Source organism: Arachis hypogaea, chromosome 15 (genome assembly GCF_003086295.3).
Source record: "Arachis hypogaea cultivar Tifrunner chromosome 15, arahy.Tifrunner.gnm2.J5K5, whole genome shotgun sequence".
In the NCBI taxonomy this organism is placed as follows: domain Eukaryota; kingdom Viridiplantae; phylum Streptophyta; class Magnoliopsida; order Fabales; family Fabaceae; genus Arachis; species Arachis hypogaea.
The window spans coordinates 39,396,308-39,468,396 of NC_092050.1; the positions used below are offsets into that span (position 1 = coordinate 39,396,308).

At 36.6% G+C, this 72,089-nt stretch overlaps 5 protein-coding genes and 1 non-coding gene across 6 annotated transcripts; 4 read left to right on the top strand and 2 right to left on the bottom strand.

The window, feature by feature from the left end:
- Positions 1-486: 486 nt before the first annotated feature.
- Positions 487-1,162, top strand: LOC112748334 (uncharacterized). Its single transcript, XM_025796554.1, has 2 exons — positions 487-695; positions 790-1,162. Exons 1-2 carry the CDS (start codon positions 487-489, stop codon positions 1,160-1,162), a joined length of 582 nt encoding a protein of 193 aa, XP_025652339.1.
- Positions 1,163-6,590: 5,428 nt separating this feature from the next.
- LOC112750216 (uncharacterized) lies at positions 6,591-12,236 on the top strand. Its single transcript, XM_025798819.3, has 6 exons — positions 6,591-7,085; positions 7,528-7,968; positions 8,597-8,678; positions 8,946-9,725; positions 10,623-10,880; positions 11,425-12,236. Exons 2-6 carry the CDS (start codon positions 7,563-7,565, stop codon positions 11,582-11,584), a joined length of 1,686 nt encoding a protein of 561 aa, XP_025654604.1. The 5' UTR covers positions 6,591-7,085; positions 7,528-7,562; the 3' UTR covers positions 11,585-12,236.
- A 1,086-nt stretch (positions 12,237-13,322) lies between these two features.
- On the bottom strand, positions 13,323-15,273 carry LOC112750217 (uncharacterized). The gene is made up of 2 exons (XM_025798821.3): positions 14,576-15,273; positions 13,323-13,675 (listed from the first exon to the last, which is right to left on the bottom strand). Exons 1-2 carry the CDS (start codon positions 14,990-14,992, stop codon positions 13,508-13,510), a joined length of 585 nt encoding a protein of 194 aa, XP_025654606.1. The 5' UTR covers positions 14,993-15,273; the 3' UTR covers positions 13,323-13,507.
- Positions 15,274-27,254: 11,981 nt separating this feature from the next.
- On the bottom strand, positions 27,255-27,362 carry LOC112752246 (small nucleolar RNA R71). Its single transcript, XR_003176693.1, has one exon. It is a non-coding gene; the product is annotated as a small nucleolar RNA R71 (small nucleolar RNA).
- A 36,659-nt stretch (positions 27,363-64,021) lies between these two features.
- On the top strand, positions 64,022-65,763 carry LOC112748337 (uncharacterized). The gene is made up of 3 exons (XM_025796556.1): positions 64,022-65,179; positions 65,279-65,289; positions 65,346-65,763. The coding sequence occupies exons 1-3, from the start codon at positions 64,022-64,024 to the stop codon at positions 65,761-65,763; spliced, it is 1,587 nt and encodes a 528-aa protein (XP_025652341.1).
- Positions 65,764-65,841: 78 nt separating this feature from the next.
- Positions 65,842-66,465, top strand: LOC112748338 (uncharacterized). Its single transcript, XM_025796557.1, has one exon. The coding sequence runs from the start codon at positions 65,842-65,844 to the stop codon at positions 66,463-66,465; it is 624 nt and encodes a 207-aa protein (XP_025652342.1).
- The last annotated feature ends 5,624 nt before the right edge of the window (positions 66,466-72,089 follow it).

The window sequence follows — 72,089 nt, forward strand, 5'->3', positions numbered from 1 at the left end:
AAGTCAGCACCCTTTTGGCGTTCCGTCTTTTATGCGAACTCTAGATCTCAAAGCCATGCATGTCCCAGAATTTCTTGAGTATGCGAATATCGGTATGTTATCTTATGGTTTTTTTAATTAAAGTTACCGCTATCATTTATTTTATTTGCATTGTCCAACTAACGGTGGATCGCATGTCGTAGGTGAAGGCAACGTTGCGGCAGAAGATGGTGAGTTTAGTGTCGGAATGGAATTTGATTCTAGACAGTCGGTGATATCTGCAATCAAAAGCTGCACTATCTCTAGAGGAGTTGATTACATTGTTTATGCCGTAGACATTCTATGCAAAATGCAAAGGTTATGGTGAAGGGTGCGATTGGCTTATCCGAGCTAGCTTGATTCGAAAGAAGGGATGTTGGGAGATCGAGAGATATAATGGCAAACACATGTGCACCATGGGCACGATTTCACAAGATCATGCCAAGTTGGACTCAGACAAAATTGTAGATGCCATTTAGGCCTTTGGTTGAAGTAGACCCGTCGATAAAGGTGAAGTCTATTATTGCAGAAGTTCAGTCCAGGTTCAACTACACTGTAAGTAACCGCAAGGCTTGGTTAGTAAAGCAGAAATTTGTCATAAAAGTTTTCGGTGATTGGAAAGTTTCTTACCAGACTCTGCTAGTATGGTTGAAAGCAATGACTGCGAAGATGCCAAGGTCTCATGTTCAAATAAAAACGCCCCCCGTTTACCATGAGAGTGAGGAGGTTCAACATTTTTTGGAGCTTCTATCCATGTATTGTAGCATTCAGACACTACAAGCCATTGGTGCAGATTGATGGCACACACCTGTACGGAAAATATAAAGGTGCACTTCTAGTTGCGGTAACACAAGATGGGAACCAAAACATTGTGCCTATTGTATTTGCGATAGTCGAGGGTGAGATGGCAGATGCGTGGGAGTTTTTCCTAACCAATTTGTGGAGATATATTGTTATCATTGATGACGTGGGAATTATTTCTAACTGCCATAACTCCATCGATGCAGCAATAGCTCGCTGTAACAGAGCATGGTCACTACCAAGAGCATGTTACATGTTCTGCATCAGACACATCGGGTCCAACTTCTTAAAGAGGTTCAAGGCTTCGTATTTGCATAAACTCGTGGTTAACACAAGTATTTGATTTCACTATTATGATCCTATTCATAGTAATTTTGTGGCATCTGCTTATGATTAAATGATTTGTTCAACAGCTATTCTAGGATAGAATAGGAGTACAACAAAAACTACTAATGGCTTAAAGAGCAGGGTGAGGCATATACTCAATGATTCGATGAGATCGATGTTCAGAGATGGGTGTTGGCATTCGACGGGGGTCATCGTTGGTGCTCATATGCCGGGGCCTGAAAGTGGTGCTCATATATTAGAACCTAGATAATAATTAGTAATAATTAAGGGATAAGTATTGTTTTGGTCCCTAACGTTGAGGGTTAGAATCGAAACCGTCCCCAACGTAATTTTGGGTTTAGAATCATCCTTAACGTTTTTTTCGTATTAAAATCGTCATTTTAATAAAATTTTTAATTTTATTCCTAAACTACCCTTATTTTAATAAAAAGTTATAAAAAAATTTTAAAAAAATAAAAGAACACGTGCCACTGCCGCCGCTGCCTCGCTTTCTGCTTCTGCATCTTGCTTCTACTTTCTTGCTTTTCTGATTTTGCTTCTTGCTTCTGCTTCTTACTTTCTTGCTTTTGTTTCTTGCTTTTTGCTTCTACTGCTTCTGTTTCTGCTTTCTTGCTTTTAATCAGAAATAAAATCAAGGAGCATTTTCAAGAAGGTTTATGATATGAGCACGGGATCCTGAGCCAATGCTACGATTTGTTGACCATATTGGACAATATAGTCTTGCCAAAATTGTCAGATGCTGTAGATACTTGGGAACCACATCGAGAGACCATTCCTATCCACACTTGGGTGAATCCATGGCTACCAAGTATAGAGCACAAGTTGGAAGGTATTTACCAGGTCATTCATTTTAAATTGAGTTCTGTTGCCTGGCATCCAAGTGATTCCAATTAAATTGATTTCAATTTTTTTGGGTAATTAAATGGGCTTCTGTGATTCCAATTCATATCATGGTGGACATGATGGAGAAGTTCTTCTTCATAAAGTGGCTTCAGGTTTTGTATCACTGGTTGTGCTCAAATCCTAACTTTGAAGAAGTTATGAAGTGGTATAATGGATGGTAGTGGAGGGTATTTTTGTCCAGAAAAAGTTAAAAGGACAATTTTAATACGAAAAAAAAATGTTAAGGATGATTTTAAACCCAAAATTACATTGGAGACGGTTTCGATTCTCACCCTCAATGTTAGGGACCAAAACAATACTTATCCCAATAATTAATAATAATTAATCAACCTGAATAATAATAATTAATAACAAATCAATAATAATAATTAATATCAGTAACATTAATGATAATAAACCTTAATAATACATGAAATCCTTGGTCATAACCCGGTGCCAGATACTGGTGCTCATGATCCGGCACCTGAAATTGCTGCTCATGAGGGAGAATTTGTTGCTGAGGTCCAGGTAGTTCTTCCTGTTGTTCCTGTGGTTCATTTGCGTCAGCCTCTTCACCTACAAATCTATTTGACAGTCGTAGGTGATGCCCGTACTGCTGGTAAATCAGTCATTGTACACCGGGAGAGGATGAAAGTCAACAATCTCATCCCCTAACTGCAATGTGTTATAGCGGCCAGCTATCCACAAGTTAACCCATTGAATGTTCCTCTCTCTCCAGTCATGGTTCTGTGGTCCTGTCAACCGCCTGCAATGATCACGACCAATCTCAAATGTCGGGTTTGGTAGAAGTTGTTGCAGCCCAAACTGCCGTCTAACTCGGTCTGTCGGGTGCCACTCTATACACTCGAATGACACTAATGGCGACTTTGTGGAGCACATATACAAATTTACAGCGACTGGAACCCCCACTTCCATATACGACCGCCATATAAACTGCACATTAGTAACCACGAGACCGACTAGTAAAATTATTATTCTAAATAAGCAGCCTAACATAAAAGGTTAAAACGTACACCGTCGACTCCCATGTCATCGAGTCCTCGCCTAAAATGCGCGGTAGACTTCCGCGTGTATCTTGTATGCCGGCGCCAATAACTCCACCAAACCAAAATTAGAATGATAACAATAACAATAACAATAACAATAACAATAACAATAACAATAATAATAATAATAATAATAGCAGTAAAAAAATACCGTCGCGCAAGTGGAACACCAACATTGACGAGCTGATCGCGAGGAATAGGCGCCAGGAATGGCATACGCTCCCACGCCCAAACAAAAAGTAGTATGAGTGACCCATCTATCTCTTTACAATTGTATCGTGATGCACGACACAACAATCTGTATAAATGTGCCAGACTGGCTGCCCCCAACTGTATAGTAAAATCGGGTGGAAATTCCGAAGTAGAGGCAGAAACTTCGAGTTTAATGAAGTGGTAGACTTATCCGGAAACACAACCGTTCCGAGTATCCAGAAAATTTGAGCCCAGACGTACCGCTCAATGGACTCCTACATGTCACATGGCTCGGTGTCTCTGCATCGCGGGGCCCATGCAAGATTCACTTTACCCAATACGTGATCCTGCGGACTGGACTCCCGACCAAAACAAGCAATGTAGTTCTCCACCAAAAACTGGTGATTGCTGTCTGATCTACCCGTGATGGGCTCCCCATTAACCGGGAGGCCAAGAATATATATCACGTCTTCCAGCGACCGTCACTTCACCGACTGGAAGATGAAACATGTGGGTTTCCAGCCTCCATCGTTCCACCAAGGCACTCAAGAGTGCAGAATGGCCTCTCATTTCTCCTACTCGCGAAACGTGTTGAAACCCAGTAAATACTAGTGACGCTGTAGCTACTTCGTTAGAGGTCTCTGGCAAATTTAGTTTTTTGGACAACAAATTCCTAATAATTTGCAAAAAGAAAAATAATAATTATTAATATTACTTCATAACTATTAACAACAACAACAACTATCACAACAATACTAATAATAATAATAATTTCTTAACAATAATAGTTAATAATATATCCAAAAAATAATAATAATAATAATAATAATAATAATAATAATAATAATAATAATAATAATAATAGTTCATAATTAACAGTATGATAAAAAAAACTATTATTGTTATCATAGACATTATTATAAACATGTAACAACATACTAATTATAACTAAAACATTAACTACTTCCATAAATCGAAAACAAAAATAATAATAATAATAATATTAACAATAATAACATTACTAATGATAATAATTATAATACGGTTGTTGTTGTTGTTGTTGTTGTTGTTGTTGTTGTTGTTGTTGTTGTTGTTGTTGTTGTTGTTGTTGTTGTTGTTGTTGTTGTTGTTGTTGTTGTTGTTGTTGATGATTATGATGATGATGATGATGATGATGATGATGGCTCAAATGACATAGTCTCTCCATACTCACTTAAGAAGTCGCGGATTCGAATCTCCTTATCTTTATTAAAAAAAATGACAAAAACAACAACAACAACAACAACTAATAATAATAATAATAATAATAATAATAATAATAATAATAATAATAATAATAATAATAATAATAAGGGTAAAGTATATTTTAGTCCTTGAAGTTTGGCAATAATTTCAAAAATATCCCTAAGTTTTATTTTATTTCAATTTTATCCCAAAAATTTTCGATTTGCATCAAATATACCCTCGACGGCTAAATTTTCAAAACAATTAAGATCAATCTAACAATAATGCATGAACATTATGCTTGATTTACTTGTGTTGAGGGTTGTTCTTATGAAATTGTTGTTGAATTGGTCTTTAATTTTTTGAAAAATTAGCCGTCAGGGGTATATTTGATGCAAATCGAAAACTTCTGGGACAAAATTGAAACAAAATAAAATTTAGGGATATTTTTGAAACTTTTGTCAAACTTCAGGGACAAAAAATATACTTTATCCTAATAATAATAATAATAATAATAATAATAATAATAATAATAATAAAATTACTAGTTAAAACACAAATGAATAAAATCCAAATAAATATATTTATCCATCATAAAATAAAAAAAATAAATTACTTACCCATTGAGGATTATCCAAATATTCAATAATGTGCTCTTCAATTTTAGTAAAATTACAAACCATTTTTTGTTATGAACTATCTAAAACTCTAAACCTTCTATTCTTCTTCTTCCTCCCACACTTTTTCTCAAACCCTTGCAACCTCTCTCTGAACAACCCTCATGCAATGCTCACTCTAACCCACCTTCATCGTAAATTTTAACTCTCCTTCCTTCTATCCACCTGCATTTTGCGTTATAAAGACCTGTTCAACACTCTCCTCCAACACGTAACGTTTATGTAGTTGGGGAGCTTGCCAAATGCAACCTGCATTTTGTCCCTGACAGTTGCCAATCGCAATCTCTATTTTGGGAGTTACAAGGCGGTCAACATAGCAGGCCATGTTTGTATGCATGGGGCATGAGACACGTTTCGAGACTTAGATGTCCCTCTCCTTCAAACGCAAGCTGCGTTTTACAACAGGATATCTTTTGCTTTTTCAAATGCAGAATGTAACTTGTATTTTATAGATAATTGGGTACGGCAAATTTACATACCTAAATATCATCCCATGTACCAATATATCATGATATTATCATTTTTGCATTCATTAATAAATTAATTTCTGGATCTTGTTAATATGTTTTATTGTAATTGTTATAAGAATAAAAGTAATTTTTATTATTTGATCGGTTAGTTATCTATAAATTCAATTCTATAACATTACTCATGAGCTTGGTATTGAGGTTTCTATTATTGACACAGAATAAATTTTCGTTTAAAAAATTTTTAGTAAGAAAGAAAAAAAATAATATTTAAGGGTGTCTGCAGATCGGATCGGATTGGATATGGCCGAAAATTCGATCCGATCCGCACAATTTTCATCGGATCGGATATTGGATATATCCGCATAATTAAACCTTCTCTTTTTAATCATATTTCTATGTAAAAGAATTCGATAAAAATATTTCTTTCATACTTTTAAATTTATTTATTCCTAAAATATTTTTAATCAAACTCTCTCTAAATAACAAAAATAAAATAATACAATATATGAATAATAATTACTAACTAAAACATACAGATAAGTAAATATAATACCAAATATATATATATATATATATATATATATATATATATATATATATATATATATATATATATAGTGCGGATCTGCAGATCCGCGGATCAGATACGCGGATGTAGAGTAGATATTCGCGATCCGATCTGCGGATCGGATCGTATCCGCAATTTTTGGATCGAATGCAGATATTTACCGCGATTCTGCGGATACGATCCGATCCATGGACACTCCTAATAATATTAATAGAGATGGGTTATAAGTTTTGATCTTTTTTATGTTTTTAGGAGAAATTAGGATTTAAAAATGTTAAAGAAGGTGATAGAGGATAATTTAAAAGTTTTATATATTTTAAATGAAAATATATCATTAATTTTGTTTGTCCGTGTTTAATTTTATCGGTGTCTAAATTTTTAATGGGTAAAAATAGTGATTTCACCTTATTCTTTTTCCAATTACCCTAATTTTATTATAACACACTCACATAGAGGGAGAAGAGGGCACGTAAAGAAAGAAGAGAGGGAGAACCAGAAGAACACAAGGGACAGGTGAAGAAGAAGAAGAAGAAAGGGAAGAGGGAGGCGATGGCGGGGAGGGGTGGTACTGTCGCCGGGTCACAGTCGTGACTGAGAGAGAGAGAAAGTTCGGTTGAGAGAAGCAGAGAAGGGGACAGAGGAGGTTAAGCTCGTCGTAAAAGAGAGAAGAAAAGGAGAAGGCGACGGCGTAAGAAGCCATCGCCTCCGCCGCCGCCTCGAGCTAGAGAAGGAAGGGGAGAGAGAGAGAGAACGCGACGAGCAATGGGAGGAGGGGGTTGTTTCCGCGCTGCCGAGCTTCCGTCACCGTCGCTGGCTCCCTTCTCTGTCATTGTCGCGTGTTAGTTTCCTAAGCTAATTCTTATTAATGCTTTGAATAGTAATGTCAGTTAATGTATCTAATATATGTCTCTTGGATTCAAAACAGAATATATAAAATGGTTGGCAATGTGACAGGAATTTAATTTCCAGCATTTGGTGAAGAATCTTTTAAGTTACATCTCTGCATAAATTATATTACATATGATGAAGAAATTTTTAAAAGCATCATAATTTGGTCAGCTACACCAAACACATTTTTAAAATGAAGTAAGTCTTATGGAAAAGAAATAAATAGAAGTCAGTATGGTTTGTGTGGTTGGTGTGAAATGTGAGTTGCATATAGTGCTTGCAAGGATCCTTTGTCCCTTAAACTGTGAACCTTTCATCCTTTTACTACAGAGAATTACTCTTTCATTATCGAAATATTAGCCTCTTTTACCAAATCTTTTTTCACCCTTCAGAACACAGGAAAGATCTCAAGCCTGCAACTGCAACCATGGTTGGTAACAGTGACACTGAACACAGCACAACACAGAGGTGGCGATTCACCTGGGAAGCACAATCGCCTACCCCAACACTTCGCCTATTGCTCTTAAACACTGACACCACCTTCAACCCTTCCCTCCAATGCTACAATCTCAGTGTCAAATTTACTTCCCCACACTCTGTCCTATCCGTGGAATGGTCTGACTCTGATGGCGCTGCACCCTCCAAGCTCAGCGTTCCGGTTCCAAGGGTTTTGGTTGACAGGGAGTCACTGGTGATCTTCCGGGCACTCAGCGATCACATTGAGGTGAAACTCTGCCTCCTCCTTCCTGTGAATCACCCCATCCTTTCCTGCCTGCCCGACGACCTCCAAAATCTGTTGCCCGGTGCCTCCGGGCCTCTCAAAATGCAATCTGGTAATCTTAAAATGTTGCTTATTTGGTGCCATTTTGGGGCCTTATGTTTTTTTCTTGCAACTTCGTGTTGAAGGGTTTGTGACAATTGCATTGACTTTTGCATGGTATAATTGTTTATGTTACCTCTGTTAGTCTCTGCATTCCCTTGGGAATTGTATAAATTCCTTCTTGTTCATGCTAGGTTTTGCTATATTGGTATAAACGGGGAGAAGTTTTCATGGATTTGGTTCACATATAATACCTAGATCAAATCCATGAAAATTCCTCCTCCCCAATTCTTCATTAATGAGTTAAAGTACAATTCTTAGTACTGAACAGAGAGGAATGAATGATTGACTAGATGAAAATGCTGCTTGTGATTATGACAGGTCCTCGGCTTAAGAACAATTTGTTAAATTTCTGCCCTTTTAACGGAATCCTGTCCCACAGCTTCTTGGAGATTGCTTACTTTCCTCGTTCGTTGTTTCCTTACATTGAAGAATGTGTTCTTTCTATTATGTGTTAGCTAGTTTCTTTATGTGTTCATTTTGGCCAATAATTTTTGTTCTTTCTTGTTGCTTCTTTTCTGTGTTTGCATTATAGAAGATGTTGATGTTATAACAGTTTCTTTTTTTTTTTCTGGGTTCAGATGTTGAAAGTTTATCTTCTAAAGGAGAAGTAGACTTCTATTGCAGAAGATGCTCATTCCAATTAAACAGATATCCTCTGAGGTAAGATTTTATACTTCTCATTTAAATGAAAAAAAAGGGAAAAAAAAAAGAAATATTGATTATCTAGTATTTTGTTGACTTTTCATAGATAGTTTACCCATGAAGTGCAGACATAGTTGCTTTATGGTTCAAATACAAGAAAGCAAACTGATGAGACTTCATCACTTACAGTTTTACTACCAGTAAACCTGGGTTTGCTAATTCATACAGTTTTTTATATTTAAATATCTTCGGCATTCTCATTTTTCGTCTACATCACGTATTTAGGAATTTTGTTGAAATGCCATCAGCGAATTGGAGGGAGGTTGCCGACAACTGGTTTGGGGCTTGTTGTTGTTCATTTGGTGGTATAAGTGAGAAGCTGGTGGTAAGGTATGCTAATTCTTATGCATGTTCACAGGGGATATGCCTATTGAGCTATACATCTGTCACTCTTTGCAAGGATGATCTGCTGGAATCTAATTTTCCTGAAGTGTGTGCACAAAAAGGGTGTGATTCTGTCGTCGATAACCTTGCAGATGAAATTGTCTGCAAAGCCACAATAACCTCTGGATTAACCAAGGAAAGCACCTCAACCTTCAATCATACTGATACAAGTCAAGTGATATGTACTTTTAATGAGAATTCAAGGTTTACATTTCCTCAGAATGAAAAGCTTTCTGTGAATTTGAGACATGAAGTCACTGTGAATAAGCGTAATAATAGTGACTTCTCTAATTCACATCCAGATTCAGATGGGGCTGAAGATGTGGCCATCACTCCTAATTGTTGTGTTCATAAGGCTAGTATTCTTGGGGATGAAGACATAGAAATTCTAGGAAATAAGAGATCTTTCCTCAATGGGTTTCTTGAAGATGTTTTCATGGCTAGATCTTCAAATCTTTCAAATGATATTGATTGGCATGAATTTAAATGCCCTCAATGCAGGTCTCTTCTTGGAGCCTACCCCTGTTGTGAGGGCCTTGCTCCTGTAGATGGAGGAGTACGATTATTCAAATGTTTTATATCAACCTGTGTGCCAAATGGAGGATCAGGTGACATATTCAGGTTAGCCAAGATAATTCTTCTATATCAAAAAGAAAAAACATGAATGATTTTTCTGAAATTGTGCCCTAATAACACAAATGCAGCTGATTGTGATAAAGAAGTTTGAGTAAAAGAACTATGATCCTTGAGCATCAAATAAATTGTTGATACTAAAATGTTTTTAGGGAGGTAACATATATTGAGGATCCTAAAACAAGTATCTGAGTGCTTTTTTTATTTGAATACTTTTGTGAGTGACATTTTATCTTTATTCCTTTCCAACTGCTCATTTTAAGTAGGATCTTGGTGACAAGTGTCCTTAATACAAAAATAGATGGATTTCATAGAGAAAGTAAATCTCTATTGCTTTTACTATCAATGGAAATTTCAAAATGTTATTTTTCTATAAATTCCTTCCATATGTATATTAGCTAGGCCATTTTAAATATGTGCATGCAAAATGTGGGGTGAAAATTGGATGCTTTGGACTGGATCATGATGGAGATAGGTAACAAATGATTAATTTGCTTTTGATGATTCATAAAAAAAACTATTAAAAGATTCAACACCTCCATGACCCATTTAGTAAACTATTCAACCCATTCGATTGCTCTAGTTATCTATAATTTACAGCATTTCCTGGTCTTTCCTATATTCCTGATTCTATTACTAGGAACTATTTTATCTTTGTAATGGCTAGCTCCTTTAGCTAAAGCTTTTTTAAAGTATATATATATATATATATAGTTTCTATTGCTTCAATGCTTATGGCAGTTTTAGTGGAACAAACCTTAAGAGTTCAGTTTAGTTTATTTATTTATCTTTTTAATTTAGAGCATGAGAGTTGAATTTATTCTTAGGTTTGATTGTCAATATGGATGAACTGAAATAATTCTGATGCATTATATTCGTTTCCAGCAACTATACAGTAGACAGAATGTTTGCAAATCAGTTGGTGGAGTGTGCAAGTGCTGAATCTTCCTTCCGGTTTGTTATAAGAGAGCTAAACACTAAATCCCCTGTCCTGCAAATTGTTCTTTTAAATCCAGACAATTGGTCATGTTTTGGCAGTTGTACAGGCACTGGGGATGAAAATATACTTCCTAAATTACAGTTACAGCCCATCATCAAGGTACTTTTTTCTGACTGCATGACTGGAGATGAAACTCAATTAAGGTCAGTTATCAAGTTTGAAGTTTTTAATTCTTTATTCTCTTCAAAGTTGTTGGCTTGGGCTTTAAACTTAGGAGCATCTATAACTTCAATCTTACTCCTTCAGATCTATATTGCTCTTTAAAAATTAATTGTTGTTTGTCTTAGATGTAAAGAATTCAATATGACATAAGCCCAAACAGTTAAGGATAGCTGGTACCTCTGGTTCATAATATCTGTTGCTTGAGTCGTTTACACAGGAATTTAAGGAACCTAAATTCAAGACTGATTGCCTTTATCAAAATACCCTTGGTGTAAATGTTTCGTTATCTTTAGTGCTTAACGTTGTGTGGAGGGTAAAGATGATAACTGGTTAATAATGCTACATTGAAATGTGAGAATGGTAAATTATTGAACAAACAATGTCTTCAGTTAAGGTAGTCATAAGTGAAATATGGTTTGTTATGAACCGAAGGACTTGGATTCATGGTCTCAAACTCGATATTCATTTGCCTCCTTTATATCTATTGCATTGATTGGTTCTTACGAGGTTGGATAATTTGTACAGAATAATAGAGGAATGGGCGACAAAGAATTCAGCTGAAGATATTTTCATGCTGACCCAACAAATTGAAGAATTGGTCAGGTCGTTGATGTCAGAAAAGGATAAATATCCACCTTCATGTGCTTCCCTTCAAAGGTTAATGTTGTCATCTGTGCAACGATAGGTGATAGCAAGCTTCTCAATGACTCATTCATCTAGTCATCCATGTTTTGATTAGTGATAAAGAGCAAATAATGGAGGATTATTTTTGAATGTACAAAAAAAAGTAGATGGCTATGGTTAATTGATAATTCCGTGGGGTAAGCCAAAATGTGGATAAATGATCACAGCATAGGAGTTGTTAGACGACCCTCAAATGAGACTACCATGGAAACACTTAGAATTTTGTAGTAATTATCCTGAGCTTAAGAAATGCATGAGGGCGGAATTATTTTCACAGAAGCTATTTGATCATGGTGAATTTACATATATACATTGGGGAAAAAAAGGGCTGAGAGTAGCTTTAGATTCGAAGATTAGAGATCTAACTTGTATTCCTTCAGAGTTCAGATGATCAGTAAGAGTAGTGTGATGTCATATTGCCGTGCGTCTGGAGTTCTTGTTACTATATAGATTTTGTTTAAAATTGTAGGATTAGTTTATACTCCTTAATTTTCTATATGTATCCATTAGTATATGTAACTGGCTGGGCTGCTGTTTTTCAATGAAATTGTATTTACAAAAAATGAATTACAAATTTCGAGACATCATGACATGTATGATGTTAAATGTTGAGGATATGAGTAAAAAGGTCGATGAGTCTTGCTTGTAGCTAATTAGCTATTAAATTTAACGATAGGAAAGTTTACACATGTTCCATACTATATATTTGGAACATTTATGTTCCAATCAGCAGAGGAGTTAAGATAGATTGTGGGCACTAAATTAAGGTACGTGAAAAGAAACGCCTTTCAATATGGTAAAATGGAATTCCAAACAAAACCCTTTACGTGCTTATTGAAAATGTAAAAGATGTTTCAGTAGTTAGTATTATATATAATGTAAAAAATTAAAGAAAATTAAAGCAAAATGATAATGTACCCATCTTTATCGATTTTCTTATTGAAATAAAGTTTTAAAGTTACTGCAATTACATGGATAGAAATTTTGATATAAATTGTTTTTTGGTTTTTATTAATATTGAAATGCATGGAAAATATGATATAACTATGAAAAATTGAGTATAAGAGTGTACTCTGCATTGTAATTAAATCTTACCTTTTTAACTTATTTCTATCCTTGCCATCAATTAATATAAATATATTCTAAATTCTAATATCATATTATTATTATTATTATTATTATTATTATTATTATTATTATTATTATTATTATTATTATTATTATCCATGGATTAATGCTATTCTTTATATCCAAAAGCATTAATACAAAAACATACCAAAATGTGGCATTGTTAAGAACTTAATAGATAGAGAGTACACCAAATCATACTAAAATTTACCATGTCCTAAACATGGACTTTTTCTATTTTATCCTTTGGAAAAAAAAATCATATTAAAGTTAGTCAAATCAAAATTACATACTGAGTACTAAAGTTAGCCAATCTAAACTTTCAAATTCAATGCAATTATTATTCCAATTGAAATCACTACTACACTGCCAAGAAAGAAAAAACAATATCTTGACAACTATTAAATGACATACACAGCAAATTTTATTACCATATTAACTTTACAAATTTTTTAAACAAAAAATGAATCGTATATCATTATCTTATAACATTCCAAAATATTTATCGTAAAGATTAAATACTACTAATATGACAATTATAGTCCTTCATAAATAATGATATTATCCTTAAATCAAAATAATAATAGAAAACAAAATTTACATCAAACATATATCCAATAACATTTTAAATATTTATTATAAATATTAAATACTATTGATTTGACCATTATATTAATACAGAATTGAATCACTATCATTGTTAAGTCAAAATGATAATGAAAGAGAAAATTCCATACATTGCATACGGCTCTCCAAAACAATCTTTTAGATACCAAAATCCTGTATTAAAAGAATCTCAAAATCCTTTAGGACCACTCTCTTTCAAAACAGTGGGCTTTTCAGCCATGGCAAGACAATAACGGGCAATCTCCCTGAACTTTGGAACGCTCCTAAGGTCTACTTTGGTGCCATCTTTCAAGGTGATCACAATGTCACCCCACTCACCAATAAACCTTGGCACTACCTGAATGTATGAATTTCAGTACTCATTCAGCCAAAAACATATTCATCATAAAAACTAAAATATCTACATTTAGATATCATGCTCAAACTCATTTACTCTTTCAAATAAAAGTTAAATTTCAGGAAAAAACTCCAATACAAATGGCATAACTAATAAATGTAAGATATGTTTTGATGTCAACCTAAAATTTAGCAAGCTAAACTCAATTCTAAAATCCTTAGTTGGGATGGCCCTAAAAAACTTGTATACGTTGGAGCCTTATTTGTGAGTAGTGTAGATTCAATACTGAATTAAGATTACTAGACATATAGACATAGTCTACCATTCAATTATTAATAATTCTTTGCATGTTAAGATACAAAAACATTCATAATTCATATTCATCTAATAATTATATTATACTCAATGACACCATGATCAGTAATTAGGCTACACAACATACTTGAATCACCTTTATTCTTGAAATTAACATACTAAATATTCAATCCAAAAATTGCAAGAAGTGTTCAAGTAGTGATTTGTAATAAATTCCTGTAAGATCTAACTATATCAGTATACTAAAACAGGATGTGATTTGAAAAAACAATATCAGCTCAAAGAATGACGACGCTACTGAAATTAGAAAAGAAAAAGCAAAACAGAAATAGATAACTTGAAAAAGAAGAAAGTGTTGCATTTGTTTGTAAGTCTAGAGAATAAGTGTCTACACCACACTTGCATCTCAAATCAAGAATCTCTTCGAATCAATCAATAACTAACTGAATTCTGACTCTAACTAATTGCACAATGTACAACCTACTAGCTGAATTTTGTCTTCACCTTTAATATATACAATATTTGAGAGTCCAAAGATTAATATCACTGAATTATGTACAATTTAGAATTTAAAGATAATGTCACCTGAACATCTTTGACAACTGAATAGGAAAAATCGCTGCGGTCCTGACCGGTGAGACCAGAGATAACAGTCACTCTAAGGTTGGTAAACCTATACCTCAAGTTGAAAGCACGGGACACCGCAGCAAGAGTCAGAGGGAGCCACAACAAGGTGAATCCGAGGAGAAGGTTGGCCAAGAGATCTCCGTAGTGGGCTCCGCCGTCGAAAAAAATAATTTCACCCACGGGTTTTGATAGGCTGGAAGCCGGGGCTGTGGTGGTGCTAGGGGGTTTGTTGGTGGGAGAGGAAGACACATGGAGCTTTGTGATTGGTCTGCGGTGTAGAGTCAGAAACTTAGGGAAGAGTGATACAGAGGTACGGTGGGTGATGGCAGCACTAGTGATGATTGGTGGTGGCAAGAAAAGTGGTGTTGTAGCCATGAGTGAGGGTAGTGTATTGTTGAGCGTTATGTTCTTTTAACTCTTCAATTATATTATCCGAAATATTAAATTGAGTGGCAGAGAAAAAACACAATAGAATCAAAAAATCTTTTCTTTGTTTATTTTTTCTTCTCTCTCACTATCTTAGTGGTTGATGATGTAGCCAAGTCGCTCAGTATTTTATTTTTGTCTGAGTACATTGGAATACAAAGAAATTGAAAAGCCGAAGCTTACATAACACAAAAAAGTTCCGTTTGCAAAACTTCAAAAATAATTTGTTTGAGTTTGATTCATGAAAAATAATAATTTTAATGTTTGGTCCAATTTTTAAAATTAAATTACAGTTTTTTAAAAAGTTATTTAGGAGCTTACAGAGAAATTAAAAAGAATGACTTCTCTCAAAATAAAAAACTTTTTATCATATATTTTTTAAAATAAATACTTTTAAAATTAAAAATTAAAATACAAAATAACTTATTTATAAGCTACTTTTAATATAATTATTTATTATTTAACCTATTTTTTTAAAAAAATTTAATTAAACTATTTATCCAATCTAGACTTAATTCATCCAGCTGGCTTACCACTGACCATGGATCCAATTTGAAAGAAATTATTTCTATATCATCCAATGCATTTGATGGGCACTTAAATCTGATAAACATATGGTAAGATCCAAATAACCTAACCAAAAAAAAAAACTTTAGTCTTGAACAGAACAAAACAAAACATAAGCCCAAAAAAAGAAATATTGTCCTTAATAATGATTCTTCTTACATTAAGAATAGAATGAAACAATTCCTTTAAAAATATTTTAAATATATTTTGAATTTGAATTTTAACTTTAATTTTAAAATTAATAATTTTGAATAAATGTTTTTATTCTTACAAAATACGCATATTAGATGTTAGTCTCATTATATGATTTTTTTTTACCAAAGATATGAAGACTTGAATCAGCAACCTCTTAGATGAGTATGAGGAGATTATGTCATTTGAGCTATTACTCATTGGGTAGCCTCATTATATGATTGGTTTATTGACATAGTAGCATTGCATTATTATTAGTTATTACACATATTAAAAACATAAATAATGTTTGAACATCAGGTTTGATGGATAAAGTTACTATTATTTAAGAAAGCTAATTCAATTAACCAAAAGCCATAGATTTTATGTCAACCTAATAATTGGGTAAAAATATTATTATTAATAATATTATATGTATTTAACATATTAAATTGTAACGAAGAAAAGGTTTATGTTAAATTAAACTAAACATTTTTTTTTTTTTTTTTTTTTTTTTTTTTTTTTTTTTTTTTTTAGTCACCAAAAAAAAGTTAAGTCACCAAAAAAAAACTAAACATTTTTTATACTGTGATTGTTTGTTTATTGTTCTTTCAAAAATACTTCTTAATTTTTAATATCTATATATACTTGTGAATTACGTTGAGAATTAATTAATACCTGACACTTTAAAGTATATTCAGTTATAATGTTAGAAGATTAGTGGTTCCTACAAAATATTTGTAAATATTAAAAGAATATTATAGATTATTTTTTTTTACTAGTAAAATCATAATTATCGGAACTAAATCGATGATCGAATCGATCAAATTATTGATTTATTAGTTTATTAGTTCAATCGATAAATTACTGGTTGAATCGGTAGAACCGGTTCTACATACATAAAAAATATAAAATAGTAAAAAATTGAGTAAAGTAACAATTAGGTCCTTAAAGTTTTCGACTTTGAATTAATTAGTTCTCGACAAAAATAAAGTAACAATTTGCTCCTCCATGATAGTAAACGGTAGACACATTATGTCCCTCTATGAATTTATCATGTAAAATTTAATGGTGATGCTTATATATCCCTACTAATTAGTGCTAAGTCGAAATCCTAAAGACCTACTACTTGACCCAATACTCAACAAAATTTAAAATAAATATCTTTACTAACATTTTAATATGTAAATATAGATATTAAGATATTTAATACTTATTTTAATAATTGTATAAATCCTAGAGAATTATAAATTAAAAAAAATGAGTATAAAACTAAAATTAAATTAAATAAATATAAAATAATTCAGTTGTGTATGTATATAATATATATAATAACTAGCACATAAAATAGTGAAGGAACTGAAATGGATCCTCTCCAGTTTTTTTAACACTTGAGATAATAAAGTGTGATCTCTTACCTTTAATTTTATAAATGGGATAAAAAATAAAAAGGAGAGAAAGAAAGCAATAAGAAGTGAGATTAAACACTTGACAATTGGCATCATCCATTTTTTTTTCACTAAAGAAGATCTACTCCCAAAAGGAACAAAATAGCCTATTGACATGCGTTATTGGAATGCAGAATATTAGATCTAATATTCAAATGCTAGAGACACGCTGGAACACCAAGAATCCACAAGGTAAAGGAGCACGGAGTAATCTTAGAGCTACCAAGAGGCACTGGAGCACGGAAGATCTACAGAACACTGGGAGCACGGTAGAACTGGTCGGTTCGAACTGGTTGGTTTTTGCCTATTTGTGACAAACCGTTCGATTTTTGGCAGTTTAATTACGTTTTTCAATCTAAATTTTTAACCAAACCAGTCAGACTATCAATTTATCGATTTTACAGTCGAACCAATCAGTTCTTACCACTATGATAAGATATTTTAGCAAATACTAGAGAGATTATAATAAATATTAACAATTTGACATTTATAAATCTATAATTAAATATTTTATAATCTTAAAAATTATGTCAATGTGGTCTTAATATTTTAAAACTTGAATATATAATGTGTTCAGTATATATATATATACTTCCTATACATAATAGGAAATGATAAATAATAATAATAAATCTTAAAAGGAGTACATATTATGAATTGAAACATATTATAGAAAAAAATAAATATAAATCTAAAGAAGTTAAATTAAATAAAAATATTTATATATTTCTAAAGTATATTTAATATGCATTTTAGAAATATTTACAATTGCACATTCAATTTTCATTTAAAATAATAAAAAATGACATAAAATTCTAAGAATACATAATTATAAATATTTTTAATTATATATTAAATATATTATAAAAATATGCATATTTAAAAAAAAAGGAAAAAAAGTGTGAGTGATCGCATGCATAGACAGGATTAACAATAGCAAACTGCAACCCACTCAAATCACATGGCCAAGCTCTAGCCATAATTTTTTTTTTATTTCTTTCTTCAATTTTTTTTTTCAAACTCTAAAGAATCCTATTTAATTTTCTACATCTACCTTATATATACAAGTTTTTATAGGTAGCAATGATAAGGTAGGGTAAGATTTGGATCCAACCCTAACCCTACTCGCAGGTTCCGCCGTATCCTACTTACGGGTTAAGAATATGCCAACCTTAATCTTATCTGTTCTCAGCCCGTAGGTACCCAACCCTAAACGTGGATTAGCAAAAAAGATACAACATTATTCTATAACCTAATGAGTATGTAAATTAAAAATTCAATACAAACAACGTAATCATCCTAAAAAATAACACAATTATTCCACAAACAACATAAACATCAAATGTTCAATTCTGTATAGCACGGTATAATACCCTATTACCCTAAGCTTTACCTCATGCCGTAAAGCAAAGGATAACAAAGTATCATGACATTTCTAAAGCTCATATAAAATTATATATAGAAAGAATTAACAATACTAGAAGCTCGATGAAGGAATAAAGTTCAAAATAGAGATTGAAAAGCGAGAAGCATTCACACGATAACTAAAAGCGTAAAGGATAAGATACATAAGACAAGGATACAAATGATCACAAGGGATATAGAATATATAAGTATAATAGCCAAAGGATACTAGCTGCATCCCGCAGAGTTTAGGCCGACTAGACATATATAGACATAACAGTGTTTGATTTAAAATAGTATATACATCCTGTCTCTCAAGTTTAGCCTCTAAGGCAACAAAGTATAAAGTACAAAAGTGAGAGAACTACAACATAATATCCAAAAATACAAAAGATGATAAAGATCCTCCATTCTGTCACCATCCCGCAACTCACCGAGGTGGGTTATGACCTACATCTGAAAAACAACAAAAACATATGGTATGAGAACCGGAGGTTCTCAGTATGATAACAGTGCCCAATATATAAGATGTAAGGTTTCGGAATGCCAAAGTCAATCCTAGAACTTCACATCAAACAGATATTCAAGCTTAATGAATTATAAAATATAAACCATAAATAGGGTATTCTAACTTAACAAATTTCTAACTAACATAACACTGCCATCCCACAGGCTTCACCAGCCTAACCTCCATGCGATCCCATCGCCATCGCCTACCGAACCTCCTCAATCCCAGTAGAAAGCACAAGTAATTGCAGGCAAGTAAAACACAAGTAATTTTGCATATACAGCAAGTAAAACATGTGATTCATGTAGGCATAACAGAAGTTAAGCAAAGCAAACAAACAGTTAGAAGATGCACATGATGAATGCCTGTCCTATTGGCTCGTGATATCACTTGTCGGTCCATAATTGCCAACCCGACACATCCTCCTAGATGTAGCCTTCCTTCCACGTCTGAGGATATAGCGCCTGGCACGCTTTTGTTCCGAGGATATAGTGCTTGGCACACTATCATTCCGAGGATATAGTGTCTGGCACACTTGCATGCTCATTCTGAGGATATAGTGCTTGAAACCTTCTTGCGGAAGAGAAGGTTATATGAGTGGGATACCACCCTAGCTCTCACATCTCAATGTAAGCGGGATTAACCTACCGTCCTTACACCGGCGCTACGACCTCGACAAGCGGGATTAACCTACCATCCATGTCAGACGCATAGCGACTCAACAGTCTCATCACAAATCATTCCAAGGATATAGTGCCTGGCATGCCATCATTCCAAGGATATATGATGTGATGAGAATTCTTGTATAGTTTGGAATCAATCAAAACAAGAATCAATTCGTTGGTAGCATAGTCCAAACCAATAATAAATTCTCAAGATCAAATATTAAATCCAATACAAAATAACCGAGAGTATTTAACTCCCGGGTCGTTCTTCCCTAGGAGTTGCAATGAAATGTCATATTATTGACTATGAGGGATATTTTTTGGGATTTTGATCATAAGAGGCAAGAAATGTAAATGACAATAAAATAAAGAGACATGCATGAAATTAAATGAAAGCAAGTAAAGGCAATGCAAATGGAAATTAAATGCTAAAAAGGACTATTGGCAAGAAGTGGGTAATTAAGAATTTCTATCCTAGTTGTGTACCACAAACATAGCAATTGTGTAGAATTAATCCCAATTAGTCAATCCTACTTGAGAATTAGTCAAAAGGGCATAATTGATTCCAATCCCTAAGTCCTAAGTCAACACTAGTGGGTCACTTAGAGTCAAGGGAAACCGAACCAATTAACAATTCTCACATAATGTGGAATGGACATCCACAACTCAATTCCACCCAAACACTCAATTTCTCAACCAAGAGTATGAAAACTAAACATGCAAGAAATAAAAGTCAAAGCAAGGAAAATTAAAATGCAAGAAACCTCTTGGCAAGTAATTGAGAGCTAAGGTTACCTATCCTAGCCATTGACCACAAACACCTGATGATTATGAAGAGTTAATCCTACTTAGTCAGCCTTACATCGAAGATAAGTCAAATAGGCCTAGTTAATTTTAATCCATAAGTCCTAAGTCAACACTAAGGGGTCGCTTAGAGTCAATGGAAACCAAATCAACTAACTACTCTAATATATCAAACAAGAATGGACATCAATGACTCAAGGAGCACCAAAGTCATCAATTCCAAGCCAAGAGTGAAGAAAAACTAAGCAAAAACTAAGCCAAGTATTTTATCAAACACTTGGTATGAATGAAAGTAAAATAATATTAAAATGCCATAAAATAAATCCCTAACTACCAAAAGCAAGAAAATTATAACAACAACTAAAGAAAGCAATAAATGAACATAAAACATAAATTGCATTAATTGAAATTAAAATTAACAAAGAGTGTTTATAACATAAAAGTGACAAAATAAAGGAAATAACAAGAGAAATAAAGAAGAACAAGATAAAAGAACATGAAAACATAAATAAAACTACACTAGAACAAGAATTAAAAGCTGAAATTAAAGAGAAATTAAACTAAACCTAACCTAATTCTAGAGAGAGGGGGGAGCTTCTCTCTCTAGAAACTAAGAGAAAAAGCATGTAAAAGCTAAACCTAATTGCCCCCTTGCTTCCACTTGAATTGGGATTTAAATAGCTTCAGAAATGAGTTGGACTGGGTTTTGGAGGCCCAGAATTTGACCCCAGCGATTTGCATTAATGAGCTCACATGACTCGGGTCACGCATACGCGTGGGTCACACGTACGCGTCGCCTGGCTTGCGCTTGTGCGCACACACGGATGCTAAATCTTCTAAACTCCATTTCTTCATGGCTTCTTCCCTTTTGCATGCTCTTTTTCTCACTTCTTCAACCCATATTTGCCTTGGAAACTTGAAATCACTTAGCAAACACATCAAGGCATCATATGGAATTAAAGTGGATAAAATTTAGCAATTATAAGGCCTAAAAAGCATGTTTTTACTTTCAAGCACAGTTTAGGAAGAAATCATGAAACTATGCTATTTAAATGGATAAGTGCAAGAAATGTTGATAAAATCCACCCAAATAGAGCAAATAAATACCATGAAATGTGGATTCATCACATCCCACACTTAAACAATAGCATGTCCTCATGCTATACTCAAGAAGGAAACAAGGGGTATTATTCAACGCAAGTAAACTACCTACATGCAATCTATCTACATGAATGCAACTACTTAGTCAAAATAAATCAATTTCCAAGAAAGCATATATGAACATAAGGGCTAAAGTAATCTTAACCAAGTCAAATCCATAATTGATTAGAGTTATTGAAAAGCATTTACAAACTTGCAAGAAAGGAGATAATCAAAGGTGGAAACATGTAATTGAGCAATTGAACCCTCACCAGATGTGTATCCGCTCTAATCACTCAAGTGTATAGGGTCAATTCACTCATTTCTCTTTTAATCATGATTTCTAAGATTTGTCTTTCATCTAACAATCAACACTTATTCAATGTATGTGTACAAATATCATGAGGATTTTTCCATGGTTGTAATGGGGTTAGGGTAAAGGTAGGGTTATATGTGGTCAAGTGAGCTTCAAATTTGAATCTTTGACTAACTTAAGCTCTCACCAAACCTACTTAACAACCTATACAACTCAAAGCAAACCTAACTATCCGTTTCTCACTTTTCTCACATACTCATTCATTTTTCATTTTCAATCACAACTCATATGCATTGTTATTGTTATTCTACTTTGGGGCATTTTGTCCCCTTTCTATTATTTTCTTCTTTTTCTTTTTTTTTTCAAACTAAAATATATACAAAAGTGACAATGCATATGGTTTAAGCATTTGATGTATGACTATGTACCCAATTCCCAAGATTTTCAACAAAGTACAAAAATTCACTTTTACCCCAACCAAGGTTCCCAAACTTTCCCACACTTAGATGAAACACACTCTCACTAGCCTAAGCTAATCAAAGATCTAAATAAAGGACATTTATTTATTTTTCACTTTAAGGCTAGTAATGTGCTAACTTTAAGGACAAGAGGGGATTAAAAGTAGGCTCAAAGTTGGTTAACAAATGGAGATAAAAGGGTAGGCTATTTGGGATAAGTGAGCTTAATGAAAAGATGGCCCCAATCATATAAATGCATATATACATCAAGCAATGGACATAAATAATCAAATAAATCAAAGATTGCAATCATAAAAAGAGAATAACACACACAAGAATGAAAATAGTGGTTATATGGTGTAACCACACAATTAGGCTCAAAAACTCACAAGGTTGTTGATGAGCGGATAATTTATACGCTTTTTGACATTGTTTTTAGTATGTTTTTAGTAGAATCTAGTTACTTTTAGGGATGTTTTCATTAGTTTTTATGTTAAATTCACATTTCTGGACTTTACTATGAGTTTGTGTGTTTTTCTGTGATTTCAGGTATTTTCTGGCTGAAATTGAGGGACTTGAACAAAAATCAGATTCAGAGATTGAAGAAGGACTGCTGATGCTGTTGGATTCTGACCTCCCTGCACTCAAAGTGGATTTTCTGGAGCTACAGAACTCGAAATGGCGCGCTTCCAATTGCGTTGGAAAGTAGACATCTAGGGATTTCCAGCAATATATAATAGTCTATACTTTGGCCAATAATAGATGACGTAAACTGGCGTCCAACGCCAGCTTTCTACCCAAATCTGGCGTCCAGCGCCAGAAAAGGAGCCAAAACCAGAGTTGAACGCCCAAACTGGCACAAAAGCTGGCGTTCAACTCCAAGGAGGACCTCTACACGTGTAACACTCAAAGCCCAGCCCAAGCACACACCAAGTGGGCCCCGGAAGTGGATTTATGTATCAATTACTTACTCATGTAAACCCTAGTAGCTAGTTTATTATAAATAGGACCTTTTACTATTGTATTTGGCATCCTGGATTGTATTTTTGATCTTGTGATCACGTTTTGGGGGCTGGCCATCTCGGCCATGCCTGGACCTTCACTTATGTATTTTCATACGGTAGAGTTTCTACACTCCATAGATTAAGGTGTGGAGCTCTGCTGTTCCTCAAAGATTAATGCAAAGTACTACTGTTTTCTATTCAATTCTTATTTCACTTCTAAGATATCCATTCGCACCCAAGAACATGATGAAGGTGATGATTATGTGTGACGCTCATCACCATTCTCCCCTATGAACACGTGCCTGACAAACACTTCCGTTCTACATGAAATAAGCTAGAATGAATATCTTTTAGATCTCCTAACCAGAATCTTCGTGGCGTAAGCTAGAATGATGGTGGCATTCAAGAGAATCCGGAAGGTCTAAACTTTGTCTGTGGTATTCCGAGTAGGATTCGATGAATGAATGACTGTGACGAGCTCCAAACTCGCGATTGCAGGGCGTTAGTGACAGACGCAAAAGGATAGTAAATCCTATTCCAGCATGATCGAGAACCAACAGATGAATAGCCGTGCCGTGACAGGGTGCGTGAGCATATTATTCACTGAGAGGATAAGATGAAGCCATTGGCAAGGGTGATGCCTCCAGACGATTAGCCGTGCCGTGACAGGGCATTGGATCATTTTCCCGAGAGATGACCGAAAGTAGCCATTGACAGTGGTGATGTATCACATAAAGCCAGCCATGGAAAGGAGTAAGACTGATTGGATGAAGATAGCAGGAAAGCAGAGGTTCAGAGGAACGAAAAGCATCTCCATTCGCTTATCTGAAATTCCTACCAATGATTTACATAAGTACCTCTATCCCTATTTTATTATATCATATTCGAAAACTCCATAATTATTTTATATCCGCCTGCCTGAGATTTACAAGGTGACCATAGCTTGCTTCATACCAACAATCTCCGTGGGATTCGACCCTTACTCATGTAAGGTATTACTTGGACGACCCAGTGCACTTGCTGGTTAGTTGTATCGAAGTTGTGAACCATGGTATTGGCACCATGTTCTTGGCGCCATTTCCAGGGAAAGAAAGAGCCATGAATTCTACATAATCAAAGCGTAATCACGATTGCGCGTACCAAGTTGCTCACGTTGCCAGGGATTGTTTGAGCCTGGACATCACAATTTCGTGCACCAAGTTTTTGGCGCCGTTGCCGGGGATTGTTTGAGTTTTCGGCAAGCTTTTGGTCCGGTAACATCAGTGCCAAGTTTGGATCCGGCAACAGCACCAAGTTTTTGGCGCCGTTGCCGGGGATTGTTCGAGTTTGGACAACTGACGGTTCATCTTGTTGCTCAGATTAGGTAATTTTCTTTTTATTTTATTTTCAAAAATTTTTCAAAAACCTTTCAAAAATTCCTCACTTGTTTTCGAAAAAAAAATGTTTTCAAAAAATAAATTATTCTATGGCTTCAGAATTTTTAAGAATGAATTCTAGTGTTTCATGAAGCATGTTGAAGCCTGGCTGGCTGTAAAGCCATGTCTCAATTTTTATACTCAAGAGAAGAGCTTCTTTATCTTTCTTAGCCAATTGGCTGTTGAATGTAAGGAATGTCAGGCGTGCCATGTCTGAGTTACATACTAAAGCTTGGCTGGCTATTAAGCCATGCCTGACCCTTTGATTGGAGCTTTAGAGCATAAGATTTCTGGAATTCATATTAAAAATTTTGGAATCCTTATCTTTTATTTTTCACAATAATTTTCGAAAAAAAAATTAAAAGAAAATACAAAAAATCATAAAATCATAAAAATAAAAAATATGTTTGTGTTCTTGTTTGAGTTTTGAGTCATGTTATAAGTTTGGTGTCAATTGCATATGCATCTTGCATTTTTTCGAAAATATCATGCATTCATAGTGTTCTTCATGATCTTCAAGTTGTTCTTGGTAAGTCTTCTTGTTTGATCTTGATGATTTTTTGTTTTGTGCCTTTTCATGTTTATCATATGCATTCTTGAATTCTTAGTGCGTAAGCATTAAAGAATTCTAAGTTTGGTGTCTTGCATATTTTCTTTGCATTAAAAATTTTTCAAAATTATGTCTATGATGTTCATCTTGACATTCATAGTGTTCTTGGTGTTCATCTTGACATTCATAGCATTCTTGCACGCATTCATTGTTTTGATCTAAAAATTTCATGCATTGCATCTTTTTAGTGTTTTTCTCTTGCATCATAAAAATTCAAAAATAAAAAAAAATATCTTTCCCTTTTTCTCTCATCAATTTCGAAAATTTGAATTGACTTTTTCAAAAATTTTTAAAATCTAATTGTTTCTCATGAGTCAAATCAAATTTTCAAGTTGAAAATATTATCTTTTTCAAAATCTTTTTTCAAAAATCAAATCTTTTTCAAAATTTTTGGTTATTTTCGAAAATTCCAAAAATATTTTTCAAAAATCCTTTTCTTATTTTTATCACAAATTTTCGAAAATAACAATAACAATTAATGTTTTGATTCAAAAATTTGAAGTTTGTTACTTGCTTGTTAAGAAAGATTCAAACTTTAAGTTCTAGAATCATATCTTGTGATTTCTTATGAATCAAGTCATTAATTGAGATTTTAAAAATCAAATCTTTTTCAAAACTAATTTCAATCATATCTTTTCAAAAATATCTTCTTATCTTATCTTTTTCAAAAATATCTTTTCAAAATATCTTTTCTAACTTCCTAACTTCTTATCTTTTCAAAATTTGTTTCAACTAACTAACTAACTTTTTGTTTGTTTCTTAACTTTTTCAAAACTACCCAACTAACTCTCTCTCTCTAATTTTCGAAAATATCTTCCCTCTTTTTCAAAAATTTCTTTTTAATTAACTAATTATTCTTATTTTTATTTTTAATTTTAAAAATTTTTCGAAAAAAAATACTAACAATTTTCAAAAACCATTTTCGAAAATCACTAACTCTTTTTCAAAATAATTTTTGAAAATTATCCCTCCCCATCTTATTCTATTTATTCATTCATATCCTAACATCTCATCTCACATCTCTGCCATCCTCACAGTTGTGTTTCTTTCTTTACATCATATTCTTTGTCTCCCTCTTTTCTTCTACTCACACAGGGATCCCTATACTGTGGTATAAAGGATCTCTATTATTATTATTATTATTTTCTGTGCCTTCTTCTTTGTCATATGAGCAGGAGCAAGGATAAGAACATTCTTGTGGAAGCAGATCCAGAACCTAAAAGGACTCTGAAGAGAAAATTAAGAGAAGCTAAATTACAACAATCCAGAGAAAACCTTTCAGAAATTTTCGAACAGGAAGAGGAGATGGCAGCCGAAAATAATAATAATGTAAGGAAGATGCTTGGTGACTTTACTGCACCTAATTCCAATTTACATGGAAGAAGCATCTCCATTCCTGCCATTGGAGCAAACAACTTTGAGCTGAAACCTCAATTAGTTTCTCTGATGCACTAGAACTGCAAGTTTCATGGACTTCCATCTGAAGATCCTTTTCAGTTCTTAACTGAATTCTTGCAGATATGTGATACTGTTAAGACTAATGGAGTAGATCCTGAAGTCTACAGGCTCATGCTTTTCCCTTTTGCTGTAAGAGACAGAGCTAGATTATGGTTGGATTCTCAACCCAAAGACAGCCTGAACTCTTGGGATAAGCTGGTCACGGCTTTCTTAGCCAAGTACTTTCCTCCTCAAAAGCTGAGCAAGCTTAGAGCTGATGTTCAAACCTTCAGACAGAAAGAAGGTGAATCCCTCTATGAAGCTTGGGAAAGATACAAATAGTTGACCAAAAAGTGTCCTTCTGACATGCTTTCAGAATGGACCATCCTGGATATATTCTATGATGGTCTGTCTGAGCTATCAAAGATGTCACTGGACCATTCTGCAGGTGGATCCATTCACCTAAAGAAAACGCCTGCAGAAGCTCAAGAACTCATTGACATGGTTGCTAATAACCAGTTCATGTACACTTCTGAAAGGAATCCTGTGAGTAATGGGATGCCTATGAAGAAGGGAGTTCTTGAAGTTGATACTCTGAATGCCATATTGGCTCAGAATAAAATATTGACTCAGCAAGTCAATATGATCTCTCAGAGTCTGCATAGAATGCAAGCTGCATCCAACAGTACTCAAGAGGCATCTTCTGAAGAAGAAGCTTATGATCCTGAGAACCCTGCAATAGCAGAGGTAAATTACTTAGGTGAACCTTATGGAAACACCTATAACTCAACATGGAGAAATCATCCAAATTTCTCATGGAAGGATCAAAAGCCCCAACAAGGCTTTAATAATGGTGGAAGAAACAGGTTTAGCAATAGCAAGCCTTTTCCATCACCAACTCAGCAACAGACAGAGAACTCTGAACAAAATGCTTCTAATTTAGCAAATCTAGTCTCTGATCTATCTAAGGCCACTGTAAGTTTCATAAATGAAACAAGGTCTTCCATTAGAAATCTGGAAGCACAAGTGGGCCAGCTGAGTAAAAGGATCACTGAAATCCCTCCTAGTACTCTCCCAAGCAATACAGAAGAGAATCCAAAAGGAGAGTGCAAGGCCATTGACATAACCAAAATGGCCGAACCCAAAGAGGGAGTGGAGGACGTGAATCCCAAGGAGGAAGACCTCTTGGGACGTCCAGTGATCAATAAGGAGCTTCCCTCTGAGGAACCAAAGGACTCTGAGGCTCATCTAGAGACCATAGAGATTCCTTTGAACCTCCTTATGCCATTCATGAGCTCTGATGAGTATTCCTCTTCTGAAGTGAATGAGGATGTTATTGAAGAGCAAACTGCCAAGTTTCTTGGTGCAATCATGAAGCTGAATGCCAAATTATTTGGCATTGATACTTGGGATGTTGAACCTCCCTTGTTCATCAATGAACTAAGTGATCTGGATCAACTGACATTGCCTCAGAAGAGACAGGATCCTGGAAAGTTCATAATACCTTGTACCATAGGCACCATGATCTTTAAGGCTTTGTGTGACCTTGGTTCAGGGATAAACCTCATGCCCCTCTCTGTAATAGAGAAACTGGGAATCTATGGGGTGCAAGCTGTTAAAATCTCATTAGAGATGGCAGACAACTCAAGAAAACAGGCTTATGGACAAGTAGAGGATGTGTTAGTAAAGGTTGAGGGCCTTTACATCCCTACTGATTTCATAGTCTTGGATACTGGAAAGGAAGAGGATGAATCCATCATCCTAGGAAGACCTTTCCTAGCCACAGCAAGAGCTGTGATTGATGTTGACAGAGGTGAATTAGTCCTTCAATTGAATGGGGACTCCCTTGTGTTTACAACTCAAGGTCATCCTTCTGTCAACATAGAGAGGAAGCATAAAAAGCTTCTCTCAAAACAGAGTCAACCAGAGCCCCCACAGTCAAACTCTAAGTTTGGTGTTGGGAGGCCACAACCAAACTCTAAGTTTGGTGTTGGGGAGTTTCAACAATGCTCTGAACATCTGTGAGGCTCCATGAGAGCCCACTGTCAAGCTATTGACATTAAAGAAGCGCTTGTTGGGAAGCAACCCAATGTTTATTTATCTAACTATATTTTTCTTATTTATATGTCTTTATAGGTTCATGATCATGTGGAGTCACAAAATAAATATAAAAATTGAAAACGGAATCAAAAACAGCAGAAGAAAAATCACACCCTGGAGGAGCATCTGTTTGGCGTTCAGCGCCAGAACAGATCATGGTTCTGTCGCTGAACGCCCAAAATGGGCAGCTTCTGGGCGCTGAATGCCAGAACAGGCATGGTTCTGGCGTTCAACGCCAGAAATGGCACACAAATGGGCGTTGAACGCCCAAAATGGCCACCAACCTGGCGCTGAACACCCAGAGTTGTGTGCAAGGGCATTTTACATGCCTAAATTGGTGCAGGGATGTAAATGCCTTGACACCTCAGGATCTGTGGACCCCACAGGATCATCTCAGGATCTGTGGACCCCACAGGATCCCCACCTACCTCATCATCTCTCTTTCCATTCATGATCATCCCTTCTGTTTTCCATTGACCACTCACATCCATACACCTACTACCTTCAAAATTCAACATCTCTCTCTCTCTCTCTCTCTCTCTCTCTCTCTCTCTCTCTCTCACCCAAATCCCACCCATATGGCCGAATACACACTCCCATCCATCTCCTCCATATCTTCTTCTTATTCTTCTATTCTTTCTTCTTTTGCTCGAGGGCGAGCAACATTCTAAGTTTGGTGTGGTAAAAGCATAGCTTTTTTTGTTTTTTTCCATAACCATTGATGGCACCTAAGGCCAGAGAAACCTCTAGAAAGAGGAAAGGGAAGACAAAAGCTTCCATCAAGGGTCTATAGCTCAGTGGTAGAACATTTGACTGTAAATCAAGAGATCCCTGAGATACCTCAGGGGATACATTTTCTTCTACACAATTATTGGAAGCAACTAAGGGTGGAACATCAAGAGCACTCCATCATGCTTCATGAAATAAGAGAAGATCAAAAAGCAATGAAGGAGGAGCAACAAAGACAAGGAAGAGACATAGAAGAGCTCAAGGACATCATTGGTTCCTCAAGAAGGAAACGCCACCATCACTAAGGTGGATTCATTCCTTGTTCTTATTTCTTCTGTTTTTTATTTTCTATGTTATGTGCTTATCTATGTTTGTGTCTTCATTACATGATCAATAGTAGTTAGTAACTATGTCTTAAAGTTATGAATGTCCTATGAATCCATCACCTCTCTTAAATGAAAAATGTTTTAATTCAAAAGAACAAGAAGTACATGAGTTTCGAATTTATCCTTGAACTTAGCTTAATTATATTGATGTGGTGACAATGCTTCTTGTTTTCTAAATGTATGCTTGAACAGTGCATATGTCTTTTGAAGTTGTTGTTTAAGAATGTTAAAATATGTTGGCTCTTGAAAGAATGATGACTAGGAGACATGTTATTTGATAATCTGAAAAATCATAAAAATGATTCTTGAAGCAAGAAAAAGCAGCAAAGAACAAAGCTTGCAGAAAAAAAAAAAAAAATAAAAATAGGCGAAAAAAATAGAAAAAAAAAGGAAAAAAGAAAAAGCAAGCAGAAAAAGCCAATAACCCTTAAAACCAAAAGGCAAGGGCAAATAAAAAGGATCCCAAGGCTTTGAGCATCAGTGGATAGGAGGGCCTAAAGGAATAAAATCCTGGTCTAAGCGGCTAAACCAAGCTGTCCCTAACCATGTGCTTGTGGCGTGTAGGTGTCAAGTGAAAACTTGAGACTGAGCGGTTAAAGTCAAGGTCCAAAGCAAAAAAAAAAAGAGTGTGCTTAAGAACCCTGGACACCTCTAATTGGGGACTTTAGCAAAGCTGAGTCACAATCTGAAAAGGTTCACCCAATTATGTGTCTGTGGCATTTATATATCCGGTGGTAATACTGGAAAACAAAGTGCTTAGGGCCACGGCCAAGACTCATAAGGAAGCTGTGTTCAAGAATCATCATACTGAACTAGGAGAGTCAATAACACTATTCGAAATCTGAAGTTCCTATAGATGCCAATCATTCTGAACCTCAATGGATAAAGTGAGATGCCAAAACTATTCAAGAGGCAAAAAGCTATAAGTCCCGCTCATATGATTGAAGCTATGTTTCATTGATAGTTTAGAATTTATAGTATATTCTCTTCTTTTTATCCTATTTGATTTTCAGTTGCTTGGGGACAAGCAACAATTTAAGTTTGGTGTTGTGATGAGCGGATAATTTATACGCTTTTTGACATTGTTTTTAGTATGTTTTTAGTAGAATCTAGTTACTTTTAGGGATGTTTTCATTAGTTTTTATGTTAAATTCACATTTCTGGACTTTACTATGAGTTTGTGTATTTTTCTGTGATTTCAGGTATTTTCTGGCTGAAATTGAGGGACTTGAGCAAAAATCAGATTCAGAGGTTGAAGAAGGACTGCTGATGCTGTTGGATTCTGACCTCCCTACACTCAAAGTAGATTTTCTGGAGCTACAGAACTCGAAATGGCGCGCTTCTAATTGCGTTGGAAAGTAGACATCTAGGGATTTTCAGCAATATATAATAGTCTATACTTTGGCCAAGAATAGATGACGTAAACTGGCGTCTAACGCCAGCTTTCTACCCAAATCTGGCGTCCAGCGCCAGAAAAGGAGCCAAAACCAAAGTTGAACGCCCAAACTAGCACAAAAGCTGGCGTTCAACTCCAAGGAGGACCTCTACACGTGTAACACTCAAAGCCCAGCCCAAGCACACACCAAGTAGGCCCCGGAAGTGGATTTATGCATCAATTACTTACTCATGTAAACCCTAGTAGCTAGTTTATTATAAATAGGACCTTTTACTATTGTATTTGGCATCCTGGATTGTATTTTTGATCCTGTGATTACGTTTTGGGGGCTGGCCATCTCGGCCATGCCTGGACCTTCACTTATGTATTTTCATACGGTAGAGTTTCTACACTCCATAGATTAAGGTGTGGAGCTCTGCTGTTCCTCAAAGATTAATGCAAAGTACTACTGTTTTCTATTCAATTCTTCTTATTTCGCTTCTAAGATATCCATTCGCACCCAAGAACGTGATGAAGGTGATGATTATGTGTGACGCTCATCACCATTCTCCCCTATGAACACGTGCCTGACAAACACTTCCGTTCTACATGAAATAAGCTAGAATGAATATCTCTTAGATCTCCTAACCAGAATCTTCGTGGCGTAAGCTAGAATGATGGCGGCATTCAAGAGAATCCGGAAGGTCTAAACCTTGTCTGTGGTATTCCGAGTAGGATTCGATGAATGAATGACTGTGACGAGCTCCAAACTCGCGATTGCAAGGCATTAGTGACAGACGCAAAAGGATAGTAAATCCTATTCCAGCATGATTGAGAACCAACAGATGAATAGCCGTGCCGTGACAGGGTGCGTGAGCATATTATTCACTGAGAGGATAAGATGAATCCATTGGCAAGGGTGATGCCTCCAGACGATTAGCCGTGCCGTGACAGGGCATTGGATCATTTTCCCGAGAGATGACCGAAAGTAGCCATTGACAGTGGTGATGTATCACATAAAGCCAGCCATGGAAAGGAGTAAGACTGATTGGATGAAGATAGCAGGAAAGCAGAGATTCAGAGGAACGAAAAGCATCTCCATTCGCTTATCTGAAATTCCTACCAATGATTTACATAAGTACCTCTATCCCTATTTTATTATATCATATTCGAAAACTCCATAATTATTTTATATCCGCCTGCCTGAGATTTACAAGGTGACCATAGCTTGCTTCATACCAACAATCTTCGTGGGATTCGACCCTTACTCACGTAAGGTATTACTTGGACGACCCAGTGCACTTGCTGGTTAGTTGTATCGAAGTTGTGAACCATGGTATTGGCACCATGTTCTTGGCGCCATTTCCAGGGAAAGAAAGAGCCATGAATTCTACATAATCAAAGCGTAATCACGATTGCGCGTACCAAGTTGCTCACGTTGCCAGGGATTGTTTGAGCCTGGACATCACAATTTCGTGCACCAGTTGTGTTTTCATAACTCGAAAATATGTTCCACAATATATTTCAAGCAAGTTTCAATAAAAGTTCCAACTCAAATCAATTAGGATATGAATGCCCTATCAAGAATGTTTTTCTTGGAAAATTTTCATTATATTAACTAAGCTTATTATATATATGCAAAGATATGCAATAAACTAAGGGAGAATGTAATTAAAGCTCTAAAATATATACAAACTAAAAAGAGAAAATGCAACTAAGAATTCAACAAGAAGATGAAAGTGTTAGGATTAGAGTATGTCACCCAAGATTGCCGATTGGCGACAACCTCCCCACACTTAAGGGTTTGCACGGTCCTTCGTGCAACTAAAGGTGAGCAACAGGGGGTATGGTGACTTCAGATTGCCACCTTCAGCTGGTGGATCAATCGGCTGCTGCGCGCTCTTTCTCCCGCTTCCCTTGTTGTGTATAGTGACTCATCCGTGAAAAATAGAAGATAAGATGATAAGATGAGTGATTACAAAGGCAAGGAAGCAAAGAGTGTTGGAATGAGGTAAGAATCACTAAAATGAGTGAGTGAATTAATTTGTGACATGGAAGAAATAAGTGGGTGTATTCTAAATTGCGCGGTTTAGAACACACACTAGCATGGTAAGCTAGGTCACAATTAGACAAAATAAGCATGCACTTCACTCATTCTAGTGTGCTTGAAATACTTTAAAAGAAACTTGTAGGTTAAGATAAACAAACAAGCAATAAATAAGCATGAAAGTATTCAAGCAAAAACCAAGGAATTGTGAATTGGATGATGAAGCAACACGTAATTGACATGAAGTGAAAAATATGGCAAGCACAGTCTACAAAGCTTAAAAAGCTCAAAAAGTGTCATTAGGCAAGCTCATGATCCAATTTCACAATTCTCAATGTCAATGCATCAAAGAGGTGACTTAAAAATCAATCATAGCAAACCTCACCTAACAAAAAATGCATCAACTACATACAAATTACCTATCTATAGATAATGAAATCAAATTACATGGTGGCCAAAACATGCAATTTAGAAATCCAAAAGAGATTCTCAAAGGCAATGTTATGAGTACTTGGTATGTGCAAAATTAAACATGAAGAACTCAACACCAAGCAACAATTTAGAACCTCAATAAATAGTAACAGCAATAATAATTCAGCAGCAATATCTCAACGCAATCAATAAATCAACTCAATTATCCAACACTTAGCATCAAAATAGAAAATTAAACTAACTAAGCTAAATAACTAACTAACTAACTAACTAAAGATGAGTGTCGTGCGTGGTGAAGTATAGTGGTGAGTGGTGGTTTAAGAAGGGGAAAGAAAGAGGAGAAGAGAAAAGAAGAGAAGAAGTAGAGAGAAGAGAAGAAAAGAAGTGTATTAGTGACGAAACAAGGGCGTGCGTACGCGCACAGGGCCGTGCGCGCACACAAGGGGTCACGCGTACGCGTGCTAGACGCGTGGGCGTGATGGTTGTGAAAAAGGAAATCGACGCGTACGCGTAAGGAATGCGTACGCGTGAAATGGAGAGAATGCAAGGTGACGCGTACGCGTGAGGGACGCGTACGTGTGGATGGAAAAATGAAAAAGGGTTGTGCAAACATCACCACTTAACTGATATGGCCCTTTCTTTGTTGGCTATTGCTTCCTTATCAATGACCTTTTAGGCAGATGCTATCTCAAATGTTGTTTATATCATCAATCAATTACCTACTGTTGGATTGGGTAATAATAGTCCTTATTAGATTTTGTTCAATCAAAAACCAACCCAAACCCAAACTACTCTAATAACATATATACACCTTATTAATCTCGGCTAGCTACACTACCAATAGTCAAAACACACTTCACCAGAACACCGACCTTCTAAGTCTGACCTGGTACCCAGAGCCTAACCACTCCTACAAACATGCTCATATATTTAAATGTGAGATCTCAATAACCCCTAAATAAAAAGGGAGTAAAAGTCATAAAGTTGTGGACATGATGATAAACCTACTTGCTATTTAATTACCTCAACTCTCGTTTGTTATTGAATATTTTGCAAAGATGATTTAGTTAGAGCTTGTTATGACTTAGACTAGTATTACGATATAATGTATGTGTGTGGATCTTATAGAATACATTATGAATCAAATTTGATGGTAAATATTCTATTAGTTTTCTTTACTAATTTGATTCAAATAGTTAAGGTTATTTATTGGAGTTAGATCTTAAAGTGGTCCCTAAACTTGAAATTGAGCCTCAAGCTCGTCCCTCAACTTAAAATTTCTACAAAATTATCCCTAAACTTAACAATGGTCGTCCCTAAGAGGAAGTTCATTGAATTGAGTGAAAAGATTTCGAGGTTTGAGAGAGAGACTACCGAGAATGAAAAGCTGGTATCTTTGGATGACATGGAGGTGGTGGTGGTGGTGATGGTGATGATAATGGTGGTGGGAGCAACACCGAAGAGAATAAAAAGGTTCAGATTGATGAGGGACGAGATTGAGCTAGAAAATACAAGTCCAATGTGACCTCCGTCCAACCACATCATCAATCCGTCACTGAAAAATATTTTAGGGATGGACATTATTAAGTTCAGGGACAATTTTGGGACAATTTTAAGTTGAGGGATGAGTTTGAGATTCGATTGCAAGTTCATGGATCACTTTGATATTTAACTATTTATTGATACTAAATTAAAAAAATAGTTGGAATACTAATTTTAATGCAACATGAGAAAACCATTGGAATAACTACAAAAAAATGTTGTCAAAAGTCGCAAAAAGTAATGATGTTAAAACGTTGTTAAAAGTAGATACAAAATGGCAATGGTATTTAACAGTTGTAAAAAAAATCACAAAAGACAATGGTTCATAAACCGTTCTTAAAAGTCATCAACAAGAGACAATGGTTTTCAAAATATTGTCCAAATTAGTAACAACGGCGTAAAACGATTGTCTATCCTATTACGGTTTTAAACCGTTGCATAATGATAGACAACGACAAAACTCGTTCTTTAAAAATTGTTGTGAAAACCGTTATCTATTAGAGTAACAAGGGCAACTGTTTTCTTTGTTGTCGTTGCCTTAGGTAAAAAGCTGTTGCCTATTAGTATTGGTAACAACTGCATATAAAATAGGTGAAAAAACATTGCCAAAGCATTGCCTAAACTTTTAAGAATGGTTTTTAGATTTATGGCAACGGTTTTAGACCGTTGCAAAAACCTTTATTTGCTGTAGTGACTCAACTCTAGTCTATGCATAAACCTATCTAAAACATTCTTGCTACCTTAAGCATCGGAGTCCCTTATAGGTACCACCCCAACCTCTCTAGAGAATTCAGATGGCATCACTTTGCCATAGGAGACGTTGGAGCACCTCACTAAAAAGGAGCTTGGATCTCATGTTCAAGTTCAAATCACATCGATTTCAGGTAACTGCTGGAATAATTTATATTTCATTATATATTTTATACTAATAATTAATTTTAATAGATAATTTTGATGTATATCTAACCTTGTTAAATTATTATTTAGATAAATTCAATATATTAAGGTTTAATTTTTCCTATAAAAATTATGCTATAATTATGTAATATTCCAGATTAATTAATTCGTTCATCCCAATAGATACCATATTTAATAATATACACAACTTAATATATAAGGGCAGCACATGTATGATGAAGAACTTATAACTCACAACATCAACCTCGAAGTTAGATGAAATTAATTAAAATAACACTTGAAATAATTAAAAGCATGGATAAGTTGTTAGCCATATACATGTTCCTTTGAAACCTAGTATATTATATATAGTTGCCGTAGCCAACTAAAAGGCTACTTAATTTTCTTTAACTAGCCGTTGACAGAATCTACACATTAATTATACTTGCTTTTTCCTCGCACTACTATATATACGCAAGGACACATATCTTATATAAAAATAAGAAAAAGAAGAAAATGGAAAGCACGCATCTTAAAAATAAAAAATACATATTAAAGTTATTAATTAAAAATTATTTTTATAAAAATATGAAGATTTATATTTTTATTATAATTATTATATATTTACTAAATAAAAAGTTTAAAAACCTTTACTAATATTAATTTCAACTTACGACATATGTCTTTAGTTAAATCCATGAAAAATAACGTTCAATAATTCCACAAATTATGACAACTGTACGAGATGTCTCTGGTACGGTTTGAAGGGTGGATCGGGAACCCGCGGACAGAGCTGGAGCCGGGTCGCTTGACTGGAGCAATGGGGGTGGTACCTGCAAAGACACTCCGACGCTCAAGTCAGAATGGATCTAAGAGGTAGAAAGTGTGAGGAATGAATGAATACCTGGGGGGACCTGGGTCCTCTTATTTATAGGTGAATATCTTATCTTATCTTATTTGGTTAAGATAAGAAAGAGATATTTGGGTTAGAGGTTTTGAAGGGCCGGTGTTTGGGCCTTTGTGTGGAAGCGGGTCGTCCCCGGGTAACCGGGTATGCGGGATCCGAAACATGGATCCGTAACAGTTGCCCCCGCAGCGGGAGAGCGAGCGAGGTCGGTCTGTCGCTGGGAGACGTTTGTCATGGGCTCGACTTTTTCTCGGGTGCCCGTCTGGTTTCTTTGAGATGAGGTCGGTGCCTCGGTCTCCGTGTTTGTGGAAGATTCGTCTGACCGTTTAGGTCTGACGTGACTCTTCCGTATCGGTCGCGTCTGTTGCGTTCTTCGAGGTGTTACCTTTTTTCGAGGGGTATTTATTGCAGGTTGTGTTTTTTCTTTTTTGTCCTTGCGTTTGTTTTGCTTTCTTAAGGGTATTTTCGTCGTTGTACTTCTTTCAAAAACCGTTTTGGTTTTCCTCCTTTAGTTCCCTCGTTTTGCTTTTACTTCTCTATTGCTTCTCTTTCTGGTTACAGCATTTCCCTTTCTCCATTTTCGCCTTCTGTGGTTTCGATTGGATTTCTTTTGCGGCGTCTTTCCTTGGGGTTGTCTTCCTTCGATTTATCAGGTTAGCATCTCTTTTGTTTCTTTTTGCTTTCTTCTGCTTTATTTTCTGCAGCATTTTGTTTTTGTTTTTGCTAAGTGTAGGCTGTTTTAGAGTAGTTTTGTGGTGTTTGTATGGTGGTTTAGATAGTTTTGTTGGTTTCCTAGAAAAGGATTAGGGCGAGTGCCACCGTATAATTGGTGGTGTGCGGTGGCGGTATTTTTTGGTTTTTTACCCGCCGTCGTTTTCTGCCGTGAGGTTTGGCTGACGGTGGTGCTCGTCGATATTTTAGGTATGGCTCGCCGACGGATGGAGGGTGTGAGGGCTCCGGTGGCCCCGGCGGGGGGTGTCCCTGACCTTTTTTCTTGGGTCACCAGTGATGTTTGGGGGACACCGTCGCGGATGACGGAGGCGGACCTCCAACGGCTCCGTGATGAAGGGGCTGTTTGTGGGGGTGGCGATGCCGAACGCCACTACGAGCTTGCCCTCTCTGGGGTTGACGAGAGGGTTTGCTATACTAATCTCGACTCCCCGACCGTGCCGGATTGGATGTGGGTGTATGAGGCGATGTTCACCCGACTTGGTGTTCGGCTTCCCTTTTCTCCTTTTGTTCAGCAGTTGTTGAATCGGTGCTCCGTGGCGCCGTCCCAGCTACATCCGAACAGCTGGGCGGAAATACGGTCTTTTGAGCTCGTTTGTGATTATTTAGAGTTACCTGCCTCAGTAAACGTTTTTCTTTTCCTTTTCTTGTGCACTCTTCCGACTAAGGAGGGGAAGCATAAAAAGGGGTATGTGTCTTTCCGAGCTCAGCCCCATCGTCGGATTTTCGGTTTGTATGAAGACTCCTTCCACGGTTTTAAGAGTGGTTATTTTAAGGTTCGTCCCTCGGAGGGACATCATCCCTTTTGGTTGACGTTGGAGGGTGATCGTCGGTTCCCCACTTACTGGAATTTTAAGGCGGGACCGTCGGTTTTTACTCGGGTTTCGAAAGAGTTCCTGTCCTCGGAGGAGCGGGATATTGCTCTCGTTCTGTGGCAGTTGTTTGGAGAGTGTCCTCTTAATCCCCGGGATGTGATGGGTGATCCGATTGCTTGTCGGTCATATGTTGGTGTGTGTCTATTTTTTCTTTGGTTTTTATGTTTTGTTTCCCGTTTTTGTAACTTGGAAATTTTTTGTATTGTTTGCAGTTGAGATGGCTGGTGGCTTGACATCCTTGGCGCGTCTGAAGGCGGCGATGGCCCAGGAGGAGGGGTCGTCGTCCCCGGCTACTCCCGTTTCTAATCCTGCCGTAGAGTCGCAGCCAGTTTCTCAGGAGGTGATTTCTTCGGGTGCGCGAGCCGATACTCAAGTTTCCCCTGGCCCTGCGAACTCTCCTGAAGTCGTCGTGGTGACGGCTGCTGAGGCTTCTCGGAAGAGGAAGAGGCCTGAGGACCCGAGCAGTGAGACTTTTGAGGATGAAGGTCTTGTGCCCAGCGTGATGGATCGACGTTTCGATGCTCCAGGGTTTATTGATCAACATTTGATGCCTGGAACGGAGCCGTTTTTTGATGGCTGCGATGTTTCGTTCCAGGCCAAGTCGGTGTATCGTGCTCTCCTCCGGTCTGCCGTTGTTGTTCGGAAGGCTGAGCCTGTGATGGCTCAGGTCGGTTTGCTGGACAAGAAGCTTCGTCATTCTCATGCTGAGGTAGCCAAGTTGAAGGGGGAACTTGAGGCTGCCAAAGCTGCGAGGGAGAAGGCTGTGAAGTCTTCTGAGGAGGCCAGGTCAGAGATTCTTCGACTTGCCGAGGTTGAGACTTCGCTTCTCTCTCAGCTGGCAGAGGAGCGGCAGCGGGCTTCTGATGTAGGTTCTCAGGCTGCCATGCTTCTCGCCGAATCGGAGGCTCTAAAGGCCGAGGTTGCTGCCTTGAGGAGAGAGAAGACGGAGTTACTAGCTGATGCGAAGGACGCGATTGCGGCTACCGAGGAAACGATGAGGGCTCAAGCTTCAGTGCTGGCTCCTGGTGTGGATATGTCCGTGATGGGGGCCTTCAAGACTGTTCGCGATGGCCAGATCGTTGACCTCGAGTAGCTTTTACTTTTATCTCTTTGGATTTTTTTTCTTTGAACTGTGCTTTTGGATATTTTCGGATGGCCGGGGGCCGTGTATTTTGATTTTGGAACACTTTATTTTTGTTTTAATGGTACTTTATCGGCCGTTCGGGCCTTTTGTATGTTCTGTTTGTTGTTTTTGGGCCGTCCGGGCCTATCATGTATTCCGTTTTAGGCTATTTTGCTCCCTCAGACCGTCGTTTGGTCGGGTTTTTTCATGGATATCCGCGTATTTTGGACCTGGGGGGTGATCAGTTCCCCAGTTGTGGCCGTGTTTTCGTTCCGTTTTTTGGGACGTTTAGGAAAATATAAATAGCTGTTTTAATGGAATTGTTATTGATGGTTGGGCCTCGTTAAAACCCTCCGTTGGTGGCGGGAAAGAGTACCCGAGTTTAAAACTTAGATAAAATAAAAACACTTAGAATTTGTATACAGGTAGGAGAAGTACAAAAACATAGATGAGGGCAAGGGTGCGACCTTGTGGGTTGGTCTAGGCGTAGTATCGTCGCAAGTTGGCGGCGTTCCATGTTCTCGGGACTTCGTCGCCGCTGAGCCGTTCGAGTTTGTACGCTCCTTTTCCGATTACGGCCTTGATTCTGTATGGTCCTTCCCAGTTGGGGGTGAGCTTCCCTTCTCCTGGGGTCGGGGGACCGATGTCGTTTCATCGTAAAACGAGGTCGTTGGCCGCGAATTCTCACCGGATGACTCCGTGATTATATCTCAGGCTGATTCTTTGCTTTAGGGCTAGTTCTCTGAGATGGGTTATGCTTCTTGTTTCGTCAATGAGGTCTCGTTCTGCTTCCTCGTCGTTACCTCCGACCGTTTTTCTGGGGCTTGGGTCTCTGATTTCTACCGGGATGACCGCCTCAACGCCGTATGTTAGTCGGAAAGGTGTTTCTCCCGTTGTTGTTTGGGGTGTGGTTCGGTATGACCATAGGACCGATCCGAGCTCGTCGGCCCATAGTCCTTTGGCTTCGTCGAGCCGCTTTTTAAGTCCTTTGACGATTATTTTGTTCGCGGATTCCACCTGTCCGTTTGTCTGAGGGTGTTCTACCGAGCTGAAACGGTGGGATACATGTAGCCCCTCTAAAAATTCTCTGAATTTTTTGTCGGTAAATTGGGTTCCGTTATCCGAGATAACGATCTCGGGGATCCCGAATCGGGTGATGATCTGTCGCCAGAGGAATTTTCGGCATTGGGTTGCCGTTATGGAGGATAGGGGTTCGGCTTCGATCCATTTAGTGTAGTAGTCTATGGCGACGATGAGGTATCTAAGCTGGCCAGGTGCCGTTGGGAAGGGTCCGACGAGGTCGATGCCCCAAGTGCCGAACGGCCGTTCTGCCGATATGGTGCTGAGCTGGTGCGGTGCGGCTTGGTGGATATTGGCGTGCCTTTGGCATTTGTCGCAGTTTTTAACTATTTGTATGGAATCTCGGATAACCGTGGGCCAGAAGTAGCCTGCTCTGATGACCTTTTGGGCTAAAGTCTTGCCTTCGACGTGGTGACCGCAGCAGCCTTCGTGGATTTCACGGAGTATGTACTCCGTGTTCTCGGGTTCTATGCATTTGAGCAAGGGCTGCGAGAATCCGCGTTTGTACAGCTGTCCTGCGACAATGGTATAGTTGGCGGCTTCCCTTTTTATTCGCTTTTCTTCTTTGGGATCTGGTGGCAGTGCTCCATTGAGGAGGTATTGCAGGATCGGGTAGGTCCAAGATCCCTGGTTTGAGATTGTCAGGTGAGCGCTGGTTGTTGTTGACACGGAAGGTGTCTTAACGACTTCCTGGATTAACGATTTGTTGCCGTGTCCGGGTTTGGTACTGGCTAGCTTGGAGAGTAGATCTGCTCTGGCATTTCGTTCCCTAGGGACGTGCCGTATGGTGACGTGTTCGAATCCTTCTCTTAGTTCGTTTACCTTGGCGAGGTATTGTTGGAGTAGGGGGTCTCGTGTCTGGTAGTCTCCGTTAATTTGGGAACTGACTACTTGTGAATCGGTATTCACTTCTAGGACCTTTGCTCCGACTTCCTGGGCTAAGGAAAGGCCTGCCAAGAGGGCCTCGTATTCTGCTTGGTTGTTTGATACCGGGAATTCGTATCGGATCGATTGTTCGATCGTGATTCCGTCTTGATTTTCGAGTATGACTCCGGTGCCTCCGTAGGTGGAGTTTGATGAGCCGTCGACATGTAGTTTCCATGTAGTTCGATGGACCACGCTAGATTCTTCCGGCTAGGTCGGGTTTCTGCAACACCTGTTTGACCGCTTGGTCGGTTCGAACCGTTATGGGATGAGCTTGGAAGTATTGTCGTAGGCGTCGGGAGGCTGTAAGGAGTGTGAAAGCTAGCTTTTCTAAGCGTGAGTAGCGGGCTTCCGCGTCCTGTAGGACTTTGCTTATGAAGTATATGGGTTTTTGTTCCTTTTTCTCGTTTTCACGGATGAGTGCTGCTGCGAGTGCCTCTTCCGTTATGGAGAGGTATAAGTAAAGTGTTTCCCCTGTCTGGGGTTTTGCGAGGATTGGTGGTTCCGCTAGGACCCTCTTGAAGTGTTGGAATGCTTCTTCACATTCCGTCTCCCATTTGAAGGGGGCTTCTTTTTTCATTAGTTTGAAGAAGGGGGTCGCTTTTTGGGCTGAAGCCCCGAGAAAGCGTGACAATGCCGTTAGTCGGCCGGTAAGCCTTTGGATGTCTTTGAGGTTTTTGGGGCTCGTCATCTCGAGGATGGCGCGACATTTTTCTGGGTTTGCTTCAACTCCGCGTTGCGTAATCATGAAGCCGAGGAACTTCCCTGCCTCCATTCCGAAGGCACATTTTACCGGGTTGAGTCGCATTTGGTGCTTTCGTAGGGTGTTCATTATGACTTTGAGGTCGCCGGTTAGTTGTTCGCCGGATTCGGTCTTGGCGAGTATGTCGTCTATGTAAACTTCTAATTTGTTACCGGATAAGTCTCGGAATATCTTGTTAACCAGTCTTTGGTAGGTTGCTCCAGCGTTTTTTAGGCCGAAGGGCATTACTGTGTAGCAGTACGTCCCGTCTGGGGTGATGAACGCTGTTTTCTCTTCGTCTGGTCGGTGCATCGGAATCTGGTTGTATCCGGAGTATGCGTCCATGAAGCTGAGGTACCGGTGACCGGATGCGGCGTCTACCAATCCGTCGATGTTTGGTAGGGGGAAGGCGTCTTTCGGGCAAGCTTTGTTGAGGTCCGTGTAGTCGACGCAAATTCGCCATTTCCCATTAGATTTTTTCACCAGTACGACGTTGGCTAGCCAAGTCGTGTAGGGGAGTTCTCGGATAAAGTTGGCCTCGAGTAGGGCTTTAACTTGTTTTTTGACCTCGGTGGCTCGGTCCGGTGACATTTTTCTTCTCCTTTGTGCTATTGGTTTAGCTTTGGGATCCACGGCTAGACGGTGAGACATTAGGTCGGGGCTTATTCCCGGCATGACGGCCGGTGTGAATGCAAACAGGTCCCTATTTTGTTTCAGGAGTTGAGAGAGCTCCTCTTTGAGGTCGTATGGGAGGTTCCTGTTAATGAAGGTGTACTCATCCTTGGTTGGCCCTATCTGTAATTTTTCCATATCCCCTTCTGGTTCTGGCCTGGGTTGGCCGTCTTGTCGGGCATCCAGATCGGCTAGGAATACACCGGCCGCATCTCGTGATTTCTTCCTTAGGGCTAGGCTGGTGTTGTCGCATTCGGCTGCGACTTCTCGGTCTCCGTGGATGGTGCCGACGGAGCCGTCGTCGGTTCTGAATTTCATAAGGAGGTATTTGGTAAAGATAACTGCGGAGAAGTCGTTGATTGTTTTCCTTCCGAGAATCACGTTATAGGCTGTGGAGTCTTTTAGGACTACGAATTCAGATAGAATTGTCTTCTTTTGGCTGCTCATTCCTATGGTGATGGGAAGTGTGATTGAGCCGTCTGGTTTGAGGAAGTTGTCTCCGAGTCCCGTGACGCCGTGGCGGTGTGTTTGGAGGTTGTCGTTGCGGAGTCCGAGTTTATCGAAGGCTCCCCGAAAAAGGATGTTTGAGTCTGCCCCGGTGTCTACTAGTATTCTTCGTACGAGTCCTGTTCCGATTCTAGCTGAGATGACGAAAGGGGCGTCCTCGGCTGAGGTGCCGTGTTGGCAGTCCTCTGGTAAGAATGTTATCGTATTGTCGGTCGCGGAGATTGGGACTTGGTTCCTTACAGCCATTATCTTGAGGTCTTTTTTCATTGTTAGTTTTGACTTGCTTGATACATCTTTGCCTGTGATGACGTTCACTATGATGGTTGGATCTTCCTCCGGGCTTTCCCTCGGGGGTTGCTTTTGGGTTCTCGGGTTACGTCCTTCCCTCTCCGACGACCTGTCTCTCTCCGCGCGTCTCGGTTCTCTGATGATTTTGGCAAATTCTGGGAGTTTGCCGTCTCGTATGGCTTGTTCAATGGCGTCTTTAAGGTCGAAACAATCTTGTGTTCTGTGACCGTAACCTCGGTGGTATTCGCAGTAAAGGGTCTTGTTGCCTCCTGTCCTTTCTTTGAGTTGCCGTGCTTTCGGAATGATGCCTCGATCTGCTATTTGGTGGTATACCTCGGTAATTGGTGCTGTCAGGGGCGTGTAGTTTGAGAATTTGCCTATTCTCGGTGGTCGGCTGGTCGGCCTGGGGTGGTCCCGTTGATTCTCTTTGAGTGTTGGGTTTTGGTGAGAAGCCGAGTTGCTGCGCTGGGCGTTGCCGTGCTGCCGTTTGTTGGCGGCAACGACCTGGCTGACTTCTTCGTCGTTGATGTAATCTTTGGCGACGTTCTGGATCTCATGCATGGTCCATACCGGTCTGGTGGTGAGGTGTTTGTGAAAATCTTCGTTCATTAGCCCATTGGTTAGGCAAAGGCTTGCGACGGAATCCGTGAGTCCGTCGACCGTTAGGCATTCATCGTTGAAGCGGTCGAGGTATTTTCTTGTGGATTCTTCTTGTTTTTGCGTGACCCCTAGTAAGCTGATGGGGTGTTTGGCTTTGGTGATCCTAGTAGTGAACTGGGCCATGAACTTTCGTGTAATATCGTGGAAGCTGGCTATGGATCCGTTCGGGAGGGCGTTGAACCATTTGATCGCTGGCCCGGCGAGGGTTACCGGGAAGGCTCTGCATCGGACCGCGTCGGCCGCTCCTTCTAGGTTCATTCTGGCCTCAAAAGCCGTTAGGTGTTCTTGGGGATCCTTAGTTCCATCGTATTTCATATCGGTAGGTTTGTCAAAGCCTTTGGGGAGTTTTGCCCTCAGGATTCTTTCTGTGAAGGGTGTAGCTCCCATTATTGTATGGTCGTTTCTCGTGCGTTTGGTGTTTCGGTCCCTCCGATCTTCGTCTGAGTAGTGTTGATAACTCAGATCTTGAGAAGCGCTGCGGTTATGTTTCTTGTTGTATCGCCGTTCTGGCGATTTCTCGTGTCTGTGATCGCGTGTTGAGCTGCGACCGTCTCTTCTGTCGTGTCGTCGGGTTGGCGACCTTCCGCGGCGAGATCTTAATCTGGAGGTTGCATGGCTTCCGTGCTCGTTGTTGTGTTTTCCTTTATCGGTTATCTTGCCTTCGAGTTCTTGGACTCGGAGGCAGAGATCCTGGATGATCTGCGCTGCTTTGTCGCTGGCTTTTTCAGGATGTCGTCGGTCCGTGATGTCGTGATCGTTCGCGTTTTGAATAGTGCTTGCTATTCTTGCTTGGTTCGTTACTTCACGGTGCTCGGGGGTTGGGTTAATTGGTTGAGAGTCATCCTGGCTTGAGGGGGTTTCTTCCAGGACGTCCCCCATTGGTTCCAGCTGGCGCAGGTTCCCCACAGACGGCGCCAATGTACGAGATGTCTCTGGTACGGTTTGAAGGGTGGATCGGGAACCCGCGGACAGAGCTGGAGCCGGGTCGCTTGACTGGAGCAATGGGGGTGGTACCTGCAAAGACACTCCGACGCTCAAGTCAGAATGGATCTAAGAGGTAGAAAGTGTGATGAATGAATGAATACCTGGGGAGACCTGGGTCCTCTTATTTATAGGTGAATATCTTATCTTATCTTATTTGGTTAAGATAAGAAAGAGATATTTAGGTTAGAGGTTTTGAAGGGCCGGTATTTAGACCTTTGTGTGGAAGCGGGTCGTCCCTGGGTAACCGGGTATGCGGGATCCGAAACATGGATCCGTAACAACAACATATTCACATTTCAAGAGTCACATGTTCAGATGTTCTCCACAGTCCACATATATAATTAATATCTATATGAGCACTATAAATCCCAAACATGCTGGGAGTTCTCACATTCTTGCAACTCTTAACAATACTCCATCACCTCTCCCTCTCTCTCTCTCTCTTAAAGAGAGAGTATATATTACATGTCAATAATTTAGGAACCGAATCGCCAAAGCACGTGGCCACTACTAAACGATCTTTTCTGATTCCCCTATTTGTTAATTTATTAGTTATGATAATTAGGTCCACTAATAATAAATTAAGATTAAAAGCATAGTTGGCTTTCTGAAAGCTTCCATCAAAATGCCAAAAATTTCCGATATTTGCTATGTATTTTTTAAGCTAAATTCACATGATCCCAGGAGTATAACAGCGCAATACTTTATATGTATAAATATATTCAAGGTAAGCCAGCGAATATTTTTTTTCACATGCAATTTTTAATATATATTATTTACAGAAATTATGGATCTTGATATATCATGTATTTACAATGAAACCGTGCATGACACTAATTAGGATTACCGTAAATAATACGACCACAATTTAATTAATTATGTCTCAAATAATTTGATATTATTATTATATTAAAATATTAATATAATAAAATTTTGATTAAATTTAGTGATTTATCATTGTGATAGTGATCATAATATTGAGAGATAAATTTTTTATTATTTAATCTAAATTATTTTTTATCACAGGATTATTAAAAAAGACATTATAATCCAAAAAGATATATATATATATATATATATATATATATATATATATATATATATATATATATATATATATATATTGGATGAGAATTAATAGATCTCATTTATTAAATTATATATATAGATGGTGTATATAGAGATATGACCATTGAACTGACTCACTTTGAGAATTCTTAATGATTATAATTACCGCATATTTGTCAATAGGATATTCTCAAGATGAACATGGTAATAGAGTTTCCTTTGACCTGTGACTATCATAGTAATTAACAATATTTTTTTTATACTTTGATTTCAGACACCTAATATCCTAGGGTACTAGTTGAATGGATATTGGGTATGATTTAAATACTTGTAGAATTAATGATTAGTCAATAAAAAATCCGTCAACTCTCGTTAAAGAGTTTGAATTCTATGATTATAATGAATGAAGAAATAAGTTTCTTAAGTCATTCACAATTCATTATAATAATGGTAACCAGTTAGAATTTGACAATTAAACCATACTCTAAGGGTTAACCAAGAGTTGGAAAGATGGAAGAAATTATACTTTATTCTTCTCGAGTTCTTAGTAAAAATATAGTACTTCATACCAGGGACGGTTCTACGTACACTAGTGTGGGGCAAGCGCCCCCACTACAATTTGGAATTTTTTTGAGTAGTATATGATAATAATATTTATTTGCCCCCATTAGATTATCAAATTTGACCCCACAATAATTTTTTACTCAACTTTTGGTACTTAATTGTCAATTTAAAAATTTTATATTAGAAATTCGTTAAAATAATCAATTCTCAAATTTAAACAAAATTAGTATTTTTTTTTAAAATCAACCCAAAAAATATTATTTATCTTCTTTTCAAATTAGCTTTAATTTTTGCATAGCAACTGTATTAATTGAAAAAACTTTTTTAACTATAAATATCAATAAGAGTCGACTTCTAATTGTGTTAGGAAGTGAATTTTTAAATATATTTAGTAATATATATAAAGAAAGAAATTTTGATGGTAGTGTTAAGAGAAAAATTATTTAATTTTTTAAAATATAAAACCTAAAATAATAGAATTTTAAATTATATATTATTATTTAAATTACTATTTTAGTATTGTAATTTATATATTAGATATTTTGAAGGCTAATCATATTTTACAATAATAAAATATAATCATAACAATAATCATGTTATATGTCCATAAAAAATAATTATTTGTATAAAATATATATTAAAATATAAATTATACATTAAAAATAAGTTAAACAATACATATATTTATACACAGATATATAATAATTAATAGATAATTTAATATTTAATTTTTTATATACATATTATTTTTATTATAAAAATTATTATTATGTTATATAAATTTTGCCCCCACTACTAAAATTTTCTGGATCTATCACTGCTTCATACTATCAGCGCGGGTCGTTAAGTAGTGTTGCTAAATTTAGTATGACAAATTTACTACCCGTTTAGTATTGAACCTATAGGTCACACACTAACAAGTGTTCTAATCTTTGCTGTAAAATTATTTAATTATTATTTTGATTTGATCAAATAAATAATTATATTAATTCAAATAGAATATTATTGTATTCTTTGCTAGCACCAAGAATATAATAATAGTATGATAATTGAGAATATTAAATGAGATTTGATAATAATTAGTTATTCTATTTCTAAATTTGAATTCTAAATTTAGATGATATCCTAATTCATTCTGTTTTAAATTAAGTTATGATATGATTCATAAATTTGAAAGATTCAAGTTTAAAATAATAAGATATGATTTAAATTTGAATTGAGATTCAAATTTAAAATCAGTAACAAATCTCATACTATATATATATAAGAGTAAAGGAAACTGATGCGAGTTTTATTCCTTTACCTCTACATACATAAACGTATGTGAGCCTAATTCTTGGAGAAGAATTTTATGGCGTGCAAAGAGTTACAAGAGATTTCTCAATTTAGATCAGATGTCCATTGGTCAAGGAATTGACAACGAAGGTTGGTCTCAGTGTGGATACGCATAGCGCCTTCGTACCATCGAAGGAGAAACTGATTTTTACTAGCGTACACAGGTATTTAGATCTGATCTATATATTGTTTATTTGAATCAAATTTAAACACAAAATAAATCTTTAGAATTACTTTCTTTTCTTCCGCCATGTGTTATGAACACATGGTAATCCTTCGGTGGTACCAGAGTTTTGACTTTTTGTGTTTAATTTTTATTCCTATTTTTTTAAAGTTTGTGAATTAATAGTATTAATTCATTTTTTTAAGCATTTGATGTAATTATTTCTATTGAGATGGTTTTCTAATAAATTAATAGTTAATTTATTTTAATTTTGATTATTTAATTGTGATTAAATTATCATTCTTTTAATATAATAGTTATATTTATAATCAAATATTTTATTTGATTTTGTTTATTTATTAAATTTATAGTCGTTTTGGTCACAATAAAAGGAATAAGATGCAAAATATTTTTTGTTTGTTTCTTATATATATAAGTGCAGTTATGCTACACTGAAGAACGAAACTCTCGCGCGATCTAGAATTTTCACAAATAAATTCCTGTTGTAAGTATAGCTTCTAGACCGACAAGAATTCCTTTCTTACAAAAGTTTGGTTGTCACAAGTAACAAAACCCAATAAAATTTATAACCGAAGTATTTAAACCTCGGGTCGTCTTCTCAAGGAGTTGCAGGGCAGTATGATTTATTATTGGTTATAAGTAAAAGTGTAATTTTGGGTTGCTGAATTAAGGAGCAAGTAATTTAAATGACAAGAAAAATAAATTAATAATTAATAAAATCTCTTGGCAAGGTATAAGAAATTGAAGTCATATCCTAGTTATCCTTATCAGGTTTGAAGAGAATTGGATTCAGCTCCCACTTTTAATTAACCTTTAACTATGAAGGTAAGTTAAGTTGATGAATCAATTTGATTCCTCAGGTCCTAGTCCACTCCTATGGAGAGACTAGAGTTATTGGAGTACAAATCAACCAGCAAAGAATTATAATTCCAATCAACAGCTGAGTTTGATAACTCAAGTATCATAAATTACTTAACCAAAGCCAAAAAGGAAAAATAAATCTAAATTGAATTGAAATCATTCACAAATAAATTAAAGCAAAAATCAAATCTAAAATACCTCAAAATATATTAATTAAGAAAATCATAACATGAAAGGTCCATAAGCCAAATGTGACAAGATAAATAACAATTAAAGTAATAGAATAAATAAAACTAGAAAGTAATTTAAAGGAATATTGAACCTGTAATTGTAGCAGCAATCCTAAAAATAAGAGAAATCCTAATCCTAAATCCTAAGAGAGATGAGAGAACCTCTCTCTCTAAAAACTACATCTAAAACCTAAAATTATGAATTATTCATTTGTATCTCCCTCTATTTTGATTCCTTCATTCTCTGGCTTATATTATGTGTTTCTGGCTTGGATTTGGGCCGAAAAAGGGTCCAGAAATCGCTGGGGGCATTTTCTGCAGATTTTTGTACGTGGCGTCTGTCACGTGTCTGCGTGGGTCACGAGTTCGCGTCATCTGGGAGTTTTCCTTAGCATGCATACGCGTCGGTCATGCGTACGCATCAATTGCGTTCTGCTCAAGGCGCGCATCCGCATCATCCACGCGTTCGCGTCGTCCATGCGTTCGTGTCGCTGCCTTTTTCTTCAAAACTCTATTTTTTGTTATTTTCTTCTATTTTTGTATGTTTTCTTTTTGTCCTTTGAGCCATTCCTGCTCTATGAGATCTGAAAATACTTAACACACAAATCACGGCATCGAATGGTAATAAAAGAGTAATTAAAATTAATATTTTTAAAGCATAGGAAACATGTTTTTTACTTATTTCATAAAATAAGGAAGGGAAAGTAAAACCATGCAATTTACATGAATAAGTGGGTGAAGGATTGAATAAATCACTTAAATTGAGCACAAAATACATCATAAAATATGGGTTTATCATACACATACAAGTCTTTTTGGCTTACAAGTCTTACAAGTTGGGCCAAATCCAACAGAAGCTACGCTCACCCACAAAAGCGTGTTAACACGCGCATTACGTTTCCAACGCGCTCCTTCACCATTATGAACGACTCTTCTTCTTTTTCTTCGATGAAAACCACAACTGTCATTTTTTTTGCGTTTCTCCTCCTCCTCTTCTTCTCTCTTCTTCTTCTCCTTCTTCTTTGTGTTTCTCCTCCTTTTTCTTCGTGTGTTTCATCTTCATTGTCGTGTTTTCTCCTCCTTCTTCTTTTGATTTTGCAACATTATGTATTTTTTCTTCTTTATTTGATTTTTCTTCCAAAAAGAATTATGAGAACATAAAATAAGAAGATGAAGAAGAAGAAGAAGAAGCAGCAGAAGATGATGAGGAGGAAGAGGAAGAGTTTTGAATTATGCAGAAGTTATCAGAATAAAAATACACCCAAATATTTTCATTTTACACCCAAATATCTTCGTGTTAAACCCAATTTTTTTCGTTTTACACCCAAATTTGCTGCAAATACAGAAATAAGTTGTGCTATGTATACAATAAAATCAACCACCAAAGTCATCCACTAGTATAAAATACATACTGGAATACAAATATACATTGAAAATAAATTAAAGCACACATGTATTTATACACAAATACATTGGTGACTAATTTTAGTGGCTGATTTTAGTGTACAAATAGCATTTTTGTACAGAAAAATGTTTCCTAATGCTGCATTTTTTTTCTTCTTCTTTTCCTTATTTCTTTCTTTCTTTTAGTGAAATGAATGTAAGTTCATCCTCTTCCAAGTAATTTTACAGCATTATGTGTTTCTTCGTCTTCTTTGTTTAATTTTTTTGTTTTTATTCTTGTTAAGAGAGTAAAACAAGAAGAAACTTGAGAAGGTAAAACAAAAAGGAAAAGATGAATAAGAAAAAGAAGAAGAAGAAGATGGTGATGATGATGAAAAAAAAGAAGTAGCAGCAAAAGATGAGGAGGAGGAAGAGGAAGAGTTATGAATTATGCAGAACTTATCAGATTAAAAATACATCCAAATATCTTCGTTTTACACCCAAATATCTTCGTGTTACACCCAAATTTGCTGCAAACACAGAAATGAGTTATGCTACATGTACACTAAAATCAGCCACCAAAGTCAGTCACCAGTATAAAATACATACTAGAATACAAATATACATTGAAAATAAATTAAAGCACACATGTATTTATACACAAATAAATTGATGGCTGATTTTAGTGTACAAATAGTATTTTTGTACAGAAAAATATTTTCTCTAATGCTGCATTTTTTTCCTTCTTCTTCTTTTCCTTATTTCTTTCTTTCTTTTAGTTAAATGAATGTAAGTTCATCCTCTTCCAAGTAATTTTGCAGAATTATGTGTTTCTTCTTCTTCTTTGTTTGATTTTTTTGTTTTATTCTTGTTAAGAGAGTAAAACAAGAAGAAACTTGAGAAGGTAAAACAAAAAGAAAAAGACAAATAAAAAAAAAAAAAGAAGATGGTGATGATGATGAAAAAAAAGTAGCTTCAGAAGATGAGGATGAGGAAGAGGAAGGGTTTTGAATTATGCAGAACTTATCAAAATAAAAATACACCAAAATATTTTCATTTTACACCCAAATATCTTCGTGTTACACCCAATTTGCTACAAATATAGAAAATATTTTCTCTAATTCTGTATTTTTTTCTTCTGAATTGAACCACACCTCAGCCACTTGATTGGATTAAAAAATAATAATCAATTTTGTTCTGGTTCAATTGACAATCTGAACTTGAATTATTCATTATATTCAACAACGAGATAACTGATGGTGGAGGAGAAAGAGAAAAAGAAAGGAAGAGAAGAAAATCCAATTAAAAATGAAGGAGGAAGAGGAGGAGGAGGAAGAGGTGATGTTGATGACGACGATAACGAAAAATAAGAAGAACGAAGAAGGAGAACGTACAAGAAGAAGAAGAATGTGTACGCGTTGATTGAAAAATCTGTTAAGAAGATGCGTGAAACATACGTAACATAAGAGGCGCGTTTTAGGGGTAAGTGAATTCCAGGACTTGTAAGACTTGTATAGCAAAAAGACATGTATGTGAAGATTAATTCATATAAGTGTATATATAAAGGATTTAATGTGTTTTAAACACTATAATTTTAAAAATGAGTTTTTTCTAATGTTCTTGATTACAAAGAGTGGCCTGACAACCAGGAGTTTTATTTTCAAGATAATAATCAGTATATACATTTAATGTATTAGGAATTTAATTTTATATTTTTACCTAGACAACTTGGGAGTATAAAATTTAATCCACGTGTACTGATAAAAAATTCTCTAACAATAGAGATAAATCCTAAAAGTTAGGAGATTGCAAAAAAAAAATTTATCTCTTGTTTACAAGGAGCAACCTAACAACCATGAGACTTGTACTCAAAGATAGACTTTATTTATGCATATGATGATGTATAAGGAGAATTAATTTAATACTTGAACCTAGACAACTTAGGGGTATAAAATATAATTTATTTAAATAATTGTCTGAAAGTCAGATAATTATTTGGGATTATAATTCTATGAGATACAATTTAATCATGTTTATTTAGAATAGGTATGAGTAACAAGTTGACAACTAAGGTACTCATTCATGATTCTAAATAATTTTGACAGAAATATATATTTCTTAATTTACTTTCATATTTTAGATTTTTTAAATATGTCCACTTTTTGTATGGCATACTTGAAAGTAATATATTGGCTATAATTTGAGAATTATTTTTCCAAAAGGTTATCATTGAGATGATAATCCTATTGAAATAATATCCTCCAATAAAATTAGTTGTGGAACGATTAAAACTTGTGAAGTATTTAGAATATTATTTTACTGCAATGTGGGTTGTTTTGGCAACCATGAGTTCCAATTTCAAAGGCATCTACTCACTATTTATTACTGAACATCTTAAAAAGATGTATAGTGCCCAAAGTAAGATAGTACGACTATAAAAAAATTCTTTAAACTAGTGGGAGTATTGGATGATATATTTTAAATTAAACTTTAGAAGTTGGAATGCCGTTAGGTGAATGGCTTTAGCGAGATTTGTTCTTGCAAATATTTTTAAGATTTATTTTGTTACAGACAATTTATAATTGTCCTTAATACACTACTAGAAAACTAGTTATTACAGACAGATATTTTCGACGAATTTTATCCCACGGAAATACAGACAGAATTTGCAAAAAAATTTTTGTCGGAAACAAAAAAAACGAGTTAGCATAAATTACAGACGGAAAAGAGAATCCGTCGATAATTCTGTCGAAAAAATTAATTTTTTTGAAGGAAATGGTTACCGACGGAAAATCCGTCTGTAACTAAATAAACAAAAATGCTGCATTTTATTAAATTATTATAGACAGAAAATCTGTCTGTAATTTAAAATTTTCCATTGGAAATATTGAGTTAAATGTCCCCACCTTATCGAGCTCCATTCACACCACACATTATCAAACGAGATTCTCCTCTCTTTGTCAAGGCGTCAACGAGCTACTTCTTCTCTCCGCCGCTGCTGCCGCCGCTCGCATCACATGAGCTCCTCCAGCGCCGCTCGCATCGCACGAGCTTCTCCGGCACCGCTCGCATCGCGTTTCTCCCTTCATCACCATCGTCGCAGAGCCCTCTTCGCTGCTCTCGTTGCGCGTCTGCTCCCTTCATCGCTGTCGTCGTAGTGCTCTCTCCGCCATATAGGTTATCTTTTCAACAACTATTGTATCCATTTATTCAAGTATCCATATTTTCTGTGACATATATTCCTAGCTAGGCTTTCCGATCTGTGATAGCTTGATCTGATCTATGAATTTCCGTTTGATTTTGTTGACATAATATTTTCTTATTCTAACTCATAAATCACTTTAAATTTTCCTAAATCATAAAAATCCTATCAATATCTGAACTAGAATTAACCCATAGAAGGTGGAATCAGAGCTTAACAGCAGCATAAAATTATTTTCTGTACGCTTATTTTATAAAAAAAACGTACATCTTTTATGTTCAAAATTTTGATTTCTTCTGTTCTATGTTTTTTGTTCTGGATTGCAACTAGTTAATGCTATTACTTTTTTCTAAGTGGCCAATAATAGTAATACAAGTGATGAATTTAATGCACATAATTATTGTCAAACACTTGATTGTTAGTTGATTATGAATTTTTTTTAACTATCAATCATTTCTGTTTTCTTCGTGGGATGGACGCTATGGACTTGTTGTCTGCACTGACAGTGCTGTAAGATCATTTCCTAATCAAACATACGTGTTATATTGTTGGGGTTATTCTCTAACATCTGAAATGGATATTTCTATTTTTCAGGTCTTTGTCGAAGGACCTGCTAGGCCTACTGGAGGAGCTGCTGCTATTGCCATGCTTGTTTGTCCTGATGCTCCCATTGCATTTGAAAGAAAATTGAGGGCAAGCCATATGTCTCATGCTTATGATTTTTACAAGCCGAATTTTGCTAGTGAATATCCAGTAAGCTTTTCATTTTCTGTCATAAGATTTTACCTTTGGGATAATGTAATTTGAAAGAAAAACATGCCAATCGTTTCAGAAACTGTGTAACTGCCCTTTCAAATTCAAAAATTTAAATTTGGCACATGGATGGCATGTGATTAAATAAAACTTATCACTTTAATTTCTGATAAGATAAGTTTTAAGGGACAATTTGGTAGTACGAATTTTGACTTGTTACGAAATTCAACTATGGTGTCTACTAACTCATATGCATTGAGTCGAAAAATCTGGGACGAAACTGGATGACCATGCCTAGTCGAAGCTTTGACCAAGTAGGGACTCGACTATAAGAAAACAGACCTTTGATTGTGAGATGAGTCGAGTCGAGAAGCATTTGGGTCGAAAACTTATACTTGCACGTGGTTTAATCTAGAAGTACTATACAGAACGTGGAACTTGAAGACCAAGGTAAAAGAAAAAACATCGAATGTCAAAATTTGGGAGCCAAGATTCTTCATGGTCAAGGCAAGGTCATGGGATATGAAGACCCTGAAAAAAAGGAGGAAGCTAGATCGTAGGGAGAAGAAAGTATTGCCCAAGTCCACCCTCATCGTTTATCCATATTGAGGCCATGTGACGGGTATGGCCGTCGGAATACCTTCTGTCGACGTTGGCTTGAAAGATTGGTCGAAGGGACTGTCTCTACTTCAGGGCCTCTAGTGAAATTTCAACTATCATTATTCGACATATCCGTCGAAGTTGAAGCTCTATCCGTCATGATTAGCTTACCACTACATAATTGCATACACATCTCAACACGAATTTAACCCAGGGTCCCACCAGGCATGTCAATTTGTTTCACTCATTTTTTAGTTGACTTCGACAGATGGCATCGAAACGATCTTTTATCAAGATCTCAAGTATCAGAAAGCAGATATGACTGCTCTGAAAAAGAGTGAGCTCGACCGAAAAATTACTTAATTAGTGTCAACGCAATCTATGTTGAGATTGCTAGTGGTAAACTTTATGATAAATGACAAAGGAATGAATAATTAAATGGAAAAAGACGATAAAAGCACACAATATTGATTTTAACAAAGAAATAATGAAATTCAAAGAAATTAAATGAAACTGAACCAAATAAACAAAAGGAAACAAGTAAAAAATCGATTTATAACACTCACATGCACTTGCACTCCATATTCTTCTGTTGCATCACGGAGACTGGGAATTTGATGAGCTTATGTGATAATCTAGTGTTCCTGATTGAAGTCTCTAAACTCTTCTGAGTTTCTACTATTTATAGATTATGGAAATAGACTTTCCATGGAGCATGTTTGTCCACTATCTTACTTCCTCCTTTTTCTCAGTCATGACCTTGCCTTGACCATGAAGAATCTTGACCCTAAAGTTTTGATACCTACGTCTTTCTTAGTCTTCAAAGTCTCACGTTTCTTCAACTTGCTCCACAAATTTCGCACCCATGTCCTCCACTCAACATGAAAGTCGAGTTGCAAGCCTTGATGATTAGAGAAAAGAAATAACCAAGGTTGTCAAACTCGCGAGTCTAGGTAAACTCGTGGAGCTAACCTAGACTCGACTCATAGACTCGTACGAGTTTACCTATTATAAATTTTTTATAAAAAAATATATATCATGTATAATATATATTTACTCAAATATAGACATTCAAACTTAACAATTTTAACATCAAAACACGTAATAAATTAACACAATACTACAATTATAACAAGTACTCTAGACCACACATTTAAATCCTTCACAAGTTTCATATTAGAAATTATTTTTTTAGAGTTATCCACTAAAATACAGAGTTTCAGATTCAGTTGCAACTTGCAAAGTTATCAAAGTTGATAAATAATAAATTCAGATTTCAGATTTCAATTGCCAAGTTATGAAGTTATCCACTAGACCACTATTAAAGTTGATAAATTCATAACCAACACTAACAAGTAACAACTACAAATTACAAGAAGCACCTATTAAGAACAAACTAAACTAACACTAACATTTCAGAGTTTCAATATTTCAAATATTCAAATTGATTAACAAAAGACAACTAACTAAGAAGTAACAATCTAAGTATCTAACACTAACGTCTAACAACTAACAAGTCCAAAACCAATTAACCTATTGTCTATTGATATCAGTAGTTTAGAAAAAATAATTAAATCACTTAACCACACATGTTAGTTTTCTGATACATTATAAACTTACTAAAGCATCAGTTTAATTTTTTTCCACCAAATTTCAATAACCAATTCTGTGTATGACTTTTTAATCCATATTTCATCATTCATCTCACCAGAATTCTAACTAAAAAAAATTTAAAAAGTTAATTTCAGAACCAAAATGGCAGAATTCATACCAACTACCAAAATTATTGATATTTAAATTTGTTCAAAAAAATTACCTTGGAGAAGGAAGCTCAGGCAGAACCGAAGAAGACGAGAGGCAGCTCAGCTGCTCAGGCAACCGGAAGTGAAGCAGAAATAGATCGGCAGTGCAGAATTTTAAAATCACAGAACAGAGGTGTCAGGCGAGGAACGCAGACCAAAGCCGAGAAACAGCGTGCCGTGAAGCCTTCAACGTACCACGAGGAAGAAGATGGCTTCGACCGTCGAGGAACCTTTAGTGTCGAGGGTGGCGCCATGGCGGAACGAGGTGTCGAGGAACTTTCAGTGTCAGCCTTCAGCATCACTGAGGAACTGGCGGTGTACCACGAGGAAGAAGATGGCAGTGGATCCGTCGGGCCTCCGGCGTGGCGGCACAGACAATGGTGGGGAAGAATGATGAGCTTGGAGAAGAGAGTGAGGGGAGAAGAGAGTGTTCTGTGTTAGCCGTTTGAGATTAGGGTTACATTACATGAACGGCGCCCTTTGTCTTTTTTTTTGGGCCCAAAATGACGCCGTTTTGGTGAAAATGGGCACCCAAATCAAACTCGCTGACTCACCCTCAAACTCGCGAGTTTGATCGATTCTGTTCGAGTCTATCCGAGTCTACCCAGAAATGAGTTTGTGTCTGAGTTAACTCGATTCTACTACCTAAACTCGTAAACTCGTACAAGTTTACGAATTAACTCGCGAGTTTGACAACAATGGAAATAACTACCCTTCCGAATCTGACGCTCTTTGAACTATTTTTTCAACTTCGACTTGCCTATTTCTACTTCTGTAGTCGAAACATTGCTTTTATTGTCGAAACCACTAGTAGTAAAAAAATTTTTTTTTATATCAACAGTTGTGTAACACCCTACCACACAGAGTCTTATGCTTAAGTCATAAAACAGAGGTGGCGAGGTATTATGACCTCTAAAAGTAAAAATCTAGTACGTATAGTAGTGTAAAAAGGTTCATAACTAGGAGCCTTTGAAGAAAAAAGGGGTAAATCAAAACCGTTAAATCGAAAAGTGCAACACTCCGATCGATAATGTAATCGAAACAGATAAAGAGTAAGCTAACGCTAAGAGATATACAAAAGAGTGCCAGAATACATATATCAAGACTCGGAACTCGGCTTGCGAAGATGACCGGCCCGAGCATATAAGTATATATACATATATATAAGGGAATTACCCAAAAACAACCCCAAAAGACAAAATACAAAACCTGCTTCTCTAAAATACCCTCTAAGAGGAGTTAATACAAAACACACACACACACACACACACACACACACACACACACACACACACACACACACACACACACACATATATATAAGTAGAGAATATAAGTATCTAAACAAGTATATAAGATCAAAATAAAATCCCAAGAGCTAAGGATCTCTGCCAAAAGGAAGTCTCTAGCATGCCTCAGCGAGGAGCCTCACGTCCTGCATCTGAAAACCACAAAATCCGCATGGGTGAGAACCGGAAGTTCTCAGCATGGTAACCGTGTCCAAATATCTACCATGTAATTTCCTGGGAAAGCTGAAGGCAATCCTAGAACTTCCATATATAATCAAAGCGTATGAAATATAACTAAACCATGAAAATAAAAATAGGCGACTAACTTAAGGATCTTCAGACTAACTAAATATCCCCTTTCCAAATCCTGCAAACCTCCCAACCACCAACAGTAATTGAAATGCAAACACAAGTATATCAAACAAATAAATGCACAAGTAAGAAGTAGATAAGACAATTAGGCAATTAGCAAGTAGAAATGCTATCAATTAGGCAATCCAGACAAATCACATATAATGCATATGATGCATGCCTGTCCTAGTGGCTGATGAGTCTCATCTGTCGGTTATAAAGCCAACCCGACAAGTCCTGGTAGTTAACCATTGGACTGTCCCTCTGTCGTGCATCCCTAACTTGAGTTATTCTCAATATAAATCATAATTTCATATATATATATCCAACACCCTCACTAGTGTATATTTACAAGGCGAGCTCATCCGGAACTTTCACAGTGTCCGGCCACACTTACGACATAGGGTCAGCAGAGTATCAAGTCTCCACCTGGAGCACGGGGTGGCTAGCCACTGCTTTCACCCAGGAAAACTCGTATCTCAGATAGGTGGAGTGCAACAATCACAATAATCATAATTCAGCATATATGCATATAAATCACAGCCATATATTAACATTCATCTCAGCCATCCGGCTTACAAATTATAATCTCATAATTAGACATAATCATCATCACACACTGCCATTCGGCTCATATCATACTTAGCCATTTGGCTCATATCATATACAACACTCCACTATACTCCTCAACACCTCATATCATCATCATTCACCATACTCATCACAACATCCCCTTTCTTCCTCCACGAGTTACCCTCTTCCTTAGCTTACTCTCATTCACTAGGCATTTTACATCAATTTAAGATTTAGGGGATGAAATTGGGGGTTTATAAGTGTGAAATAACATCTCGGAAGGTTACAAGCTTGTTGAGAATGGGAAATACTTAAAAACAATAGCTATAGAAAAGAACTGAGTCGCGTGCGTACGCATAGGAGCATTTTTAAAAGCGTGCGTACGCACAGGAAGCAAAATTTCAGGGTTGAGTGCGCACACAAGGTGTGCTAGCACCACCAACAGCATGCCATTCTCAATATGTGCGTGCGCACAGATCTGTGCGTTCGCACAGCTTGCAAGACTTCCTTGGCCATGTGTGCGCACAAAGTGTGCTAGCGCTCCCAGCAACAGCCCCATTCCCGCATGTGCATACGTGACGATGACCAAATGCACGGGTTTGGATTTTCACACTAAAAGTAGAATTTGTCCGTTGCAAGTATAGTCCAAACCCAACAATTAAACATCAATCAAATAACAAATTCAATACAAAGTAACCGAGATCAAGAGTACTTCAACATCGAGTCGTTCTCCCTAGGACGCAATTGGAAATGTTTCTCTTTCGGTTGTGGAGGCAAAAAAGGGTTTTGTGCAATCAAAGAAACAAATATTAAAAGAACCAAGCAATAAAAGAACTAAGCAATGATCAAAATTGGAAGTAATGCAATTAAAGAGAAATGAGATCAAAACTAGTGAAAATGCTATAAATGCAATAAAAGAGCCTTGACTTGGGAATGAGAGTCTAAGAATCCTATCATTGCCATAACTACAACTATGATAATTATGATGAGTCAATCTCTCCTAGTCAACCCCAACCATCGAGGAGTAAGTCAAGCAAGCATAATTGACCTTAATCCATAAGTCCTAGCTAACTTACCAAACTAGTTGATAAAAAAACTAGCGTCAATGGAAACAAGAGTCAACTAACTACCCAAGAATTACCACTAAATGTCAGACATTATGACTCTAGTATCCTAGGAACTCAAACCACAAGCCAAGGTGGGAAAATCTACTCAAATTCTAAAGTTGGCATTTTCATAAACACCTTGTGTGCATAAAAGTAAAACATGGAAAATTACAAGGAAAAATAACAAACTATAACTAACTATCAACAAAACCAAACATAAACAAGCAAACAAGCATAAAGAAAGCATGAAACATTAATTTCATCAATCAAAACTTCAAGAAACTCAAAATTGCAATTATAAACAAAGTAACTTAACCAAGGCAAAAGAAAGTAAATGTGCTATAATTAAGGAGGAAATTGAGAGTACTTACAACAAAGATGAGCAAAATCCAAAATTAAGGTTGCTATAAAATGCTACATGAAGATGGAAATTAAACCCTAAGAGAGCAATTCTACTCTACTCCTACTCCTACTCCTACTACTTTGAAACTTTGGAAAATAAGTGCTAAGTCCTAATGTCTTCAAATGTGTTGATATCCCCTTTATATATCCCTTCATTTCAGCATTTCAGCCTTCCAAAATGGGACAAGAGCCCCCAAAATTTGCGCAGCACATGTTTCATTAATGCAATCACGTGCAGGGACCTGTGCGGACGCACAGACGTGTGCGTCCGCACACTCGGCTAAAAGTTGACCTGTGCGTATGCACAGGTGCTTGTGCGCACGCACACATGGAAATTCTCGCTTGTGCGTACGCACACAGGGCTGTGCGCACGCACACTTCACTGTGTGTGCTTTTCCTTGTTTTCTTCATGTTTTCTCCCTTGTACATGCTTTCTTCAACTTTTGGCCATCCATTCTTGCCTCTAAGGCCTGAAATCACTCACAAACCATATCACGGTATTGAATGATATAAAAGTGGAATTAAAATCACTAATCTAAGCATTAAAATGCATGTTTTCACATTTAGAATCAAATTAGGGATCAAACAGAAAAGCATGCTATTTTGGTGATTAAGTGTGAGTTCATGTGCTAGAATCCATTCAAATCAAGCCAAAATACATCGGAAAATATGGACTCATCAATTTTCCCACACTTAAACAATAGCATGTCCTCATGCTAAACCAACAAGGAAAATGATCAAAAGGGGCAACCAACTTATTGAATGCAACTATCTATATGCATGCAAGTATGTAAGTACTATCTATACCTATATATCTATCTATAGTTTCTATATGAAATTGGTGAAAACAAATAATCAAATTCCCAAGCAAGTATAGACAAATAGGGCCAAGCAAAGAATTAATCCAATGTATCCAAAATCTAAAGAATTGATTTAACTCATCAAAACGAAGCAACTTGCAAGTATGCATGATAAGAAAGGTGGAGACATAGAATTGAGTGATCGAACCCTCACTAGGTGTGTATACACTCTAATCACTCGTTGTCTAAGGGTCAATTCACTCAAGTCTCCTCTAATAATATTTTCAAGGGATTACTTTTCATCTAACAATCAACAAGTAGTGATGCATGAATGCAATTATCATGAGGATTTCATATGGGTGTAATGGGGCTAGGGTTAAAGTGGAATAGATATGGCTAACTGGACTAATATGATTGAATCCTTGATTAGTTTAAGTATCCAACTTAACATTTCCCAATCCAAAGACAAGAATATGCAGCCTAACCTTCCTATTCTCACTTTTTATACACATTCATGTATGCTCTTTCATTTACATCACATATGCATTCCTCATTCATTTTTTTCCTTTTCTTTGGGGTGGCCTTTGTCCCCTCTTATTATATGTATATTTTCTGTGACAAATGCATATGGTTAAAGCAAATTGACACATGAATGTGCACCTATTTTTTCCAAATTTTCAATAAGTACCCAAAATATTTTCTTTTACCACCAAGGTTTCCCAAAAGATTCCCCCACACTTAGATGTAACACACTCCTTCAACCTAAGCTAATCAGGGGTGCAGGTACGTATAAGAAAAGGGGGCAATGCCCCCCCCCCCCAATTTTAGTTTTTATTTAAAAAAAAATAGAAGTCTATTCCCTTTTTTTTATTTCTCAGCCCCCCTCTTTTTTTGTTCTATAACTTTTTCAACCCTTTTTAGTTTCTACAAAAACCCAGCCCAATAACCCATTCCCTATTCCCTTATTTTATTTCCCAATTCCCAGCGCTACAAGCCTCCAACCAGTTTTCCATCCCTTTTTTTATTTATCAGCGTCTCCTCCTCTCTCCCTTCCCGCCTTCACTTTCCAAAATTTCAGGTAACAACTTTTTCTATTCTTCTTCTTCTTTATTTTTTTAATCTTTTTATCTTTTACCTCTTTGACTCTTATTTTTTTTGTTTTTTGCAGATTAAAAATAAAAGATAATAGTTCAACAAGTGATTTTTCACTTCTTTTTCTCAAAAAAAGGTTCTATTTTTATTCTTTTTTATATATTTAATTATTTACTTAATTAGTTAATTTATTATTATTTGTTAATTAAGTTTATGTTATTATATGTTAGCTTGTATATTTAGTTTTTTTTATTAGTTAACTATTTAATTATAATTTTATATTATTTATACTAGGATGTTAGTATTATTATTCTGAATTTTAATATTTTATTTTAAATTAAAATATAATTTTTATATTTTATAAAGATTTAGACTGTAATTTACACTTTTTGCTAAATATATTTTTAATTATAGGAACTTATTTGGCTATTTGAATCATGAGTAAGTTTAAAACCATTGATATATTTTTTAAAAGAAAAGATCAAGAGAATGAAGATGCTTCTACTATTACTACTTCAATACTTGAGGGGTCATCAAATTTCATTACTTCAAGTTCTCCATTGAATAGCTCAAAGCGTCCACGACTTCTTCCAAATCAACTAGATGTTTTTCGTTTGGAAAGAGATCCTGGAATGCGACCAATGATTTGGAAGTTTCCTCCAAATAAAAGAGATGAAATCCGTCGGGCTTATATTAAAGTTGGGCCAAATCAACCAATTCTTGATAATTATCCATTTTCTGGTGATAAAAGTCATCGTCGCTTTCAAGCTTCATGGTTTAAATTGTTCCCATCTTGGTTAGAATATTCTATAGAAGATGATGCTATATATTATTTTCCGTGCTTTCTTTTTGCTAAGGAACCTTCAATCAATACGGGTTCAAATGCTTTTATTGAGAATGGTTTCAGGAATTGGAAGAAAGTAAATAGTGGAAAAGAATGTGCTCTTTTGAATCACATTGGCAAAGGTCCTAACTCATTCCATCATAAGGCGCTGAAATCATGTGATGATTTGATGAAACAATCACAACATATCGACAGACTTCTTCATAAGCAAACATCAGAAGAGATTGAAAAGAATCGAATTCGACTAGGAGCATCTATAGATTGCATTAGATGGTTGACATTTCAAGGTTGTGCATACAGAGGACATGATGAAAGCCAAAGTTCAAGCAACAGAGGTAACTTTTTGGAAATGTTGAAATTTTTGGGATCTTACAATGAAAGAGTGAAAAAGAATGTTTTGGAAAATGCTCCAAAAAATGCTAAATATACTTCAAATGATGTCCAAAAAGAAATTCTACATATTCTTGCTACTAAGGTGAGAAATTCAATTAGAGAAGAGATTGGAGATGCCAAATTTTGTATTATTGTTGATGAAGCTAGAGATGAATCTAAAACGGAGCAAATGGCCATTTTTGTTTTGAGATTTGTTACTCTAGATGGTTTTGTTAAAGAGAGATTCTTTGATCTTGTGCATGTCACTGATACTTGTGCAACAACTTTAAAGAAAGAATTGATTTCTGTCCTTTCTCATTATAATCTCCAAGTTGAAAATATTAGGGGTCAAGGGTATGATGGTGCTAGCAACATGCGGGTGAGTGGAATGGTTTGCAAGCTTTGTTTCTTAAAGATTCTCCACAAGCATACTATGTACATTGTTTTGCTCATAGGTTACAATTAGCATTGGTGGCAGCTTCAAGAGAGGTACTTCAAATTCATGAATTTTTTACTCAATTAAACTCTATTGTCACTATTGTTAGTGCTTCTTCAAAAAGACATGATCAATTACAAGAAGCTCAAGCAATTGAAAATGCAAACTTGGTTGCTCAAAATGAATTAGAAACAGGCAAAGGTGCGAATCAAATAAGCACTTTACAAAGAGCTGGGGATACTCGATGGAGCTCTCACTTTAATTCTATTTGCAGTTTGGTAAAAATGTTTACTGCTACCAACATTGTTCTCAATAATATCATTGAAGACGGGACAACTTATGCACAAAGAGGTGAGACTTATGGTGTTAGTAAAATATTATTGTCATTTGAATTTGTTTTCACTTTGCACTTGATGAAAGAGATTATGGGAATCACTAATGTTCTTTGCCAAGCACTGCAACAACAATCTCAAGATATTCTTAATGCAATGCATATTATTTCTACATCAAAGTTACTTCTTCAATAATTAAGAGATGGTGGATGGTGCAATTTTCTTGCAAATGTTAAAGATTTTTGTGAAAAGCATGAAATTGAAGTCCCTAATATGAGTGCACAATATGTTTTTGGAAGAGGTCGATCTCGTCAACCAAGTGTGACAGTTGAGCATCATTATCAAATAGATATATTCTTGGCAACAATTGACTCTCAAATACAAGAGTTGAATAGTAGATTTAATGAGCAAACAATAGAGCTTTTGACTTTGAGTTGTGCTTTGGATCCTAAGGACAATTTCAAATCATTTAATATTGAAGAAATTAGCAAGTTAGCAGAGAAGTTTTATCCCCTTGACTTTCCTTCTAATGAGCTAAATATTTTGAAATCTCAGTTGCAACATTATCAGCATGATATACCAAATCATTTGAAAGGCATTGGTACACTTTCTGAATTGTGTAACAAGTTGCAAGAAACGGGAAAATCAAGAACTTATCACATGGTTGATAGATTAATACGTCTTGTTTTGACTCTACCAGTGTCTACAGCAACAACAGAAAGAGCTTTTTCAGCAATGAAAATTGTTAAGACAAGACTCCGAAGTAAGATGGCTGATGAATTTCTTGCAGACAATCTGGTCATCTATATAGAGAAAGAATTAGCAGCTATTTTTGACACAAATTCAATTATAGATGATTTTGAAAATAGAAAAAAACGTCGAATAGCCTTTTCATGATATAAAACTGTAAGTGGTATTTTTTATATATTATTGTCTTACTTTGATTGAGATTATATATTTATTTTTTTTTAATTTTATCAATAGAAATAGTAATATAAAATATTTCTAGTAAATTATTAAATACCGCCCCCCTAAATAGTTAGCCTAGCTCCGCCCCTGAAGCTAATCAAGGATGCATTCCAAGGTAAATTCATGATTTTCTGCTTAAGGTTGTAATGTGGTGATATTAAAACCAATGGGATAAATAAGGCTCAAAAGGGGTTAACAATGATAGATATAAGGGTTAGGCTATATGGGTGAGTGAGTTATGCAAAGATGGCGTCAATCATGCTAAATGCAATTCAAAACATCAAACATTGGAAATAAAGAATCAAGCAAAACCAAGATTACAATCATAGAAGGAGAAAAATCACACTATGAACAAAATTAGTGGTTATAATGTGTAACCACTCATTAAAGCTCAAAGACTCACAAGGCATTTTATTCTATCTCTCTTCTATGTTCTACAAAAATTCATTCAAGCAAGTTTGAAAATAATTTTCTCAATCAATTCAATAGAATGCCCTTGAACAAAATTCTTAGAAATCCTTGTTGTTTTTCACCAAGATTATTTTCCATATGTATGTATGTTGTGATGGATGCAAATTTTTCAAAATTTTCCTAGTTCTATTCCTAATTTTCAACATTGCAAAAACTAACATGAACAATTAGGACAAAATCGAACTAGGTGCTATACTATTCACAACATCCAATTAGAAACACTATAAATATCTACAAGAAACATAATAAAAAGAAACAAAAATAGAGTGCAATGTGTTCGAAAAAGAAAGTTTACGCCCCAAAATGACGAATCCTCCCCCACACTTAAGCGTTGTACGGTCCTCCATGCACAAGCACGATCCGGGGAGAATGTCTCTTAAGAGCTCCACCTTCGGTTGGTGGATGCGGGGGATCAGGTTGTGTGAAAATTACCAAGTACGAAGCATTCTTGGCATCTCCATCCTCGGGTCCTCCTCATCTCCCGGCTCCTTGCCATTATATCTCATCCTCAAAAGGAGTGAATAAGGTATAATTAGGAATCATAGGACAAGTGGCACAAAAGGGTAAAGGAGTAAGCTAATAAGTATCTAATTGAGGAAGTTTGCATAGTGGTGTAGAATACACACAACGGCTGGTTAAAGTGGCATCCACACAATCAAAAAGTAAAAATGAGTTCCTTAATTATATGGCCTAAGATGCAACTAAGAGAAGAGCATCAATTAAAACACATGCAAGCTTAGGCAATTACAACAAGAGTGAATTGAATGTGGAAATTATTGGATAATGAAGTTGTGCAAGTGAAAGCACAAGATTAATATAAAATAGCACAACTAACAATAACCAATGCAATGATGAAGAGTACTACCTATTCCTCCTTAAGAATAATCAAATAATCACAAGGAAAGGTGCTTGCTACAAAAAGTGACAAGTCTTGATAAGAATCAAGTCAAGTCAACTCAAACAAATGCAAACCATTAACAAGGAGCAAATACCTTGTGATGTGATTATATTGATTTAAAGACCATGATGAACAAGCAATTTCATTCAATTCACTAAATTCAATATGTACTTGTTAAAAATTTGCACCAAATAAGAAACAAAAAGTTAATTTTTAAATCAATTTGGTGCTAGTAATTCAAGACAATAAACAACAAGTACATGATTGGAATTTCAATCCCAAATAACATCATCACCATTCAAAAGTGCACAATTATTGATTAGAATGCCAGATAAGGATATAGTCTAACACATATGGTCGCAACAACACATGGATTAAACAAAAAGTTTATTAAGGCAGTATGTCAAACACATGGAATGCGGTGCACATATTCAACAATTCAAGCAAAACTTCAAACATCAACAACCCATAAATGAAAAATTTGAACACTTGCAATACAACAAGCAAGAAATTAAGCAAAAAGTTAAGCTAAATAACCAAACTTAAATAAAGAAAGCAAAAATTAAGCAAGCAACTACATATAACAAAGAAGATTAAAACAAGAAAATTGAAAAGATGGAAAATAGAAAAGAAAGGGATAGGTAACAGTGGCACTTGTGTTAGCCACTGCGACGCTCACGGCGGTGGAACATCGCCGGAGAAAAGAAGAAATAAAGAAGAAAAATAAGGAAGAAGGAAGAAATAAAAGAAAGAAAGAAAAGAAAAAGAGAGAAAGAAATAAAGAAGAGAGAAAAGACTTGTGCGGACGCACAAGGTCGTGTGCGGACACACAGAAGGAAGAGATGGGGGGTATGCGCGCGCACTGCAGCGTGCGAGCGCTGCAAACAGAAGATGCATCGCAACCTGTGCGGACGCACAAGAAGGTGTGCGCTCGCACAGAAGAAGAAAAAGGGTTGGGTTCACACGCACAGTCTGTGCGTGCGCTGCGACCAGGGGGTTGCCAAGGGCTGTGCGGGCGCACATCTTTATACGCGCGCACAGGTGGCTTCGTCATTTTTTTTTTGAAAAGGTAAAAATGACCATGTGTGGGTACGCATAGAGAGTCGTGTGCACGCACAGAATGAAAGTGTGGTGGGGTGCGCGTGCATAGAGGGTGCGAGCGCTGCGAACAGAGCGTGCTGCAACATGTGTGCGTACACACACTGCTGTGCGCTCGCACAGGTAGTGAAAAACAGGGGAAGAGTGCGTATGCACGAGGCTGTGCGCACACACAGAACTCTGTTTCTGCAACATTTTTAAAGCCTCTAAGGCACCCACCATGATATCAATCAAATTTTTTCAAGTCCAAAACACATCATTCATCAAAAACACATGATCAAACATAAAATTCAACTAATTTCAACCTAGAAAGCAATCAAACTAAGCTAATTAAAGAGACAAAATTCAACAAATAAAACTAAAAGAATGAATGGTCGAAAGGATATTACCATGGTGGGGTGTCTCCCACCTAGCACTTTGGTTTTAAGTCCTCAAGTTGGACTTTTGAGTGAAGCTTGTGTCATGGTGGCTTATGCTTCCACTCATCCTTGAGTTGCCACCCATGTTTGTTCTTCAAGAATCCTCCGAGATCCCACACAAAGTACATCAAGCTCTCAAGCAACCTCAAGCAATTAATTGGGATCCAAAATTGTTGGTTGTAGAGTTGTATGCCCGGATCCCACACTTTGGTTTCTCTATCATCCTCTTGTTGACCTTCACTTTTGTCCTTAGATGAGCAACCTCTCCAAGCACCTTTTGAGCACCTACTTGAGTGTTGGACTCCTCCAAATTGGACCTTGCACAACTTGTGCTTTGAACTCCATTACCAACCAACATCCAATCCTTCACCATTCAACACTCCAAGAAGCGCCTTGAGTTGATAGTCCGTTTCCAAGAGAGCAAATTGGTATAGGCCTATGAAGCTCATGGAGGAAATTGTTACCCACTTACTTTGTCCTTGGTGGAGAGTTATCCTATCAAGCTCTTGCACTCTTGCTTCCACTTCATGGGTGATCACCTCTTCCTCACCACTCTTTTCTAGCTCTTCCATATCCCTTTCAAACTCCAAGGGGAAAGCTTCCTCAAGATCATTGAGGGGGTTGACCAAGGTGGACAAAAAATCATTGATGATGCAATCCACTTCTTAATTAAACTCTCTCAATTCTCCATTCACCTCTTCCGGCTCACTAGCCTTACCTTCCTCCTCTTGTTGCGATTCTTGCCTTAGCTCCTCTTCCTTTCCTTGAGGCTCCATGTTCTCCTCCTCACCACACTCCTTACTTGATCCTCCACCTTCTCCAAGGGGAATGTCTTAATTTCTTAAGTGTAGCAAGGTCAGGCGGTTCACCGCTTCGGCTATGGTGTCATTGAACTCCCCTTGCTTCCTTCGGAACCCTTTTTGCTCTTGGAAGAATGCTTGAAGGTCTTGTTCTTCTTAGGGCAAGGGTTGGAAAAATTCATATCGGGGTGGAAGGGAAGATTCAAAAGTTGGGAGAAAGGTTGTATATGGGAGAGGTGTGTGATGAGCGGATAATTTATACGCTTTTTGGCATTGTTTTTACATAGTTTTCAGTATAATTTAGTTATTTTTTAGTATATTTTTATTAGTTTTTAAATAAAAATCACATTTCTGGACTTTACTATGAGTTTGTGTGTTTTTCTGTGATTTCAGTTATTTTATGGCTGAAATTGAGGGACTTGAGCGAAAATCAGATTCAGAGGTTGAAGAAGGACTGTAGATGCTATTGGATTCTGACCTTCCTGCACTCAAAGTGGAATTTCTCGAGCTACAGAACTCCAAATGGCACGCTCTCAATTGCATTGGAAAGTAGAGATCCAGGTCTTTTCAGAAATATATAATAGTCTACACTTTGCCCGAGTTTAGATGATGCAAACTGGCGTTGAACGCCAGTTCCATGCTGCATTCTGGAGTTAAACGCCAGAAACAGGTTGCAAAGTGAAGTTAAACGCCAGAAACAGGTTACAAACTGGCGTTCAACTCCAAGAAAGACCTATACACATGTAAAGCTCAATGCTCAGCCCAAGCACACACCAAGTGGGTCCCAGAAGTGAATTTCTGCATCATTTACTCATTTCTGTAAACCCTAGTAATTAGTTTAGTATAAATAGGACTTTTTACTATTGTATTTACATCTCTGGACGTTTAGTTCTTAGATCATGGAGGCTGGCCATTCGGCCATGCCTGGACCTTGTTCTTATGTATTTTCAACGGTAGAGTTTCTACACACCATAGATTAAAGTGTGGAGCTCTGCTGTTCTTCATGAATTAATACAAAGTACTACTATTTTTCTATTCAATTCAAGCTTATTCCTTCTCTAAGATATCCATTTGCACCCAAGAACATGATGAATGTGATGATTATGTGACGCTCATCATCATTCTCACCCATGAATGCGTGCCTGACAAACACTTCCGTTCTACATGCGAGCAAGCTAGAATGAGTATCTCTTAGATATCTAATATAGAGGACCGAGTCCGAGATATTAGAATCTTCGTGGTATAAGTTAGAACCCATGGACGGCCATTCTAGAGATCCGGAAAGTCTAAACCTTGTCTGTGGTATTCCGAGTAGGATCTAGGAAGGGATGGCTGTGACGAGCTTCAAACTCGCGAGTGCTGGGCGTAGTGACAGACGCAAAAGGATAGTAAATCCTATTCCAGTATGATCGAGAACCGACAGATGATTAGCCATGCAGTCACAGCGCATTGGACCATTTTCACTTAGAAGATGGGATGTAGCCATTGACAATGGTGATGTCCTACATAAAGCTTGCCATGGAAAAGAGTAGGAATGATTGGATGAAGACAGCAGGAAAGCAGAGGTTCAGGAGGAATGAAAGGCATCTCTATACGCTTATCTGAAATTCTCACCAAAGAATTACATAAGTACCTCTATCCTAGTTTATATTTCAATTATATTTTAATTATCAAATCTCCATAACTATCTGAATCCGCCTGACTGAGATTTACAAGGTGACCATAGCTTGCTTCAGGCCGACAATCTCCGTGGGATCGACCCTTACTCACGTAAGGTTTATTACTTGGACGACCCAGTGCACTTGCTGGTTAGTTATGCGAAGTTGTGATAAAGAGTTGAGATTACAATTGTGCGTACCAAGCTTT

Coding starts and splice junctions, on each gene's coding strand:
- LOC112748334 (XM_025796554.1), top strand. CDS start 487: ATGCCATTTAGGCCTTTGGTTGAAGTAGACCCGTCGATAAAGGTGAAG. Junction 696..789: donor ATGACTGCGAAGATGCCAAG/GTCTCATGTTCA, acceptor TGTAGCATTCAG/ACACTACAAGCCATTGGTGC.
- LOC112748337 (XM_025796556.1), top strand. CDS start 64,022: ATGAGTAAGTTTAAAACCATTGATATATTTTTTAAAAGAAAAGATCAA.
- LOC112750216 (XM_025798819.3), top strand. CDS start 7,563: ATGGTTGGTAACAGTGACACTGAACACAGCACAACACAGAGGTGGCGA. Junction 9,726..10,622: donor GGATCAGGTGACATATTCAG/GTTAGCCAAGAT, acceptor ATTCGTTTCCAG/CAACTATACAGTAGACAGAA. Junction 10,881..11,424: donor GGAGATGAAACTCAATTAAG/GTCAGTTATCAA, acceptor TAATTTGTACAG/AATAATAGAGGAATGGGCGA.
- LOC112750217 (XM_025798821.3), bottom strand. CDS start 14,992: ATGGCTACAACACCACTTTTCTTGCCACCACCAATCATCACTAGTGCT. Junction 13,676..14,575: donor CAGTTGTCAAAGATGTTCAG/GTGACATTATCT, acceptor TCATACATTCAG/GTAGTGCCAAGGTTTATTGG.
- LOC112748338 (XM_025796557.1), top strand. CDS start 65,842: ATGAGTGCACAATATGTTTTTGGAAGAGGTCGATCTCGTCAACCAAGT.